Below are 72089 nucleotides of genomic sequence, written 5' to 3'. Positions count from 1 at the left end.
GAACCTTGTAATAAACAATGAAAAGAGTTTATTAAAAATTATTATTTTAAATCTTGAAGTGTCCATCTTGGGATGGAACAGCAAGGCAGTCAGATTAAATATGGTTGAGCAGGCTTTATGTCTCCTGTGATGGATAATCTGTGGATAGAAGTTCAGCCAGGACAGTGTGACCCAGCTGGGGAAGTGTGACCTTTGGGTCATAAATGAGGCCATTCATGTCGCTACAGACCAATTATTTTTACTATATATATGCTCCTAATTGGTAAAATCGTTAGACAGTATGGGATAAACTTCCACTGTTATGCTAACGATACTCAGTTATATTTATCCATTAACCCTGATGAACCTAATCGGTTAGGTAGATTACAGGCTTGTCTTGAGGACATAAAAAAATTGGATGACTCAAAACTTTTCGTTTTTAAATCAAGACAAGACTGAAATTCTCATCTTTGGACCTGAAATCCAGAAAAGGAAATTGCTTGGTCCATTTCCTGGCCTGAATGTCATTACATTAGTCTCTGAGAACAAAGTAGGGAACCTTGGTGTTATCTTTGACCAGGACATGCCATTCAAATCCCACGTTAAACAGGTTTGTAGGATTTCCTTTTTCCACCTTCGGAATATTGCTAAGATTAGAAGCATCCTTTCCAGGAGTGATGCTGAAAAACTAGTTCATGCATTTATTACATCAAGACTGGATTACTGTAATTCATTACTCGCAGGAAGTCCACAGAATGTAGTTAAAAGTCTTCAGCTTGTCCAAAATGCTGCAGCTAGAGTTCTGATGAGAATTAAAAAGAGAGATCATATCTCTCCTGTCTTAGCTTCCCTACATTGGCTACCTGTTAAATTCAGAATAGATTTTAAGATCCTCCTTCTCACATATAAAGCTCTTAATAATCAAGCTCCATCATACATCAGTGATCTGATTGTTCCATATGTTCCTAACCGAGCACTTCACTCTCAGACTGCAGGTTTACTGGTGGTTCCCAGAATATCTAAAAATAGGATGGGAGGCAGATCTTTTAGTTATCAGGCTGTAGAACTAACTCCCAGCTTTAGTCCATGAGGCAGACACATTGTCTACTTTTAAGACTAGGCTTAAAACATTTTTATTTGATAGGGCCTATGGTTAAAATCTGATGTTAGCCTAGATCTGGACAAGTGGGGGAGTAGAGGAGGTGGAGTGTACAGTCGGTAAAGACGGCTCTCCCTTGCCCTGCCTCCAACATGCCTCCAACTAAAAGGATAGGTTATCCAGAGATATCTCTGTAGTTATGCTGCTATAGGCTTAGACTGCTGGAGGACACATTGACCACTTTCCACACTCGACTACCTTCTTCTACAATCTACTCTTTAACTGTATTATTTCCTGCTATTTCAGCTGTTAACTTTATTTTTTCTCTAAGTGTTTTTCTCCCCAGAAGAAGCTACAATGGTGTTCTGCTCAGCTGTGGTGGCCTCATGGAGGGGGCCATCGTCTAGCACACTGCTGCTAATGACTTAAACAATCTCCCTCTCCTGATAATAACACTTTACTTTCTTTGACACTGAATGTGCTACTACTAGTTTACCCATTTAATTATATTCACTAGGTTGTCACTAGGATAAATAAAATAAAGTTTATCACTCACCAAATAGAATATTTACTAAGAAATCACAATTTAACCATAGAAACATTACTTGGTGTGTGTGTGTGTGTGTGTGTGTGTGTGTGTGTGTGTGTGTGTGTGTGTGTGTGTGTGTGTGTGTGCGTGCGTGTGTTCTAATTCCAATAAAGTGAGACTATGAGTCCCTATACACAGTATCGGCATCTGGAAGCGGCCAAGGCCTTTTACCTCAGTCAGCCACTTTACGTTCCACCATGGGCGTCATTTTAACCGGGGACGCCGGGGACATGTCCCCGGCAAAATTTGTGATTGGCAGCTGTGTCCCCCCCACTTTCAAAAAAGCCTGCTGATGAGGTTTTTTTTTTTTTTTTTACCAGCTCAGATCGTATACCTTCGTCTGCTCCCAGCAGATTTTTTTAATGTCGCAACTGGCATCTAATTATTTATGCTCGAGCTTTAAATAAAAATAAAACCATACTTAATTAATTAATTAATTTGTAACATTTCTGAAAAAGCGCCCTGCATTATGCTGAGTTCTCTACCCTGCTGCCCTGCATGCAGCTGTCAGCAGTTGTGATAAGCAGGAGAGCACGTCACCCACACTGCTCAAGAATCCCTTATTCTTGTTTAGCTCCAAGAGGTAAGCAATGTTATATTTTATTTAACACCAAAAGAAGGTGATATTTTAATGCGATTAATGCAGGGGTCCTTCAGGTGTGCTTACAGCCACCCCAGCTGTTAGCATGTAGCTGGTGGAGGTGAGTACACGTGAGCAGAATAATATGTTAAGTCGATTTTAAGTTGAGTTAAGTAGCTTTTGTGACTTGTTTTTGACATGCGAGGGCTCTTGGGAGTGTTCTGTGAGAAGTTTAGCTGTAGCTTTAAAAAGAAAAGCAAGTTATATGGGTGATAATGCTTCGATTAGCGTGTCGCTAATCAAAGCTAACTTCTCGTGAGTGAGTGTTAAGTTACTTCGCTGTCTTTTTAACCTGAACAGAGTGTGATGCTGGATAACACGCATTAGCCACGTTTACATGCGCAAAATCTCCTCTATCCGATGAAAATCTTGGCTGTTCGGAAATCCCAAATGTCTGTTTACACGGACACTATTTTATGCACCAAGCATTCAATCCAAATAAATAGGTTGAGCATGTGCAGAGAGTTGTCTTTCCAGGAAAAGATGGTAAACAAATGCCATGAAACGAAATAAAAAGTGTATTAAAATCAATGAATTGGTAGTTCACGGACAGCTAGCTTGTCGGAGCGTGGAGTTGACCAGAGAGTGGAGCCTGATATAAAGATGAGTATTTTTCTCTGAAAATCTAATTTGACAGTCACAAATAATATAACAAGGATATATATAATATAATACAATAATAATAATAATAACACAAGATCTTTTTTGCTAGGCTAGCTATATGGATGTAAAGATTCCACCTTGCTTACAGGTGTCACGATGGTCGACTGGGTACGGGAGTTGAACTCGGTAAGGATGTTTGACGTCTGGATTATTCGGTAGAGAACTCTGATCAGGGGTTTCAATGAAACGATGACTGAGTGAAGAGCCGGTGCGGCGTCTTCCATATATAGGCTTGGGTGTGACTGGGAGAATGCCGGGAGTTCCCGCGAGGAGCTTGCTGGGAAATGTGGTCCAAGATGGAGGCCGGTTAGCTGGGAGAGGCCGGTTTGGGGGCTTGGGTTCTGACAGGACCCCCCGGTCCAGGGACGGCTCCAGAAGTCCCAGGGCGACCTCGGCGGTCCCAGAAGTCAGAGACAAGGGTAGGGTCCAAGATGGAGCGGGCCGGCTCCCAGGAGCGTTCCTCAGGGCCGTAGTCCGCCCAATCGACCAGATACTGCCAGCCCCGTCCCCTGCGGCGAGCGTCCAGGATGCGCCGGACGGTGTAGATGGGCTCACTGTCGAGGAAGCGGGCAGGCGGAGGCGCCGGAGCCGGAGGCGGAAGGAGGGAGGATTCCACGTAGGGCTTGAGCCGGGAGATATGGAAGGTGGGATGGATGCGGAGACTCGCAGGCAGCCGCAGACGGTACGTGACCGGGTTGATGACCCTTTGCACGGGGTAAGGCCCAAGGAACCGGGGAGCGAGCTTCCTGGACCCGGCACGGACACGGAGGTCTGCCGTGGACACCCAGACCTTATCCCCTGGAGCATATGAGGGACCAGGACGGTGTCGGCGGAGGTGTTGGTGAGAGTAACGGGCGTTAGCTCGGGTTATGGAGGCCCGCGCCTTTATCCAGGCGTTCCTGCAGCGCCTCACCAGGGATTGAGCGGCCGGCACCGCAACTTTGGGTTCCTGGTGGGCAAAGACCGGGGGCTGGTAGCCATAGCAGACTTCGAACGGGGACATCAGAGTGGCTGAGGAGGTGTGGAGATTGTGGGATAACTCAGCCCAGAGGAGGTACTTAGGCCACTGCGAGGGTTGGGCCGAGACAAAGCAGCGGAGGTACCGACCCAGTTGTTGGTTTGCCCGCTCCGTTTGGCCGTTGGTCTGCGGGTGATAGCCCGAAGATAGGCTGACTGATGCTCCCAACAGATGACAAAAAGCCCTCCAGAACCGGGCCGTGAACTGGGGACCACGATCCGAGACCACGTCGACAGGAAATCCATGGAGACGCACCACATTCTCCAGGAACAACTCAGCTGTGCGTCGGGCCAAGGGGAGGCCTGGAAGGGCGATGAAGTGAACAGCCTTAGAAAACCGGTCAGTGACCGTCATGATGGTATTAAGGTCGTTGACTGGTGGGAGCCCTGTGACAAAGTCCAACTCCACATGGGACCAGGGGCGGCTGGGTACCGGAAGAGGTCTGAGGGTACCAACCGAGGCCTGGTTGGATGTCTTGGAGCGGGCGCAGACGTCACAGGCACTCGTATAGTCCTTTACATCTCTCTCCATACGTGGCCACCAGAGAGCTCGTTTGAGGAACCTAAGAGTCCGTGAGAAGCCCGCGTGGCCAGACAGGCGTGATGAGTGGGCCCAGGACAATGCCTCGCTGCGACAGGCCGTGGGGACGTAGAGCTGACCCGCGGGGGTCTCTGGAGGTGCTGGATCGTCTCGGAGGGCGTTTTGGATAGCCTCCTCCAGTGGCCACCTCAGGTGGGCCAAGAAACGGTGCTCGGGGAGGATAGGTGCCGGCTCGGACGTGGGCGTTGGATGTGTGAACTGGCGGGAAAGGGCGTCCGCCTTCTGGTTCTTTGTCCCTGGGCGGTAGGCGAGATGGAATTCATAGGGCTCAAAGAAGAGGGCCCAGCGGGCCCGGCGAGGATTGAGCTGCTTGGCTGATCTGATGTGGGTCAGGTTCTGGTGGTCCGTCCAGATGGTGAACGGCTGAGTGGTGCCCAGTAGCCACTGCCTCCATTCCTCCAATGCCCACTTTATGGCCAGCAGCTCGCGATCCCCTACGCCGTACTTCTGCTGGGTGGTGGAAAACTTCCTGGAGAAGTACGCGCAGGGATGAAGCCTGTCATCGGGCCCGGCTTGGGACAAGATGGCACCGGCGCCAACATCCGAGGCGTCGACCTCGACCACAAAGGGGACTGCATGATCCGGATGGCGGAGGATAGGAGCCGACGTGAAACGGGCGACTAGGTGTTGGAAGGCCCGAACGGCGTCAGGAGTCAGCCGGAACGGTTGGCTCGGAGGGCTTGTTCGGGTGAGAGAAGTGAGAGGTGCCAAAATGGTGCTAAAGTCCTTAATAAAACGGCGGTAAAAGTTGCAGAAACCCAGAAAACTCTGCAGTTGTTTCAGGCTCGTCGGGAGGGGCTAGTCTCTCACCGCCTGGATTTTCTGAGGGTCCATGGTTAGTCCTTTATCTGAAATCATGTAGCCCAGGAATGATACGGACCGCTGGTGGAAGGAGCACTTCTCGGGCTTACAGAACAGGTTATTGTCCAGGAGCCGGGTTAGAACAGCGCGAACATGGTGGAGGTGTTCGGCCTCGGACTTGGAGTAGATCAGGATGTCATCCAGGTAGGCAAACACCCACCGTCCCAACATGTCGCGGAGGACATCGTTTATGAGGCGTTGAAAAACGGCGGGGCTATTTCACAGCCCGAAGGGCATTACCTGGTACTCCCAGTGACCGGTGGGTGTGATGAAAGCGGTCTTCCACTCATCTCCAGCTTTAATACGGACCAGATTGTAGGCACTCCGGAGGTCCAGCTTGGTGAAGATCCGGGCCTGGGAGATGGCGTCCAGGGCAGATGTGAGGAGCGGCAGAGGATGACGGTCTTTGACTGTGATTGTGTTCAGACCTCGGTAATCGATACAGGGGTGGAGATCACCCTCCTTTTTCCTGACAAAGAAGAAGCCTACGGCACCCGGGGAGGAGGAAGGTCGAATGAAACCCTGCTGGAGGGCCTGGTCAATATATTCCTCCATGGCTCTGGACTCGGCGGGAGAGAGAGAAAAAAGGCGCCCCCGGGGTGGACTGGTTCCTGGTTGCAGCTTGATTTCCATGTCGTACGGGCGGTGAGGCGGCAGTGTGGTGGCGCGCCGCTTGTCGAACACCGCAGCCAGGTCCCGGTAGGGCAGTGGCAGATTGGGCGGTGTTTGGCCAGTGTTACCGTCCGGGCGGTCTGGCACTGGGTCCCCCATTCCAAAATGCGGCCCTGGGACCAGGAAATCCGGGGGTCGTGGAGACGGAGCCAGGGAAATCCCAGGATTAGAGGAGAGGAGGGAGCACATATGATCAGGAACTGGAGGGTCTCTCGGTGGCCTTGGACAATCATCTGGAGTGGCTGGGTTCGGTTTTGGATCGGATAGGGTTGGAGGGGCCTACCGTCCACCGAGGTCACAGGCACAACTCTCTCCAAGGGGGTCATGGGGATCCGTAGGCGCTTAGCCAGATCCATGTCCATAAAATTGTCAGCGGCCCCCGAGTCCAACAGCGCGTGCATCTGAAGTGAGGTCTCACCATGAAGGAGGGTAACATGAAGAAGGAGTCGATTTGAAGAGGCGGGGGCTGAAGGTGACCCAGGCTGAGCGACCCCGATACTCAGTGGGTTCCTTCGTTTCCCAAACGTAATGGACAGTTCAGGCGTCTGTGGTGGGAGGAGCCACAATAGGCACAGAGACCCTCGCGCCACCGTCGCTGTCTCTCCTCTGGAGGAAGGTGGCCTGATTGCATGGGCTCATCAGTAGAAGCGGGTCCGGGAGCAGGCGTGGGGGAACGAGGAAGAGGGCCAGGTGCCCTGGATGGGCGAGTGAAGGGCTTGGGCCGAACCAGAACCCGCTGATCCATGCGCAGCGCCAAATCGACCACTTCATCCAGGGTCTGGGGCAGTTCCTTTCCCGCCATCTCATCACGGATGTAGGTCGCCAGTCCCTCCAAGAAGACGGCTCGGAGGGTGGAGTCATCCCACCGCAGCTTGGCGGAGATGGTGCGGAACTCCGACGCATAAGCGCACACCGTGCGCTCCCGCTGGCGGAGCTTTAGGAGTTGTGTTTCTGCTCCCACTTCGCTGCTGGGTGGAACAAAAGTCTTTCTGAGGGCGGACACAAAAGCAGCATAGTCATTGCAAGCCGGTGATTTGGAATTATAAAGCGCAGCGGCCCACTCAGCCGCGCGTCCGGAGAGCAGGGAGGTGAGATGCGCCACCCGAGAGCGCGCAGTGGGGAAGCGCCCTGGCTGGCACTCAAACTGCATGTCGAGGGTGGCGAGTAGACCGTCTGGGCTCCCCGTCTCTCCGTTCCACCTCTCTGGGAGACTAAAGTGCAGCCCCTCTGTTGGTGGAGCGAGGGCTTGCTGCTGGAGAGCATGGAGGGCTGTGGATAATTGTAGGATGAGATCGGTCTGGGAGTTTTGTTTGGTGTGGAGCCGATCGATCAGGGCGTGGAGCTGAATGAGTTCATTTTCCATTTGCTCCGTCTTTCTTTTCATGCGCTCGAACTCCGCTGGATCTACGGACTCAGTCATCCTGTCACGATGGTCGACTGGGTACGGGAGTTGAACTCGGTAAGGATGTTTGACGTCTGGATTATTCGGTAGAGAACTCTGATCAGGGGTTTCAATGAAACGATGACTGAGTGAAGAGCCGGTGCGGCGTCTTCCATATATAGGCTTGGGTGTGACTGGGAGAATGCCGGGAGTTCCCGCGAGGAGCTTGCTGGGAAATGTGGTCCAAGATGGAGGCCGGTTAGCTGGGAGAGGCCGGTTTGGGGGCTTGGGTTCTGACAACAGGCTAATGGGGGGTTTCAGTGCCGTTGGAAATACAAAATGGATTTTTAATAACTCAATACACTACTGTGCATATCGGAGTGAAACATTAAAAACTGATGAATACTTAAATATGCTAGCCTATTTAATGATTGTCCCCAGCAATTTTTAAACCCCACTCAAGTGTATGGTTATTGTCCCCAGCAATTCTAAAAACAAACTGACGCCCTTGCGTTCCACAGTGACTCTTGGGCCCTCATCAGGGGCACCTCCAGAAAATTTTGATAAGGGCTTCTTGATAGGCAATTTGCCAAAGCAAGTTCAGTTAATTCTGTTCTCCAAACACAAGTTTTTTGGGGTGGCTCACCGAATTGGTCCTTGTGGTAACTGGGAGAGTTTAGCCTGTGGTGATGCATTGCATTGCTCCTTTATTCATTTTGATTTTAAAAACAGCGTGTATCTAAAACACTTTTACATTTATTTTACATTTATGCCTTGAATAAATAAGAAGAATTTATGACTTGAGTGAACATTAATATGATTTATTAATGCTGGCTTTTCCTGGAGGGGCCAGCAATTTTCTAGGGGTGGCCATGGCCACCCCGGGCCACTCCTTGTGGGGCGTCATTGGTCCTCACAAATGTGGTTTTACATAAGTCATTTCGACTCTGGTAAACCAGGCATCTTCTTCAAAGACCCACTGTAATAAACCAATTCTGGAAACTAAAAAGAAAGGATTGAGTATTTTGCCTGGAAACAAGGGCTGCTTTACACGTCAACTGGTGAATTTCATCATCATCGTATAGACTGCCTGACACCTTAATTATGTAAGAGGAGCAGACTGTATGAATTTAAGAGTCTCATGAATTTAAAAATTATTACTGCAAGGAGCAATGCTGCCATTGCAAATACGGTATAAAGATTGCATGCTAGGACATGAAGAAAGGTTATTCGATGTGACGCAATCCATTATCAGTGCTGCCAAGGGGGCCGCTCTTAAGATTTTAAAATAGACGCAATTTAAGATCATGCTAGTTGACACTTTGCTCTGGTGCTGTCAAGTTCTGAAGGAATGAATTAGCCACTTTAGGTTTTGTGAAACATTTCCTCATTTATCAATAACCCATTGTGTCCAAAAAATGGTCAAATTAAACGGCTTTTCTGTTTATTGATCCTGCGAACATGGACCATGGCTACTTAACGGCTCTGACCTCAACCGTATGGTTTGATTTTAATACCTGCATTTGAATCCTTTTGACTCAACAGATTTAGCTGAACTTGCTATGGCAAATTGCCTATCAAGAAGCCAATTTCAATATTCTAAAACAGTTATGAATAAAACGTTTAATTTGCTGAATACTGCCAATAAATAAATAGAATTTTACAGCAGGAAGTAATTTAAATGTACTATCCCACTCTCTGTTTAGGCTTTGGTTGGGTTTTAAAGCCAGATGTTACCATAAATCCAAATTTTCTTCATGGGATAATATTAGAAAAACAGAAAATAAAGAAAGAATGTGACTTTAATAAAGCAGATCCTCTAAAGCAGTGTACCTCAATTGTGGCTCGCAGGCCATATCTGGCCCTCCAGACCTTTCCACCCGGCCCCCCAATGGGCCTTAACTATAGTCCCCCCAACTGGGAGACTTTGAAACTTCAAAATTCATGTCCCACATATCAATAATTGTTTACGTTCTCCAAACACAAATAAAACTTCAATCAAAACGGTTTAGATGGAAAGTAAAGCTGTTAATACATTAAAATACGATAATACTTAAAATTAATTTTAGAAGAGCATCTGGCCCTCATTGTGTTTGCTGGAAAATATGTCTAAGTTCAAGCATCTGCACTCTGCTCAATAAAAACATATATTATAATTTAATATTTTTGTGTCTGCATGGCCCAGGAACAACATATTCAAATGTTGATTATGATCATTGATCTGTTGGTTGGCTCTAAACAATCTGCAAGTTAAAGAGAAAGTTCAGAGTTTTTTTAAAAGGTGATCTAATCAAAAGACTTCATTAACAATGATATTTTACATTTATTTATTTATTTATTTATTTATTTATTTATTTATTAGTACTTTTGAATGTTAGCCTAATATTTCTTCCTTTTAAATATTTGGGCCCAATTCTTCATCACGCATCGTGGCTGTTGCTGGGTAGTACGCTTACTGACTCACTATATAGTGCTTCCTATATCCAGGATTCGTGGAGGATTTGGGCCAGTTGAAGCATTTCAGACACCACTTGAAGCCAGCCCTGCTTTATAATTAAATCCAGACATTCACAGTTTTCTGTCACATAAACAAGGACGACAGGCTAAGTATACGCCAAATGTGAAGAGATGGATGGCAAAAGTTTGCTGTTTTTGGTTGAAAACACATTGTAATTGACATGTCTCTCCTCAACAACTGACTTAAAACTTTATGAGACAAATCTGTGTGCACTTACAGTATTCTTTTTTATGTATACAAGCTTGGACTGCAAATCTATTAATTTATTAATGAATAATTATTTTTGCATTAATGGGCAAATGATTGAGTCAGAATGATTATAAATGAAAATTAAGGTGCAAAATGTGGATCAGACAAATTGTGAAGTGATTTCAATAAACATGTTTGCCAAATATAATTTTCAGGAAACATAATGTGCTGATTTCAATCATGCATTTACTTTTGTGGAGCTTTTGACCATGTTTTTTTTAATTTATTTACTTTTTTGTCATTTCCTCCTGGAAAACACTCCTAAAGCAGATTTTGGCTTCACATATGCATTTTCTTGTATCAGCTCCTTCTTTACTTCAATGCTGCAAATTTTGATTAAGCTATGGCAGACAGCAGGATTGGGTTGTTGCTAAGTTTCAACAGCACACTCCTAATGGGATGCCAAGTGTAAATTGCTGGCGCAATTTATTTAGCAGACGTTCTTTTGACATTAAGGTTTAGCCCTTTGATGCATAATGGTCACTACAGTGGACAGGTACTCAAAATTGTTATTTGTTTTTGCTATTAAGCACAGCTGTTGAAGACTTTATTGCATTTGAGCCCCTCCATTTGGACTTTGGTAAGCCAAGCCAACATATTTCATGTTCTGAATGCATGCTGTTCACTGAGGTGGACATGTAAAAAATTATTTAGTAAATTATAAAATTTTACAAAAAATATTTGTTGAAATTTGTTTCACCCACACCCTAAAGATGAATGAAAAATATTGTTAAAAAAATCATGGTTGAAGATTTCATAATTCATGTATCAAAGGGTTAAATGTAACATTTAGGTATACATTTAACTTTTACATTTAGATTTCACAATGGCATTTCAGATCTGGGTTTACATTTAGCATTTAGATTTAGATTCAACATTTAGATTTAACATTCCGATTTAGATTTACCATTTAGGGTTAAATTTAAAATTTTGATTAGCTGAAATTATGTGACATTTAAACATTATTTTATTGTGAAAATAATTGCTAACTGTAGGAAAAATGAGATAAATGTCAAAAAAATGTCTGCTAAATAATTAGTACCAGTAATTTAAACTTGGAACCCCATAGTTCCTCCCTATCCAGATAGTCTCAAGTCCGGATCCCTTTTTCCCATGACTGTAAACACTAATGACCATCTCTCTGTGTAGCTACAGTTTTTTGTTATACAGTCTGCTCTCGCTCCCAGTGCAGTCATTTTGACTGTTTTCATGTTTTAATATGTAATAACTTTAGTTACCTGGGCCTCACGTTGTCCTGGCTTCCTGTCTCTTCCTATTTATGCGTCAAGTCAAATTTTATTTCTATAGCACATTTAAATGGCAACAGCGTTGCCCCAAAGTACTGCACGCAAAGTGGAGATACATTAAAACGAGTCACAAAAAATAAAAACAACAATAAATAAATTGCAAAAGACTAAAAGCAATAAAAGCCATAAATGAAGCCTAAAACCTGAAATCTGTGGTCTGTTGTTTATCAGCAAAATGCCAAGGCATACAACTGTTTTTAGACATGTTATTTCCATGTTATTTCCATGTTATTTCCATAAAATAATGCACCAAAAAAGGAAAAACAGTTGTTTTTCTTTATGTTCCACAAAACTTCAGCCTGATGACTCTTTTATATTTTTACATGATAAATTCTTTCTGCAGATGATGGACAGCATCCCCGTTTCCAAGCAACCAACTGTCCAGGTCGCGCGTTTACTCTAGTCTTAGTCATAGCTGCTAAAGCATCTTTTAGAAAAACACTCTCAAAGAAACAGGCATTAGAAATGATGCTGCATTGGGCCGAGAAGGAAATACTGATGATAGTGGTCGAGTTGAGACCCCCCCCCCCCCCCACACACACACACACACACACACACACCACACACTCACACACACCTCTGCAAAAAGGAGCTTCATCAGTCACTCATCAAACAATAGGAAAACCTATTTTTAAGGTTTGGATTACAATAATATTTTCTTAGCATACCATTAGGTTTACACATCCATAGTGAGTGAACTTATAACCCACTAGAAACGTTTTGCTCCATAACATCATCGCCTAGACTAGCCTGCCAGACTCGTCCTCTGTTTAATTCTGCACAGAGGGAGAGTCTGGTAAGTCACAGGCACATGAGGGGCGGGACTAGCCAGCTCAAAAATAATGAATCAGAAGAAAGATGGAAATGCCGACTGTACCGCGCGACGCTGTAGATTTTTAGTAGGGATGGACTATATATCGGCATCAATATTAGTATCGGCCGATGTTAGTCATTTTTTAACATATGGGTATCGGTTCGATAAATAAACCGGGCCGATATTAACAACTGATATTTTTTCCATCTTGTCTCCATTTGTTTGCCTGTTTCACAGGGTGAGGGGGGTGATGTGTAATTGTTTAGTCATGTGAACGAGGAATGAAATCATCTCAGAACCGTAAATGTGTGTGGTGTGTGTACATAATAATGTAATTTCAGCTTGAATAATTTTGATTCTATATAAAATCTGCTGATTTCAGGAGCATTTATGTCAGTACATCGATGTTGGTAAATATTGGTTATCGGCAATAACAGTGATCTTAATATCGGATATCGGTATCGGCCCAAAAAGGTCATATTGGTGCATCACAAATTTTTAGCTGTAGTCAAATATGGCGTCTGGCAATGGCGCAAACATCTATTTTTTAGAAGAAATGCTTATAGCACTTCTACTTGTTGTGGTTTTAAAGACATTCAAGTCATTTAGAACAGAGAAAGAGCCGCAGCAACCTCCGCTTCAGTCACCATGTTTCTAGGGATGGGCACCTTTGACATTTGAATCGATTGGGTACTAATCCCGGTACCTAGAAATCGATACCGGTACTTAACGGTACCAATTTTAGATACTTTTGAGTGTTTAATATTTTAATTCTCTTTTATAATTAAATACATATTTTTATAACTATATTTGATAAATATCACGATAAATAACACACAATTGTTTGTATTTTAACATCGTCCTTGTAGTTTTATAAGCTGATAATTAAACTGAAGCAAACATCTTTACTGTGAACTAAATTTACTGTGTATCTTCATTCCTTTTACCGTCCTTTTTCAATTGATTTTTCCTACTAGGAAGTTAGAATTTCCGAGGAGAAAGCAAACGCACCATTAGCTGATAACAATGGTGGCAATGGAAGCTAATTTATCAAGCTAACGTTATCTTAAACAGTTTATTTAGCTGTCTGGAGCAGATTAAAACGATGATGCCTCACACTTAGATCGTTGTCGCTGGTTTCATCTTCACCCAATCACCCGTCGCATTTGGTAAAGTGAAGCCAAACTTTAGAGCTCGTTCATGTTCTTCTAGTCGGAAATTCGGAGTTCCGAGGAGAAAGCGAATGCACCATTAGTGGAACGGAAGCTAACCTATCAAGCTAACGTTATCTTAAACATTTTGTTTACCTACCGGAGCAGATTAAGATGAGGATGTCTCACTTAGATCGTTGTCGCTTGTTTCATCATCACCCAGTTACCCATCACATTTAGTGAAGTGGACCCAAGCTTTAGCATGCGTTCTTTCTAGCATGCTGCTCTGTTTACAACTGGCTCGCAGCGACCGACGACATAACACTCTTGCGCATGCGCAGCTGTCTAGGCAAGTTCTCTTTATGAAGGACGGGTACCGAAACAAGGCACCGTTTGAAATGATGTGAATCGGTGCTCGGTCGGTACTATGGAATTCGGTCGGTACCTTAAAAAGTACTGAATTCAGTACCCATCACTATTTATGACAAACTCGGCGTTATGGTGTGTGACGTACGCTGCTCAGCGCTGATTGGCTCGGTTAGAATTCTCATGGGGTGGGGTTATTTGACTAGGAGAGTTCCCAGACCCTTTCTCTGTGCAGAATTAAACAGAGGAAGAGTCTGGCAGGCCAGGCTAATTATCGCCAGCCTCAATGGCCAGAATGACAGCCGTCAAACTGACAGCTAGTGGGAGATCTAGTTGTCTTCCTGAAAGAGACTTTAATCTGCAGATATGGTTGGATTGTATCTTCAGGAGCTCCCAAAAACTGAGCCAGAATGGTACTGTGATTTCACAGACTGCTTGTTGAACCATTTCCAGTACCAGAGTGGGTTTTAGATGAATTACTTCTTCAAACTGGCACCGTTCCAACATGCAAACCACGCGATGGATAGACCAGAGCTGTGAGTAAAACCAAAATACTAACTGCTAGCTACTAGCCGAATGGATATAAAGTTCTGTGGGTGAGTGTCAGGGATGAAATGTGTGCATGTATGTGTGTGACAGAATTCTTTGGGTGAGTGCACCTGGCAATTGCTGACATGACGGTGCAAATCTGTGGTCTCCGGGTCTGCAGCTGTGTACTATTGTGGGATTTACATGGAATGAGCTTCTTATTTCTGGGTAGGTGTGGGTCACATAAAGAATATGTATTTCATACAAAACAACATCTCATTAGTGTCAAGGGTAATATTTTCTCATATATTGTGCCTGTCTTTGCTCTGGGAGGTGTAAAATAGTATGATACAGGTCCAGATGAACTACTTGACGTTGCATGGATGTTAAGAGACTTTATACGGACTGTACAAATATCCACAACGACTCATATCAGCAGAGTTTCATGTGACAGACGTTGTGTCTGTTTCTTTCAAAGCAGAGCTGGAAAAGTAACCTATAGCATTGTTAGTTCTATTTCGTCTAGTCTTAGCCCTTAAGCTAGCTGCTATTGGAAGGATGATCTCCGCATCAGCCAATCATGAAGAGCTTAAATGTACGCCCACCAATAGTGGGCCCCCTCGTGGTATATAACCGCAGTGACCCCACTGCTCACCTCCTTTTTCTCTTCATGCCAAGCTTGAGAGCTTTATTAAAGAGCAAATACTATCCCAAAAGAGCAAAATTATCCGAAGACGACTTACCAGCCATGTCCAGCGACGCCAGACCCTGCCCGACCTGCCAGACGGGCTCCATTTCCAGCGGCGACCTGCACGCTAAGTGTGAGGTCTGTCTCGGGGCTCACCACGCTGGCCTGGCCTTGACCCCGCTGGCCTCGTGCCCATTCTGTGCCGCTCTGCCCGTGGCGGAGAAGATTCGCCGGGTCGAGTACTTCACTCCCGCCGCCGACGAAGAATTTCCGGTGGCTGACTCCTACCCGCTGGACAAGGCTTTGGTTTTCTTCGACGCCGGTCAGGAGCCGGCTGGCTTCAACCGGCTGGATGACGTCACCGACAGCAAAAACTACGATGAGGCGGCATCCCTCCTAGACATAACGGAGGTCGACGAGCTTCGCTCTGCGGGTCCTTCTGCCCCAGTGGCTTCTCGCTCCTCCCTGCCAGCAGTAAGAGCACTGCTCCAGGAGCTGCCCGCCATCATTTCTGCGGCAGCAGCCCGCAAGGGGCTAGCTGTGCCAGAACCGGCCCTGCCTGAAGCGGATGATTTGGCGGGAATTTTCGGGGCAACTCAGACACGCTGTCCAGACCCTATCTGGCCGCGCTTCTCCGCTGCTATGAGCTGCTGGTCTGCCGCCTTCTCCGAGCCTGCCAAGCTCAAGGCGCCAGTCTCCATGTATGCGCCCATCACCAAGGTCGAGGGGTTTTCCGACCAAGGCTGGCCGTCCGTTCCTCCGCTAGAGCCGGATTTGGCCTCGCTGTTCGGCGCCAAGAACCACCCCGCTGGCCCGCGAGCTGTTCCTGCTTCAAAACATGACCAGCTGCTGACGCGGCTCACCGACCGCGCACATCAGTGTGCCTTTCAGACCGGCGCTGCAGGGAATAACATCGGCATCTCCAAGATGATGGAGGAGCTGGAAGCTCCCGAGGAGTCGAAAGCCGTCATAACTAAGACTGCTGATGCTATCCTCAATCTGTGTGCTGCTGTGCTCACCGGTTCTGCTCGCATCGCTGCCTGGCAGACCCTCATCCAGCGAGCGATCTGGCTGAAGGCCCTGCCCTCCATTCCGGAACATCTGCAAAGGGAGATGCTGGATGGCCCCATCACCACCGATGTTCTGTTTGGTCCCCATCTTAGGGGCGTCATTGAGAGGGTTCAGAAGACGGCCGAACTATCGGCTACGGTGCGAGACCTGGTCCACCCTCGGTCAGCCTCGCACTCCGGCCGTTCAGCCAGAGGATGGGACGAACGGCGCGGAAGCTTCAGACGTCCAGCTGCACCGCCCGCTCCACGGAGCCGGCCTCCCGCTTCGGCTCCACATCAGCGGGACCAGCGAGATGGCGGACAACGGTTCCGGCGGGGCCAGCAGACGCCGTCTTGGCAGTCCCAGGTGCAGGAGCCTCGCCGAAAGCAGCCACGGAAGTGACTCTTTGGGGGGAATGTGTGTGTTACTGATTGTTCTGATGTTGTTGGTTTTGAAATAAAACCCAAAAAACGTCACTCAAAGAGCACAATCCTACAGTCCTCCGCAGAATCCTCTGCCGGGTTTTCACACATGTTCCCCACACCAAGCACTGCTGCACGCACACATGTTCCTGCAGATAGTCATAATACATGGCCAGCCGTAAGGGTGCGCTCCATTTGCGCTCCGGCCCCAGCATCCGGCCAGGCCCAACTCTTCCCGCTCTCCCCACGCCGTTGGGTGGGGCGGGATGTCATGTCGCTGTCTCGACCATGCGCGGCGGCACAGTGCGCGGCTCCATCCGCTAGCACTCTGTCGCCCCCGTGCACAGGCCCGGCTCCCACTCGTCCTTCACTCTCGGACTCCACGCTCCGCGGTGTGGACCAGCCTGTTCCAGCTGTTTTGCACTCGCCCTTTCGAGCGCAGCCCTCCATGGGTCGCCCCCAGTTCTCTGGTACGGGCGACGGCGGTAAGGGCGCATGCACAACCCTCAGACGTTGTTCACGTGACAGCGCACACGCGTCCACTGTCGGAACGCGCGCACGAGTGGCGCCGCCTTTGCATCATGAGCAAATGGATTTCGGACACCATTCATTGCGGTCACACACTTCATTTTCAGGCCACTCCACCTCCCTTCAACGGGATCGTGGAGACGACGTTCACATCGCAAGTACAGTCTCAGGCGCTAGAGCTGGAGCTGCGGGAACTTCTGTCCAAAGACGCTATTTCCCAAGTCCCTCGCGGACAAGAACTCTCGGGTTTCTACTCCCGCTACTTCGTAGTACCGAAGAAGTCGGGAGGAATGAGGCCGATTCTTGACATGTCCCTGTTCAACTGCTCCATAGCAGTAATGCATTTCCGCATGTTAACGATGAGACAAGTCCTGGAATATGTGCGCCCCGGGGATTGGTTCACGTCAATCGACCTGAAAGACGCATACTTCCACATACCAGTAGTTCAAAACCACCGGAAGTTTCTGCGTTTTTCGTTCAAGGGAGTTCAATATCAGTTCAATCGCCTCCCTTTCGGCTACTCGCTAGCCCCGCACACCTTCTCCAAATGTCTGGAGACCGCGCTGCAGCCACTGCGCACGGAGGGAATGAGGGTCTTATTTTACCTGGACGATCTTCTCCTGTGCACTCGGTCCAAGGACGAGGCGTCACAGCAAACCAGGAGGTTGACAGAGCATCTGTCAACCCTAGGGTTTTCTATAAACTGGGAAAAGAGCTCCATCCTTCCATCCCAGTCGACTGTGCATCTCGGGGTGGAGTTGGACGCCTCCCTAATGAGAGCACGTTTGTCGCCTGCAAGAGCGGCAGATCTCTCCACGGTGATCTCCCGTGTTCAACCCCGCAAGATCGTGAGAGCCCGGTTAGTCATGAAACTCCTGGGCATTATGTCCGCAGCCCATTCGGTGGTGCCGCTAGGTTTGCTGCGCACGAGGCGCTTGCAACGCTGGTTCGTCCGCCTCCGGGTACACCCGATACGTCAGAAGAGACGTATGTTGAGGATTCTCCCTTCAGTGGGCGGGGACCTCGCTCACTGGGGGAACCCCTTCATCCTTTCACGCGGGGTTCCCATCGGACGTCCTGCGTCACACGTATCTGTGTTTACGGATGCGTCACTGTCGGGGTGGGGGGGGCACGTGCTTGTCCCATACGGTGGCAGATCGCTGGCCCTCCCACACGCACGAGCACATAAATGTGTTGGAGCTTATGACAGTGAGGAATGTGATCAGACACTTCGCTGCCCTTCTCGAGGGCCGTCATGTCGAAGTTCACACAGACAACCGGGTAGCGGCAGCCTACATAAATCGCCAAGGGGGAGTTCGATCCCTCCCACTGTTGCGTGTCGCCACAGATTTACTGTGTTGGACACATGTCCACCTGCTGTCCATCAGAGCCATCTACATTCCGGGGGTACTGAATGTAGCGGCAGACATCCTGTCGAGAGGGGGACCCCGCGACTCCGACTGGCGTCTACATCCTGCACTGATATCACAGATCTGGATCAGGTTCGGGGAACCGTCTGTGGATCTGTTCGCGGCTCGCGAAAACGCTCAGTGTCGCCTGTGGTTTTCCCTGAGTCCCCGGGACGGACCCCCGCTCGGGCCGGACGCCTTCTCACACCAGCCCTGGCCTCGAACGCTCCTTTATGCATTTCCACCAGTCCCTCTGATTCCCCGTCTCCTGGACCGAATTCGGTCGGAACAGCTCTCGGTGATTCTGGTGGCTCCCAGACGCGTGTCCGCGTCATGGTTTCCGGACCTGCAAGCGCTAGTGTCCGGCTCCCCGTGGAGGCTCCCGTGGAGGGCGGACGCCCTTCTCCAGGCGGATGGGATAATCAAACATCCTCCGGAAATAGGCCAACGGCTGTGGGTCTGGCCGCTGAGCGGTCACGCTTAGAGGCTTCTGGGCTGCCGCATGATGTCGTCGCCACGATTCAGAGTGCGCGGGCGCCCTCTACCATTGCGTCTAACGCTGCTAAATGGGCAGCTTTCCAGAACTGGTGCGCAGAACGGAATGTTCAAGCGCTCTCCTGCCAGCTGGCGGATGTCCTATCATTTCTGCAGATACTGATGGACAGGGGCCTCGCATTCAGCACTGTTAAGACATATGCTGCAGCTATCTCATCATGTCATCAGGGTTTTGGAGATAGATCTGTTTTCAATCATCCCCTCACAAAACGTTTTCTAAAAGGTGTCAGGACCTGTGTCCCGCCCGCTTTTTCCCCAATGAGATCTAACGGTGGTTCTGCGTGGCTTATCTGAAGCTCCATTTGAACCCTTGGACCAGGTCTCACTCAAGTTCCTGTCGCTTAAAACTGCGTTGCTGCTGGCGCTAGCATCAGTTAAGAGAGTGAGTGACCTAACTGCTCTCTCAGTGGCTCCCGCATGCCTCAGGATCCGGGAGGATGGCGGGTCTGCTGTTTTATGCCCCAACCCAGCCTTTGTGCCCAAAAGCATTAATGTTTCCTTCAAATCCAGGTCAATTTCATTGGCTGGACTTTTTCCTCCTCCCCATAATTCTGAGGAGGAGGCGGCTTCTCACCTTCTCTGCCCGGTGCGCGCGCTTGCACGATATGTGTTACGCACTTCAGGGATTCGTCGCTCACAAAACCTGTTTGTGCACTACAGGGAGTCTTCCCTTGGTCAGGCGCTGTCGGCCAAGCGCCTTTCACGCTGGCTGTGTGACGCCATTTCCCTCGCTTACACATCATCAGGGCAGGATCCCCCTGAGGCACTCAGGGCTCACTCAGCCAGAGGGATTTCCTCTTCGATGGCGCTCTTCAGTGGTGTGTCAATGGAAGACATTTGTCAGGCTGCTTCATGGGCTTCACCCTGTTCCTTTACTCGTTATTATTTACGAGATGTGTCTTCAGGATCCATCACTCGTTCCGTGCTTGGACCCCAGCAGGCTAAATGAATGCTTATGGCACCTCATTGGCCTTGCTGAGATGGATTTCATCCTCTTGTGGATGATGTTTTTTAGTGGGGGCCCCTCTCTTATCGTGCCTTCCTCAGTCTTTAAGCCTGGTCTGAGGCTGAACGTCCCCCACTAGAGGAGATTTGATTGGGTGTGTCCATTAGTTGTGTTAACCAGTGGGGCGTAAACCCATCCAGCTGCGCTTTATTCCAATAGCAGCTAGCTTAAGGGCTAAGACTAGACGAAATAGAACGTTGGTTACGTATTGTAACCCCAGATTCTATCAGTCTAGTCGCAGCCCTTAAGCCACTGGCCCCACTGGTTATGATGGGAATAAGAGCCATTGGAGGTGAGCAGTGGGGTCACTGCGGTTATATACCTCGAGGGAGCCCACTATTGGTGGGCGTACATTTAAGCTCTTCATGATTGGCTGATGCGGAGATCATCCTTCCAATAGCAGCTAGCTTAAGGGCTGCGACTAGACTCATAGAATCTGGGGTTACAATACGTAACCAACGTTCTTATATTTTTCCCTAATCTCTGCTCATTACGCACACTGATGAGATGCTAACAATGCAATATTTTTATTCTGTCATTTAGTACCTAATTTTTTAACAAATGTTGGATGGCTTTGTCATGATGGTTGTTATTAATGTGGCTTTTCAGCAGGATTTTATCCTGAAAGCCGTTGTCGATACTGGATGTTGAAAGCTTCAAGTGTGAGGCTGAGTGTGATCCACAAATAAGCATCCTGGTATCGTGTGTAGAGTTGGAATAGTTTATCCATAGCAAACAGTTTGCAACTGTGGTTTGACGTGATGATGTAACCCTAGCCCTGTGCAAACAATCAGTCATTAAAATCTTCTAAGAAGCACACAGACACCTGGAAAATGTTTGGGCGTAAACAGCTCCAAATCACATTTGGTTGTGCTCAGGAAGAAGTACGACTCCTCTGAAAGGCTAGAGTGAACACACAGAGGATGCATTTTATGCTTTTTTTCGCATCATTTCTTGCCTTGGTGAACCAGTTGCTCAAGTGTTATATTGAGAGCCTGTAAATGTTTGATGTGTAAAATTGTTCCTTTAATGTAAAAAGATAATGTTTCCTTTTTCTGCCTGTCGTAAAGTAGTTGAAACTTTTACTTTTATTAATAAAAATATATATACTTTATAACAAGAAAGCTCCCTAAAGGCCACCGTTTACTCTTTTGCAATATTCTTTACCCAAAGTGGCTAAAAGGAGATAATATTTGATGAGAACCAATGTTTCACCACCATTACTTAAAAATGAAGAGGAGCTACTTCGACATTTTTTGGTGTATTTTTGCATATAAATTACAACTTGTCATAATCCTATATATTGTATGGCTTCCTGAACAGCCTCTGTTTAGATAAATGACATTCATATCGTAGAAGACTGATGAGCTAACAGCTAGACTAAATGTATTGTTGCCATCTTAAAATGACTGTCATTTCCAAATGTTCTCTGTGATTCATGAAACAATCATTTTTATAGACATTTCATGTTGTGGGATTCTGTGTAAGTCTGAATGCTATTCATTTTTTTTCTTAGTTATAGGTGAAAACTGACTGGTGATAATGATGGGCCAAGATGTAGCATAATCGTTTCAATTGCTGTTTTGAGGTCTCTGAAGGCACAGTTTTACTATAGGGAGCCTAAGTCATGCCCATCTACTTCCGGACCACAGGTCCCTGTAGGAACGAAAAAATGAGTGCAAGTCAGTGGGCTAAAATACTATTTTCTAATCCCGTTTGTTATGTGCCATGGATTTATTCCATCTCTTCCCCTTTCAGCTGCAGAGAAGCTCGTCCACGCCTTTGTCTCCTACAAGCTGGAGTCTTGTAACGCGCTTTTGTTGGGGATCCCTGGCAGGAGACCCCAAAAGCTCCAGTATGTCCAGAATAGTGCTGCCAGGGTCCTCATGGGGGTGTGGAAACATGAGCACATCACCCCATCCTCTAATCCCTTCACCGGCTCCCTGTCCACCTCCGTATAGAATACAAGATCCTCCTGCACACCTATCACTGTCGGCATGGTGTGACCTTCACATACCTACCCTCATCTCCTTTCCCCACACAACTCTACCCGGACCAGAGCAGGCCAACGGCACCTCCTGATTGCGCCCTGGACACGGCTTAAGACCATGGGTGACGGGTCTATTAAAGCATCCTCTCTGTGTCTGTGGAACGCTCTCCCTGAACACCTCAGAGCCCCCCCAGACCGTTGATGTTTTTAAAATAGATCTGAAAACCATACATATACATACAAATACATAGTGCATTATAAAATAAATTCATCATTATTATTTCGCAAATGATTTCCATGAATTTTAAAAACACATTCTCGGCGATGGTGGCACAGGATTTAAGTATGCACCCCGTAATCAGAAGGTTGCAGGTTCAAGCCCCGCTCAGTCTGTCGCTGTCGTTGTGTCCTTGGGCAAGACACTTAACTAACCTTGCCTGCTGATGATGTTCGGAGGGATCGGTGGCGCCTGGGTACAGCAGACTCGCCTCTCTCAGTGCGCCCCAGGGCAGCTGCGGCTACGATGTAGCTCATCACCACCAGGTATGTGAAAGGGTAAATGACTGATTGTGTTGGAGGGTTCCAGGACTCTAGTAGGCGCTATATGAAATACAGGCCATTTACCATTCTGATGCCACGAATGCACTTATTTTCGAATAGGGGGAAATATTTTTTAGGTTTTACGTGAAAACACGTCCAGGACTACAAATGCGCTCCTGAACAGACATTCCCCATCACATGCTCCTCTGACCAAGGCCTGCTCGTTGTCCCTCGTTCTAGGTGTCATACTCGCGGGGACCGGACTTTCTCAGTCCTAGCTGGAACCAGTTGCCACCCTCAGTTAGGCTGTCCCCATCTCTGCCAGTCTTCAAGAGCCGCCTAAAAACACACCTCCTCCGCTTGGCGTTTCCTGAACATGCTTGAATTTGGCCCTCTTTTATGTTGATTTTATCTCACAGTTTTCATTGGTTCACTTTTTCCCTTGTTTGACAAATTTGTCTTCTACTAGAATGTTTCACCTTTTTTGTAATTTGTAATCTGTAATTTGAATTGCTTTTATTTTCTGATTTATTCACTTTATTTAACTTTGTACTGTACCATGTTCAGCACCTTGGGCTTCCTGACAGGGTTGCGGAAGGCGCTTTATAAATAAAGCTTTGATTGATTGATTGATTGATTGATCACCAATTTGAAGTAAATTGACGAACCCGACACAGACAAAAGCAGAGGGAAAATAGCTGTAAGAGCAGCAAACTTCAAATTCTTGGTCCAGGAGGAAATAACCACCATAAATCTCGCCATGTGGTAAGTAGCAGCTACGCTAGGGCAGAGGACATTCTGTGGTGACGTCATTTATGCGACATCTGCTTTGTAGTCATAGGAATTATGAATTTTTACATGCTGATGAATCTCTAAATACGTGACAGCCATGGTTGAAACACACGAAAATAGCTCCTCTAGTCCCATTCACTTGCATTCATTTTTTCCACGGTCCCATGAGCCGACCGGAAAGGGAGGAGACTTAGGCTCCCTATTGTGGCAATAAGAAAATTAAAAGTTTCCCTGTCCTAGAAGTGGCCATCATTAAACACTACTTCATGGAAACAGATCTTCAATGTGGAAGTTTTTTCTTCCATAATCATTATAACAAAGTTTTTCCAACTTTTATCAGAGTTGTATAAGATTCAGAAATCGGTATCGGCCCCTAAAAATCAGAATATGTGCATCTTATTTAGAAAAAAATTATTTAGTTTCAAATTTCATACAGAAACATTTCAAAACGTCTGCTTCAATTTCCCATCAAAAAGTGGATATTTAACATTTATAATTAGTTTGATTGTTTTTTTTAAATAAAGATCCTCCTGCTGTAGAATCACTGTCTCTACTCAGCATCTCCTAACCCCCCACACACCCCTTCTGTGTCTCCCACTTTTTTACTCCTCCACTGTTTTAATTGCTTGAAGGTCATTGACAATAATGTGACAACTTATTAGAAACCCCATCTGATGCCGCTGATTTTATACCTCACTTTGCCACAGCGCTTGGTTTCCAGGCAATTACTGAGCATGCTATTTATTAATTTCACGGTTCACAGAGCATCATGCGCTATAAATAGTGAAGGATGATAGCTCAGTCATTCACAATGTTGGCGGCTGTTATCGATTTTGATTGACATGCTCTGGTGGGATAGAGCCTTCATATTTTCTTATTTTTGTTGTTGCTTTAACCCCCCGTGCAGCGTGTACAGGTCTGTGAGATAGTCCCTGATTTATTTTTTGTGACATTCAGATTTATTATAGATTTGGACATGGAAAGATGTAACCCTCACATGCTTATCATCTCCAAAAAGTCTCGTCTCCCACTGTCACTGCTGACTACACGCTTGGTACGAGTCTTTCTATTTACCCCACTCTGGGTTCTTTCACAAAAGTAGAATGCTGCACAGGATCAAGGGCTGTATCTGGAATCAATACCATGAACAATAAATGATTGTTGACTAAAATGCAACACAAGTAGGCTCACACAATAAAAGCATAATGGTGACTGGTTACTACTAGAGGATAAGAAACTGACACTGGCTGTTCTGTGCAAAATCTCCTCCGTCTTAGAGAAAATCATGTTCTGACTGAATGGCACTGAATCCATATAAGACCAGAGTAGGGCTGTGTAAGGCTCATTTTTTAAGAAGCTGATGAAGGTTTTACTGAAATCTCAAATCCAGTTGAAAGAGCATTTGCCAAGGACTACTATTCTGCTGGCATTGTGGAGACGATTCTGGGGGAAAAAGCATCAGATATCACAGCAACCAACATGCTGCTGCACAAGGCGTGAGTTTATAAGGTTTTCTGTTTTTATCATTTAATACTCCTGATGCTGGCAGCTAGAGGGAACTGTGCAATGAGCAACAAAAAGCAACAACTTCAACAACATGAATTTAACTGATGATTCATCTTTTTATTTTACACATTTATGTCATTTTATATTTTTTATTTACTTTAAATTTATTATTTGAATGGTTGTTCACTGAGAAACCAACAGTAGAATACTATATTTAATATGATCAATGGTCACTCTGAATTGAACATTTTATTTAAAGCGACAGTGTGTAATTTTCCTGGCGATAGGGGGCGGTTCAAACCTAATCATTGCAAGCAAGCATTATTTTTGTGATCAAATAAGAGCTTACCAATGGATGGCCATTAGCGTAAAAAATGCCTGGGCTTGCAACCTCTAGCAAAATAACAAGCACATCGACTCCCTTTCGTCACTGGCTACAAGTAAAGAGGTAAATGTGTAAAACAACATTTATTAATGGTGATTGTTTTGTATTCATTCATTACAAATCAGTAAATGTGTTTTGTCATCACGGGCTCCCGTGGAATGAAACATGGCATCCAATATGGTGCCGCTCAGAGACTTAGACCCACTCCCATGTATTTTGGAAAAGATTTTTATGATTATATTGTGGCATCGCCACATTAGACAAGTGTTAAAATAAAAGTAAAGACTTTATATTTGTTGCACAGAGAATATGAGAAAGTGGTCTAAACAATTACCAGAGTATAACTGTAAAACGGTGCAACTGTGATTTTATTTTCCACTGTATGCAATTGGGTGAGTCGGGGTTGTTCATTTATTTATCAGTGTATTTGTGTTGTTTACCACATTCGAGCTATTAAGAGAGGGCATCGTCAGGTGTGGAGGGAGGAGAAAGACAAAAATATCTGAGCACGTCTGGGTGTGGCGCAGGTGTCAGCGTACTGCTGAAGCCTGTTTAATTATCAAACTAAAAGTCTACCACGTAACTGAGTCAAAAAATCAGTAAGAGTGACTGTTAAAAATAAGTAAGATTAGGTGTTTAAGTCAGAGAGATATACCTGACAATCCCGCACTCGAGGGTGCCTGGATACCGGCGCTCTCCAGCTGGATGGCAGGAAGCACCCCAGATCATCTGCCTCACCGTGGATCAGCAGAGCCTGATTGGTGGATGGACTGGGTTATTGAATGCTGAACCCGTTGAGATCTACCCTTTTTCTTTTCTGGTCTACCACTTATTTTTCTATTTTTGCTATTTTAGCAGTCACATTTTTTCTCTCCCTGTTTTTTTGGACTGCTTCGATTGCATTCAGGTTGGGGCGTTGCGCACCAATCAGAGACTTCCTAAGCGCATTATGGTGGTGCTGTAGATGGACATTTAGGGGATTAATTTTCAGGGGATTATACACAAAAGCCATGTATGAACGTCACGTGATTCAAGTTCAAATAGCAATATAACCATACGTGGGAGAACTGAAGTGGTTTGTGTTCCGTGTCTTATTTGGCAGGGAATGTTGTATGGAAGCCCTTTAGTGCCAAGAGAGTGTGATCATTTATTTAAAGATTTTGTGTTCTTTCAGAGCACCCCTTGTGTATAAATTTGCAATCCCTCTCCTGGACTAAATGGTGGTGGTGGTGGTGGGGGGTAGTGATTGTTATAGATGGTGGCCCGTTTTGTGTGAACGTGTTGTGAAACTGCCAATATTTTTCAACAACTGGGCATCTTTTAATTCATTTACAACAACATTCCGATGGATATTTCCAGAGATTAATGGTAACAACTACACATTGTCACTTTAACCCCTATTTCCTGTTTTAGATGAGAAAGCGATCAGGTCAGAAAAAGCCAGTCTCTTCTATGTCAGACAAAGAATTTGCATTCATGGTCCGCCTTGGTTACGGGACTGTGGAGGCTGTGTTGATTTAGCGTCCAGGAGAGAGCAAAACACGTTATGGGTAGTAGAAGCTAACATTAGCATTAGCAACTCTCAACATGATGGAACACATTTAGGCATGTGCTATTTGTGGAGAAAAAACATCAACATTGCATTTCTTTACCCAAGGAAAAAGAGAAAACAAAGGCAATGGAACTGTTGTGTAGCTGTTAGCCAATCAGAGGCAAGGTCTTTGCATATCATGAGTATTAAATAGTAAAACTAACAAATTAAAACTGCATAAAACAGGAGTGCCAGAGCTTTTTCCCACAGAGAAAGACTCAGAAGGTATTCATTTATCTAGAAACCACAGCATCATAGAAAAAACAAATCTCCATTTAGCATGGGTTTAGAAATAACAGATCAACAGTTTTGGCATTGATGGATTTAATGGAAGAAATAACTGAATGTATGGATAACAAGAAGTATGCACTTGGAGTTTTTCTAGATCTAAAATAAGCATTTGATACTGTTGACCACAAAATTTTAATAATCAAACTGGAGAAATATGGGTTTAGGGGTGTGGTATTGGATTGGATAAAAAGCTATGTGATGAATCGACAGCAATATGTACAAATAAATGAGTTTAAATCTAAATTAATGGATATAGAATGTGGAGTACCTCAAGGATCAGTATTGGGACTAAAATTGTTTATAATGTATATAAATGATATTTGTAAAGTATCGAAGATCCTAAAGTTTGTAATTTTTGCAGATGATCCCAGTATACTTTGTTCAAGTGGGGAATTTCAACAGGTTGTGGAGGTGATCACACAGGAGTTAAAGATATTAAAGACGTGGTTTGATAGAAACAAATTGTCCTTAAATTTAAATAAAACAAAATTTATGTTATTCGGAAACCATAAGAAAAATATTAACATTGAAATTTGTGCTGATAATGTATATCTAGAAAGGGTTAATACCATAAAATTTCTTGGTGTGATCATTGATCATAAGGCCTGTTGGAAATCACACATCACTTATGTGAGGGGAAAGTTAGCACGGGGCATTGCTGTCTTGGGGAAAGTAAAACATTTTCTGGATAGGAAAACATTATATATGTTATATTGTGCTTTCATATTACCATACATGAGTTATTGTGTAGAAGTTTGGGGAAACACATATAAAAGTAATATTCAGACCATAATCATAATGCAGAAAAGGGCTATTAGACTAATAAATCAGGAGGGGTATAGGGCTCACACAAACGCACTCTTTATTAAGACGCAAGCTTTAAAATTCCAGGACCTGGTCAAGTTTAAAACTGTGCAAATATATAAGGCAAGGAAAGGGATGCTCCCAATTGAAATAAGTAAATGGTTCTTAGAAAGAGAAGGGATGTATAATTTTAGAGGGAAGTGGAATTTAAAAGTACAAAGAGTACGAACAACATTAAAAAGGATGTCTATTTCAATAGCGGGCGTTAAATTCTGGAATGAGTTAACAGAAGAAATAAAGGACAGTTGTGATATAAACCAGTTTAAAATAAAACTCAAAAAAGAAATGTTAAATAAGTATAAGAATGAAGAAAATGCAGTTAACCCAGGACGGCATGCAAACTGATGTCTCTTCTACAAATTAGAAAATCTAAATATAGTTCTAGTTGAACATGAGAATTTTATTTATTTATTATTATTGTTTTATTTTGTGTGTGTTTTTTTGAAGGCATTGTAAATGTTTTGTTGTTTAAATTTTGATGATGAGAATGTAAACCTGAGGGGGTAGGGCTAAATAAGTATACACTTCTCCCTACTCCTTTTCAAACAACTGCATGGAATTATTTTATGAAATGTTGGTGAATGTATATGTTTGAAATAAAGTGAACTGAACTGAACTGAACTGAGCATCTAAAAAGCAGATGGAAGACAGCATAAGCTTAATTTACCTCGAATGCAGAATGGAAGGGGTTTGGTTTTCATACGGCTTCTGCATAGATAAAGAAAAAAAAAGCACTGAGTCCATTCAGAGCATTCGCACCCGATGCAGCTCTCTTGGTCCGCCGGGGGATACCTCCAGGAAACAGGTCTCCACCCGTGGTGTCGCTCACCCTTTAAATAAAATAGATGCGCCAGACAGGAAGTGAGAGGTGAAACAGTGAGGTACATTCACTATGTTTCAAAATAAAACTCAACATGTTAGACTGTTTTTGCCAGCTTTTCTTTATAGCAATATCAGTTCACAGTGTTATTTTTACAGGTATTTTTTTAAATACATAATGTGAAATTTCTAACCATTTGGTGCTCATGTGGGAGCAGATTTATGGTGACGCTCAGCACACATACGCATTCAGTGTGAACGGCAGACTGTCCTGAAGGAGTACAGAAACCGCATCTGCATACTTAATGTGAATGAGGACTTAGACCTTTGTTATGGTACGTCTGACACCCCCAGCTGCTAATATTCAACAACAAAAAGGTAAATGGTGCTTTCGATTCTAGGGCACGTTGAAATCAGCAGACATAAAATATGAGTTAACAACATGTTCATAGACCCCATTACATGGCTTTATCAGCATGACAAAAGGGAGATGTGTGAGAGCGTGTGAAGACAGTCAGATGGGTGTCTCACCCTGAGTTCATTAGAGCTGGTAGCTCGGGTGGTGTTCTGTTGCAAAATGCGTGAGCCTTTAATGAGTGGAGGACCCAGATAAAAGTGCAGTGATCTGGTGAGACCGAAAACCGGATGGTCCAGTCGTTGGTTTCGGACCTAGCCGAGTTATTGGCTGAGGTTTTAAGATAAATGCGAGCGAACCACTTCAATCCTTTTTTTAAACCTTTGTTCTTTTATCTCTACCAAATGTATATACTAGAACGTTAAGAGGCATGAAAAGTGTTTTAAGCCAACTTGTTTAGCAGATTTTCCATCGTAGTTTTAAGCTAACCTGTTGGGTTGAGCCGGGTACTTGTTTCATACAGCACAGATAAAGCATTTTTGACGAGTACGAGCATAAAACAAGTAAAACCCGTGAATATCCATGTCCATGGTAAAAGAAAATCCTCATTGGGTAACTGACTGTCTTCATGCTCTGTGATTGGCCAGTCACACAGAGCGCCCACCCCTGTCTACACACAAAACTGTCAGACAACCCGTAGCTGCCTCACCCTATCTCTAAGGGAGAACCCAGCCACCTTGTGGAGAAAACTAATTTTGGTTGCTTGTATCTGCGATCTCATTCTTTTGGTCACTTCCCAAAGCTTGTGACCATAGGCAGAACGCCCATATGGGTCCTTATAGGCTGCATGGTGGCGCAGTTGTTAGCACTGTTGCCTCGCAGCACGAAGGTCGCAGGTTCGAAACTCAGCTGCAGCCTTTCTGTGTGGAGTTGCGTGTTCTCCCCATGCATGCGTGGGTGTCCTCCGGGTACTCCGGTTTCCCCCTCAGATCACAACATGCCCTATAGGTTATAAATTGTAAGTCGCTTTGGATAAAAGTGTCTGCTAAATGAACAAACATAAACATATCATCGCAGACGCAGCACCAATCCGCCTATCGATCTCACGCTTCATCTTTCCCTTACTCGTGAACAAGACCCCAAAGCCCCCTTCAAACAGGCCATGAAAAATGGAAATGTTCCGGACTCTGTCCGTAAGACCTTTGTGTCTGAATACAAACATCCGGATAACGTGTTCCGGAATTTAACCGGACGAAGCCCCTAGTAACAGGTCCGGACTTGTTACGGACAGGGTGGCTGCTTCAGACTGGTGAGGTCGAGTTCCGGACAAGGGGGAGGGGGAGGAGGAAGAGGAGGAGGAGGGGACCGGGGGACGCTGTGCGCACCTAGCCCGCTCCTGTAGGATGCAGCAAACAATGGCAGCTCGGCTCCTACGGTACTGTCTAGACGCGCGACGGAGCGCTTCACACCGCTTCAGTGATTCCTTTAACCATTGAGCTTCATCATCCAGGTCTCTTATGCGTCTTCGTGTGCGCAGAATTATGCTTAAGCGCCTCGTGATTTTTATCTTGAGAGGTGCTATAGAAATGATATTTTCTTCTTCTTCTTCTTCTTAACATGAGTCCGATTCTCTCGACCCCCATCACCCACCCCCCACACCCCCACCCCCGCCGCCGTCAGACATCTGGAACTTTTTCCTGCTGTGTGAACGCAGCCGAAAGGACAAGTTCCGGTACAAAAGTGGTGTGTCTGAAAACACAGTTCCGGTTAAAAACTGGATTGAATTGTCCGCAAATGTTCCAGAATGTCTATCTGAAAAGGGCTCAAGATACTTAACTCCTCCACTTAATCACAATTGGTGCCCCATTCCTGACCCGGAGAGGGCATCCTACCCTTTTGCGATTCAAGACCATGGTCTCGGATATCGAGAAGCTAATTCTCATCCCAGCAACTTCACACTCAGCTGCAAACCGCTCCAGTGAAAGCTGGAGATCATGTTCTGATGAAACCAACAGGACCACATAATCTGCATTAAAAGATTTGCACCATTTTTATATTTTTTAACCCATAACTATTAAGGTAAGAGGCATTAAAAAGGTTTTCAGCTAGCTTTCATAACTTTAAATGTTGTCATGTTCTACAGAAATATGTTTTTTGGATTGCACACTAGAGAAAGTCCTACCTAAAGTGAATATGTTAAACACCATAAAAATTAACATAACATCTAATTTGTGTTCAGATGATCAAATATGTAATAAAAAAAGAAGTTTGCTTTCCTCCAAAGAGTCCTCAAATGTTTATTACACACAACCTCTTCCCAGATCATCTATTCAAGTCTCACTTCACACGAGTGGCTCTCTCACATCAAGCAGTTCATTCTTCTGCCGGGAGGTGTGAAAAAAAAACGAAACATGTGCGAGACTTTGACCTTTAAAGTCAACAGCATAAATGTTGACTCTGGCTGTCACAATTGTCTTGTTATCATCAGCAAACCACCACACACCGCTGACTGTTTCCAGTAATGTATGGGTTTAATCACCAGGCGTGGAGTCTGTGTGCTGCATTCATCACTGGATGCTTGTGAGAAATAAAAGCCAAAGAAAATCAGAAATGAAGCCAGTAAAGGCTTTACAGTTCAAGGTTTTTATCTTTTTTGCATGTTTTCCAATCAGAGTGCAGCCCCGTGCTTTATTATTGCAGCATCATTGTAGATGAGTCTTGTAAATCAACACTACAAGCACTTAGTGTGTTGACATGTTGGAAGACACTTGTGCTTCAAAAATCTTCCTTTAATGGCTTCCTGCATGAGGCTGTATATCTGCTGTGTGTTAAAAGTCCCTGTTGAGGGCATGTGTGTGTGTGAGCCATGCGGTTTTCATCACACAGTTTTTGGCTGTAAAGATTGCCCGCGCCAAAGGCCTCTGATTGAGAAGGCGGCTCTGTTTTACGGTCCGAAGCCCGCTGAACTTTACGAGATCGACAGCAGCCCTTCAGTTCCGTGACTCCCAGCTGAAATATCATGTTTGTTTATCACTGGAGAAAATTTATTCTGCTGATTCATTGGCTGGCACAGCAGCAACGGCTGAAGGAATTCGATTTTCACTTTATTTATTCCCTTCATTCTTCCTCCAGTGGTAGAAAAGTCTTTGGTGTGCCACCACAAGACAGAACTTCCCTCCTCGCCACTGTCGTCCCCCGTGAAATGAGATTACAAAGAAAAAGGAAAACACGAGATAAAGAACATGGGACATAACAGAGCTGTTAGTCACAGCACTAGAGCTTCACTCTGTGTTGCTTCTTGCATTCACTTACAAAATGTACTAATCAGCCACGTTATTAAGTACACCATTTCAACTGCTTGTTAACACAACCTGCTAATCAGACTATCACACCACAGCAAATGAATGAATTTAAAGGTGCAATTTGTAAGCATGACATCCTGTGGTCAGATGTGTCGTGAAAATGTTACTCTCTCACCCCTGTTCTGTGAGTTTCGTGGCTGTTGGCAGTTACGGATCAGCACCAGAAGATTCTAGAAGACGAGAACGACGAGTCATTCACAGTAAGTTGAAAAGTAGATACCCGGTGATAGTACTCTTAGGTTTTTAATGGTAGCACTTACTTCACTTTTTATGGTAGTTTGTCTCCAGCACTACAGGATGTGTGATTGTTTGCCCTCTGTCTGCTAGCTTGATGGTGTTCTGAACGACTCATTAGGCAAAGTAAAATACCACGATTGTCTCATTACTCACTTCACACACAAATTTCATATCAAGCGGTTGGCAAGGAAAAAGTTGCTTGAGATTAATAAGAGCCGACTATTTGCGTCTAAATCACTGTTAGCATTATTAGCTTGGCGTTAGCTTCTAGCTATCTTTAGCTGATAATAGAGTAAAACAAAAAGATGCCGTGGCTTCTTATGGTAAAAAAAAAAAAAAAACTCCTAGGTCACTCCTGTTTACTTGCTCCAGTTCGTTAACCACCTCTGGAGCTTTTTACCTGCCGGTGTTGAATTACAAATACTATTGCAACTGCGTTAGCTTGCTGCAGATTCAGAAACCTCAGATAGTTAACAGTAACTATGTCCCGCTTTTGTTTGTTTCACAAAAGAGATAAACTCACAACAAAATCTGTTTCATAGCAACCTTCTTTCCATCCATCCATCCATTTTCTGAACCCGCTTGTCCACGTAGGGTCGCGCGGGGGTAGGGGGGCTGGTGCCTATCTCCAGCGGTCAATGGGCAATCAGGCGGGGCACACCCTGGACAGAGAGCCAGTCCATCGCAGGGCCCTTCTTTCCAACATGACTGAAAAATTAGACATTAGTTTTGTGATTATTTTACAGTATAATTCTTACAAATTGCACCTTTATCTAGATGTGGTGAAAAAACCTGCTGAAGATAACATTGGAGAATAAATGAAATTTAAGTGAATGTGTGGCTGGTCTACTGGTCAACTTCTGGGATTTTCACCCACAACCATCTCAAGGGTTTACAGAGAAGGGTCGGATCAGTGAGCTGCAGTTTTGTGCTTTAACACTCCTTACTGGCTGTGGACAGAGATGAGAGAAAGGCAACTTGGACCCAACCAAGGTCTGCAGAACAGCATCTCTGAACCACATGTTCTCTTTAACCCTCTGGAGGCAGGCGTTGCAGATTTGCAACAGTTAAAACCTACCTACCTGGTTACTCCACATACGTATTTCATGAGCATTTTTTAACTCAGAAGTACCCCTGAAGGACTTAGTTGTTTGTCCTTTTATCAAGTCTGAGAGGGTTAAGCAGATGGACTCCAGCAGGTGACCACACCAGGTGTCACTCCTGTGAGCTACGAACAGGAAACAGAGGCTACAATTTACACTGGATCACCAGAACATGACCAGAGAGATTAAGGTTGAAGAGTCAGGATTGCAGCTGCAACATTCAGGTCAGGGCAGAATTTGATGTCTCCAACATGACAGCGTAGATCCACCCTGCCTTGTATCAATAATTAAACACCGTGGTGGTGTGTTGGGGGAGATGTTCTTGTCCCACGCTGAAGTCCCACCTGAGCCTGGTTTAAACCCCACAGCCCAGCTGTGTATTGTTGTTGACCATGTCTATCTCTTCATGACCACACGGACCCACATCTTCTGGTGGCTACTTCCAGCAGAAAGATGCACCATCCCACAATGACCATCTCTAACAGTTTTTTAAAGCATGACCATGAGTTCACTGGACTCCAACGACCTCCACAGTCACCAGCTTTCAGTCCAGTCCAGAAAGTTTGGGGTGTGGTTGAACAGAAGATTCACATCTTTGATTAAAGCTTCTTTCTGGAGTATTTCTCTTATCCAATGGCACCATCTGGTGGCTGAAAAGGGTTTCACACAAAAAGTCAGTTGCTCTGTTTTTTTTAAGATGGCGACTTCACGTTTCTGATTATAAATGCGCTTCTGTAGCCAACAAACAGCTAAAACACGTTGTTTTATGAGTATTATTCTCATGTCATGTTGTGTTCTCATTAATTTATATTTTAGAGACTTTCTTGTTCATGAAAAGTTCATCAACTCTGCATCAGTCGAGGTATTCCTTAAATTTGAAGCACGTAAGTGGTAGTCTAACGCTATTGGTTAGTTCTGGTCGGCGCCCACATTGTATCACAGTACATGATAAGACGATCGCTTTTACGGATTTCTGAAAAATCATTTCTGGAAGGGGAAGGGAAAACTCCGGAGAGCAGCTTTAAGCTGTGAGATGATGTATTGTTAATATGAAGCAGAACCTCTGGGGATTGTTTCCTACACTTGTTAAATCCATGACATGAAGAATTAAAGCAGTTTAAAGGTAAAAGAGGCACCAACCCTTCACTAGAATGGTGTACCAATTCACTTTGCCCAGTAAAGTGTGTAATCCTTACCAGCAGTGTTGTATAGTCTAGTTTTTTGTAGTGGGTATACTCCGAGTATATAACTAGCCTCTTTTATAAGACAGACCATCGCGTCATTACAGAGTGATAAATCCGAATTTGTGAGTCTCATAAATGCGGCAAGGAGTAAAGGGGAAAGGTGATAAAACTTGTTTCTGATGCGCTTAGCCTCGTAGTAATTTTGCCTCATGAGCCCCTCGCCTCTGACGGCTAAACGCATGTCAGCCCCGCTAATCCCTTTGGAGCGACTGTGGGAGCCCCCCCCGCAAAAGAGGGTGGTCGCATTAGTGACATATACTGTGTGCCGAGTGCCGGCCGGAAGGGATATACGTAAACACAGACAAACATGGCCTCTCACTAGTATCTTTCAACCACCTACAACATGGCAAACTGGACGGACGCGGAGAGCATGGAGCTTTTGGCCGTGCGAGCGGACGAACAGATTAGTGGCCTTTTTACGGGGATGGTGAGAGACAGCCAGCTGTTCGACAGAGTGGTGAAAACACTGGCTGAGCGGGGCATCAAGCGGGACAAAAAGCAGGTCACATCAAAGCTAAAGGTCCTGAAAAAGAAATTTCATCAGTCTGACGTGTCTTCCGTCTGACGCTGAATGCGCGACCCTGTCCGTCACATGCGGGGGGGGGCGCCCAGCGACCTCCCTTTATCCCGTCTTGGTTGGAGAGGTGCCTGATGGCATTTATTCTAGCTTCAGCTTTGCTACTATAAATGCCAAAATCCTCCCCAGGGAGCCGCAGCAAATTCCATTTTGCAAACGCTATTGTTGGGTAATTTTATCAATCCAAGATTACATTAGGGAAAGTTTAAAACACAGGGAGTTATAGTAATCAATCAGTCAACACCAATACCAATCATAAACAATCAATTTAGACTTTGCAAAGTGGAGAGGATAAGAATACACACCAAACAAGGGTCTCAGTTCACTCTCATCGGACCGGGAGTCCTCCGACAGCATTTAGTTAGATTAACACACACACATTTAACATTCCTTAGACTCTCAGGCGGGAAAGCCGTGAAGGGAGTCTAAACTTCTAAAACTCCAGGTGCACCCTAAATCAACAAAGCAATTGCTAGACTTTCTCAAGGGAGTTTTACTGATAAAGGTCGGTTCTGAGGCAAGGTGACTCCTCCCTGCAGGAACTAGTGGAGACGGGCATCTGTCAACAGGATGAAGCTGCGTTTTAAAAGACACCAGATATTTAACAGTCAAGACATTAATATTATTTCAGTAATAATAATATCAGTTTTTCCTTAACAGCTATGGTCCTGTAAACACAGCTATTGAGAATGACTTTACTGATAGGGTGGGTAATTGTAGGGGGAATATTTTTATGTAAAATAAAAACCCACTGTACAAAGATTGAGATGCATTTGTGTCTAAATAAACAATTAAATAAACAGGTGTGTGTTGCCATAAAGTTTTCAATAGCACCATTGCATCCGGCCCTCCCTGTGACATTTTTCTGGAGGCACCACTGCCTTTAAGATGAAAATGAATTAAGAATATAACATTGAAGTTGTTTCCGTCAGCTTTTGTAACTGTCAAGTACTTACCTAGCTTTCCATTTCTCCAGTCTAACCATGGAGGCCTTTCTCCTTCCCGATTCTCACTCCACCAGGCAGGCCAGAAGGGCATCTACAATGAATAAACAGAGCAGAGCCCAAACAAGATGCTCATTAGCTCATTTTAAAACTGATTTGATGTCACTATCACATGCTGTTGTTTATAACATGCACGATTTCCACTTACCATTGATCAGTATGGTCCTCTTCCTTACCTTCAGGGAAAGCTGGTCTGGCTTCTTCAGTCTTCAGGATCCCTTTCCAAAACTCCAGAAACAGCTGCGGCTGTAGCGTAGCTGCAGCGGTACTGACGATGCAAGCAGCAGGCTTGCTGCTATGCTGAAATAGTGTCATTTGGTTATGTTTTTTTCATGTTTTCTTCTCCACGTTCCCTCTCCACGTCTTGTGTTGGACCTGTTCAATTAGTAGTGTGCAGAAGCACAAACACTGTTGTTAACTCAAGTCAACGTAACTGCGTCATAGCAAACGTCACACTTGACTGATGCTCCTTTGTTAAAGTTAAAAGTTCCATCAGTTGTCACACACTGATGTGACCCATCCCCTGGGGGAGTGGTGAGCTGCACACGGCCGTGCTCAGGAACCATTTGGTGGTTTAACCCCCCAATCCAACCCCAGTGTCAAGCAGAAGGCGTTGGGTTCCATTTTTTTCAGGGTTTTTATTTCCCGACCAGGATTTTAACCCCGATCTCCCGATCCCAGGGCAGACACTCTTACCGCTTGGTAAAACAGAGAAGGCCGACTGAGAATGGGAGATGAAATTGCGAATTTTCCAGTGGTTTTACAGTAATTCTGGAAAGTTTCTAGTGGTTATATGGCGTATACCTGCATATCACGTAGACTTCACCAGTGCTCACTAGGTATTCTGGGATCACATTTGAATATACGCTAAATGCCCTGTCTTCTGTACTGACAGAAGCGAGGCTGCAACACGATCAGCACCACCAGCTCCTCTGACCACCACCAGAAGGCAAAGGGGGTCAAGTGTCTTGCCCAGTGGCACAATGACTGTCATAGATAGAGCCTGTGTTTGAACTGGCAACTTAGTAATTTCAGGGTGAACTCCTGACTCCTGAGCCACCATCGATATGAGGGTGAATAACAGGACATTTATTGATTTCTAGCAAACCACATCACATTTTAAAGATTGGAAGCAAAATAGAATCAAGAAAGTAAAAAGAAAAATGTGCATCTTTCATGGGGGGGGGGGGGGGGGGTGTCAATGCTTAACCCCGTAAGCCACATGTAATGCTTTGTCCGATATACTGTGATTACAGAAGTGGGAGCAGGCACAACCCGGCTAGCATGAACGATCTATTCCAAGTCATTATTGAGGTTTATGATTTGAGACGGATACGACTTGATGTGGTCTGAAGTTCATTAAAAATGACATTGAGAAATGATAAACCACCAAGAAGAATGTGTGTGTGCATGCTGGAGAGCATGTCCCTCAGCTAGTGCAGGTCACCTGAGCTGATTGGCTTCAGAGGGAGTTTATTCTGACTGTGAAACAGCTCACAGACCTGTGAAATAAAATATGTAAAGGATCCGTGACTGGTTGCGATTTTTCCCCCTCATATGTTCCAAAGGCAGACTTTTCTAAATCTTTCTCTCAGCAGCAGGACCCCCCCCCCCCCCCCCCCCCCCCCACCACCACCACCACCACCACCACCCCGCAACCCTAGGTGGACAAAGTGGGTTCAGACAATGGATAGATGGGTTTGGTTCAGCAGCAGGACAAGGCCCTGGTGCTCATGTCAGGGCTGCGAGGGAAAGCATGACACACCTTTTGCCATTTTCTCACCTTTCCTGCAGTTCTTCACGCACTCAATGTGCAGTCAGCCTGACGTGTGACCACTTGGCATGTGTGTCACATGGACAGCCTTTGAAACCGTAGGGAGGAGACCGCTCACATGGCACACCCCTCTGGAAGCAAGTGAGCGTTTACTTAACATGTAGGTCACATGGTGGCTCCATGTACTTCTCTCTGGTTCAAATCCACCAGGAGCAAAAAAAGGATTCAGACGACACCTCGATCTTCTACCTACCTTATGAAATGGTCGGTTTCAGAATGATTCCATTAACTTGCCTGTCCTTAACAAGTGATGTGAGAATGTTTGGTTAGAGAAACCTTGCAATGAAACCCACTGCTTGTAGCTGTTGTAAAACTTACCTATGGTGTCTAATTGAGTTGATATTTTACACACATTTAGTACCTCCACAAGCATGAAAAACATACAATCTGTAGTTTATACTGATTGATTTTGTTTTATTTCAGCATCCAAATTATTCCATATCATTTCTCTAAATAAATTGTTTCCAGATTTTTTACGATTAATTAAGCAATGATTAATTAATTAAAAAAACAAAACTGAAGATCGACAGGCAGATTGGGGCAGTATCTTCAGTGATGCGGACGCTGAACTGGTCTGTTGTGGTGAAGAAGGAGCAGAGATGGAAAGCAAGGCTCTCAATTTACCAGTACACCTGCCGCCCAGTCCTCACCTGTGGTCATGAGCTTTGGGTAATGACCGAAAGAACAAGATTGCGGATACAAGCGACCGAAATGAGTTTTATTCACGGGGTGACTGGGCTCAGCCTTAGGGATAGGGTGAGGAGCTCGGACATTCAGGAGAGACTCGGAGTAGAGCTGCTGCACCTCCACATCGAGAGGAGTCAGTTGAGGTGGTTTGGGCATATTGTTAGGATGCCTCCTGGACACCTCCCTAGGGAGGTGTTTCAGACATGTCCAGCTGGCATGAGGCCCCCTGGTTGACTCAGGACACGTTGGAGAAAGTACATCTCCGAACTGGCCCAGGAACCTACCGGAGGAGCTGGTGGAGCTGGCCAGGAAGAGGACGGTCTGGAACTCCCTAGTTGGGATACTGCCCCCTCAATCTGGACCCAGATAGCCGGGAGAAGACGAGACGAAAAACTTTTTTTTTGCTTTTTTAAAAAAAATCTCTTTGGCATGTTTACATTTATTATACAATGTAAGTCTGACTACAATAACAATTTAAAATAAATTGTGATGAAAAAGTGACAATGTGTATTTTTATCAATAATCTCTAGAAATATCCATTGAAATGTTGGAAATGAATAAAATGACGTCCAGTCGTAAAATAATGGCAGCTTCGTAACATGTAACCATGAAAATTGGGTCCAAAGTTGATGTGTGCGGGTCTAGCGTCTTTGGGGGACGCCATGTTTCCTTCTGGCCAGCTCGGGGTCCTGCGCCTGTTGATGACATCACACTAGATGATTGGCTGGACGTATGACTTACGGAATTATGTTATCACGTTCAAAAATATTTAGGCAGTAAGAAAAATGAATTTAATAACAAAACTGCTCAAATCTTTCCAAAATCTGTGAGAAAGCACAGAATCAAAAAAGAGATGCAATATATTCTGGCTGAGTGGTGTCGTAGTATGATGACATCATTGGCAGGCGCAGGACCCCGAGCAGATTCCGAAACTACGGCGCCAGAAAACTACAATCAGCATTGCATTCTCTCCATGGAACTAACTGAAGGACCATCGACGTCTGAGGAGTCACGGCGGGGTCGCATGATTTCTGCTCCACAGGTAACAACATTTACCGTAATGTTTTTTAAACTAGCAGCAGTCACGGCGATGTGGCATAAAACTACCCTGAAATGTATGTATTGCCCCCCCCAAGCAGGAAATTACACACTACCGCTTTAGGTAATAACAGTGAAGTGTACTGTTTAACTTTTTATTCAAATATTTTTGGTTTTGCATTTCCATTTCACTTCAGTCCATGTTTCAAAATGATATAGGAACTGACAAATGCACTACAGCCAGTGGATAACCTGACAATCTCTTACATTCTCTAATGTTTTCTCTTTGTACAGACGAGTTTAGTATTAAACACCTTTGTGTTGGCCCAAATGTCCGTACAACTATTCAAATAAAAACAGGGTATCTGCAGGTCCTTAAAAAGTATTAAAAAGTCTTAAATTTGCTTTTCCAAATTTAAGGCCTTAAAAATCCTTAAAAATTACAAATAATCCTATGGGTCTTAAATTCCCGAAGACCCAATAATCAAGATTATTTTATTTCTATAAAATTTTCGTGAATTTCTAGTTAGTTCAGCATTTTTTGTGTACATGCATAAGCGGAACCGCACACATTCTGTTGGTTGTGAAAGGGGCTATTTTTAGATGAGCATGCTAGTGGGAATTTGCGCCATGGGGAAGTGCAACATTAATGGTAACTGGATGGCTAATCCCATGTTCACGACGTGGTTAGCAGCAGTTCCAGGCAATAGCTGGAAATTATAGCTTAAGTTTAATTTTAAAAATAGCTTAAATGTGGTCAAAGTGGCCTTAAAAAGTCTTAAATTTGGCTCCCTTAAACCTGCAGATACCCTGAAAAAAAAAATGCAAAAATTTGAAAAGCTGAACTGCTGATAGTTTTAAAACACACTTCACTTTATTTTTATGACAAATATTTTATGATTTAATATATTTTATGTACAAATTCCAACTTTACGACTCCATGATTCAAAATAATCCATGAAACATTTTGCTTTATAAACGATTTCAGCTATACTGTCTGACTGTAGTGAAGACAGTTGTGTCACAGTAAGAACAGAATTAAGACCAATGAGAATCAAGTCGACAGTGAAAAGTGGTGTTCCTGCCAATGCCTCCTACTGGTAAACCCAGAGAGAATCCAGAGCTGATATGTTAAACAGTAGCGGACAGGAACATGATTACTCAGTAAAGCAGGACAGTTTGCCTCCGATTGCAGCTCCTTAGTGAATCATCATTGAAGGCATGGTCAAGCTGTGGCTCCTGGGCCAAATGGCTAATGCCAGCTCCTCTCACAAGTACAGAATTCTTAATAAATCCCACACAATCTGATGTAGGAGTCTGTTGTAGGTAGCCCGGCATACTAGGTTACTAGATGAGAACACATTCAGGGACTTAGTCTTTGAACAATGTTAAAACCATTTTATTTTGGTTAAATGTGACTTCTGATCGATTTTCTATTGCTTTAAAGAATTATGTCCCCAAACAATGTGGGCTCTTACTCGAACAATTGTCAGCATTATATTAAAATATATTAATAAATCTTCTGAAAATAGAGAGACAGTGAATGGTCACCACCACATAAATATGCTTAACCTCCTACGACCCTGTGTCCACATACAGGTCCTTCTAAAAATATAGCATATTGTGATGAAGTTCATTATTGTCTGTAATGTACTGATAAACATTAGACTTCCATATATATTAGATTCATTACACACAACTGAAGTAGTTCAAGCCTTTTATTGTTTCTAATATTGATGATTTTGGCATACAGCTCATGAAAACCCAAAATTCCTACCTCAAAAAATCAGCATATTTCATCCGACCAATAAAAGAAAAGTGTTTTTAACACAAAAAAAGTCAACCTTCAAATAATTATGTTCAGTTATACACTCAATACTTGGTCAGGAATCCTTTTGCAGAAATGACTGCTTCAATGCGGCGTGGCATGGAGGCAATCAGCCTGTGGCACTGCTGAGGTGTTATGGAGGCCCAGGATGCTTCGATAACGGCCTTAAGCTTATCCAGAGTGTTGGGTCTTGCGTCTCTCAACTTTCTCTCCACAATATCCCACAGGTTCTCTATGGGGTTCAGGTCAGGAGAGTTGGCAGGCCAACTGAGCCCAGTAATACCGTGGTCAGTAAACCATTTACCAGTGGTTTTGGCACTGTGAGCAGGTGCCAGGTCGTGCTGAAAAATGAAATCTTCATCTCCATAAAGCTTTTCAGCAGATGGAAGCATGAAGTGCTCCAAAATCTCCTGATGGCTAGCTGCATTGACCCTGCCCTTGATAAAACACAGTGGACCAACACCAGCAGCTGACATGGCACCCCAGACCATCACTGACTGTGGGTACTTGACACTGGACTTCAGGCATTTTGGCATTTCCCTCTGCCCAGTCTTCCTCCAGACTCTGGCACCTTGATTTCCGAATGACATGCAAAATTTGCTTTCATCCGACAAAAGTCTTTTGGACCACTGAGCAACAGTCCAGTGCTGCTTCTCTGTAGCCCAGGTCAGGCGCTTCTGCCGCTGTTTCTGGTTTAAAAGGGGCTTGACCTGGGGAATGCGGCACCTGTGGCCTATTTCCTGTCACTCTGAGTTTAACATGGGGTAAGGTAGACACCATCAGATGTAATATTTTAATGTCTCAAAGCAACATGATTTTTGACAAATCTGAGCGTGTGTCTTTGCCAGAGAAAACACTGTTGGAAGCTGCGACTCTTGATAAAGTTTTCTCCTCAGTGAGACCCACCACATGTGTTCTGGACCCTATTCCCACTACATTTTTAAAGCATTTTTGCACATTTAGAGACGAGATTTTAATCATGATGAATTGCTCACTTCAGACGGGGGTCTTTCCTTGTGCCTTTAAAGTGGTGAGGCCCCTGTTGAAGAAAAGCAATTGAGATTTCAATGATTTAACCCTCCCACCTCACCCCTGCCACGTGGACCTCCAGGGATAAACCATCAATCCTGCTCAATGGTCAACTTTCCTCACGAGATCACCCATTCGGACAGTGGGAGGGTTAAATAATTATCGACCAGTATCTAATGAAATTTTAGAAATGCTTGATTCACACAATGTCCTAGAGATTTCTCAGTCTGGTGTTAGGGTGATCCATAGCACTAAGACGACAGTGTTGGTTCTAATGGATCTAAGCATTGCATTGGACATGGTAGACCACACTATTCTTTTAACCCATTTAAAACAGATCAGCCTTTCTGGTGCTGTTCACAGATGGTTCACATCATACCTCACAGACAGGACTTCTATGGTGAGTCTAGATATCGGTTCCTCCACATGCTCTCTCTGGGCAGTGTGAACTTCCACAGTTATGCTGATGATACACAGTTGTACATCTCTGTGTCACCTGATGACTCTCGGCCAATGGATGCACTTTTTAACTGCATTTTAGACATTAAATCCTGAGAGGCGGAAAACTTTCTCTAGCTCTATCAGGACAAAACTGAAGTTTTAGTCAATGGTCCTGAGGCTCAGAGAGGATCACTTTCTTTTAATCCAAATCAACAAGTGAAGAACCTAGGTGCGACTTTCGACTGAGCTTGATTTAATTCCTCACATCAAAAATATTTTTAAGAAAGGTTTTTATCATCTGAAGAATATCTCCAGAGTCCGCCCCATTCTCTCTCGGGCCAAGACGGAGACGCTGATGCATGCTTTCATCACCAGTAGAATTGATAATTGCAATGCCCTGCTTTCTGGTCTTCCCAAGAAGAGTACATCAGGCTTACAGCTTTTACATAGTTCAGCAGCACATGTCCTGACAAAGACAAAAAAGCGGGAGCACATCACTCCAGTTTTGGAATCATTGCATTGGCTCCCCGTACGGTTCTGCATCCATTTTAAGATTTTTTAATGGTTTCTAAGTGTCTTAATGGTCCTGGGCCTTCCCATCTCTCAGAATTGCTTTTTTTGTATAAACCTCCATGGCCTCTGCACTCAGCTGGCAGCCATCTTCTGGTTATCTGGTCAACCCATACAGCAAGGCATCTTTCCAATTTCCTTATTATTATTTATTTTACTATTTATTTAACTATTTATATCAGCTCTTGTTATTTTAGATTAAAATTTATTTTAATCTTTCCAGTGTTTTCTCTGTGGGAGCCCTCTGCCTCGGGGGTGGTGGTCAGAGATGACGGTCAGGGTGCTCTTCTGAGTAGTCCCTGGGTGGAGGTGGAGGTCTCAGACCTAACTCATTTGGCAACCCTGTGTCGGCACAAAGGCTGCTGCTGCGTTTCCGCTGCTGTCGGGATAGCTCTCCTCTGGTGGCTTCTCCTTATTGTATCTAGCACATCTGAGCTCAGCTGAGTGTTGTTATGTTCTTAGCTGTGTAAGTGTGTGTGCGCGACTTTGTGGATCTTTGTGTGTTTGGGAGAGTGGTTTGGGGAAGGGGGCTATAATTAGTTTTATTGCTTTTATTTTGAGGGGAAATGGTGGTAATGTGGGGTCTTTTATATTCTGGAAAGCCCTTTGAGTCACATTTTATGTATGAAAAATTCTTTAGAAATAAAGTTTTCATTAATTGATTGATGTAGGCCAAAATGTGAATTAGGTTCTCTACCCCTATTTGCTGCAGTAACCACAGTTAGAAAATAGACGGGGACACTTTCAGATTAGAAAATTAACATCCATGGACTCACCTATCCTGGCTCACAACAGAGAAGGAAACAGCAGAGCGTCTCGGCTATAGAGACTAGCCGTTAGCATTAGCAACTCCACAGCATGGCCAACACGAAAGCGAAACTAATTGCAGTGATGGCGTGGAGGGTTTGTTCATCCTATATTTACAGTCGGTTGAAATACATTAAAAAAAAGCTAAATATAATAGAACTGTGTTAAAACTTGAGTGTATCACATCAATCAATGGTTTTAAAAGCCAATGAGAAAAGGTGAGGGGATCCCGTTTGGCCTTTATTAAATAAATTATTGTGGAGGTATTAATTGCATAATTAGTCTATTCATGTGTTGTCTGCATTCTTACAACACATTCTCACACCTGAAGCCGCTAAAACTGATGAAGGGGGATCAAGCGTTTGTTTCCGACGCGTTGGGAGTCCAAAAGCGTGAGGAGGCGATGCGCTGTGCCGGAGCGTCGCTTTCCGACGCCCGTGGTAAAACAGATTCCACCGACATTTAACCTTTAACCTCTAGCAATTTAACCTTCCCCTCACCCCCATCCTAACCTTAACCCAGTTTCTCGTTCTACCTTTCCCGTTAACCATGTTTGAGAGGAACGATACAACTAGAGCCAAAGTTTTGCATTCACAGGTGGGTTAAGGTTAGGATGCGGGTGAGGGGAAGGTTAAATTACAAGATGGTAAAGGTAACAATTCGGTGAAATCTCTGTTTTGTCGCAGGCATCGGAAAGCGATGCTCTGGAACAAACAAACAAACGCTTGGTCGGTTTTAGCCGCTTTGGGTGTGTGAATGTGTTTATTCTTACTAATAATAGTTTAACCAATCCTTTCATCAATACACCAACTACTAAATCTCATTTTTTATTGTTTCAGTATTATAATTTATTACATTTTTCCTCTTGTTCCCATATTTAACATTCATGTAAGCTGATTTACTGTTAAACAACTGCATTTTATCATAAAACAGCCTAATACGCCCCTGCAGCCAGGACTCTGTTTATGACCAACAGACTTAACTAAACTCCAACTTGTAGGAATAAAAGCTGTCAAGTTTTATGATGAGGGAAAAACACAAGATGAACCCTGCTGTGAACCACATTTTTCTCAGTCATGATCAAGTGGATTTAATATTCATATTCATAACTCACACTAAAGCAAAAGGCAACTTGCCCGCTGTGAAAACTAACTGATGTCAGGTTCAAATAGGATGAGTGATTACTGTAATCACAGACTTACATGAAACGGCCAATTATATTATCTTCATTAACTGTCAAAATGGAAATTTCTCTGAGGCTGTATTGCAGAAAATGTACACTTCTGTAAATTATTATAATTCAAACTTAAGGAGTGTCACTGATTATTCTGTCAGACCCGAAGAAGAAAAATGGCCTTTTCTGCTGCTCTTTCCTGATTTCAAAGCAACCACAGGATACTTAAACAAACATCAGTTTTTCAGGATTACTAGCAAAATGAACTGAAATCAGCTTTATTTTGTAGGAGACACATTGAAGCAAATATTTTCTAGCTAGGAGAAAGCAGTGTCTTTATTATAACCAAAGTAACCAAACAAAAGTAAATGGGTTTGGCAGTTTTGACAATAACTTGATTACACTTCCAATATTCAGCATACATAACTGTAACGTTGATAAACTGCATATTTAGGAATTAAAGGCTGTTGCTATTCAGCATATGTTTTAATTCCTAAGAGAACATATTGGCGTATGAAATTATATGCACATACATACATATATACATATGCATATATATATATATATATATATATATATATATATATATATATATATATATATATATATGATAAAAATTCATACACCAATTTAGTTGGTCTATGTTTGATCAAAAGATTCATATTTAATTTTAAATATTTAATTTAATAGCAAAGTTATTTGTTAATTCAGAAGACCTAAAGATCTTTGTTCGTTCAATGATCAATGTACACCCACTCTTGTTTATTTCAATGAAAGGTCAAGTTTAAAATGTTAAGAAATTTATTACTAAACAATTTAAAACATGACAATTTAAAAGACAATTCATAAAAGCTTTGGTATTAAAAAGCAACCCTGTGAATGGATGAATCTAAGCTGGAAGTGTGTTTGTTTGCGGGTGAATGCAATGTTCTCAGAACATGTGTCTTGAGAGAAGACGCGTTCTGAGTAGAAAAGAATTTGGTTTGCAGATAAATTAAAGTTGTTCTTATTAAAGAGCATTGATTGGTGTCTGCCTGATAGATCCCAGTGGCTGCCTGGTGGGATCTGGGTCCCTGGGCTCTGCTGGGTCCCCGGCGGTGGTGGTCGCCCCTGGGTCCCGGGTCGCTGGGTCCCGGGCTCGGCCGGCTAGGGGGTGGAAGGCTGTGGGCGGACCTGTGGGCTTGCCGCTGATATCTCCTGGGACTCTGCCAGCTGCTGGTTGTGGCCCCTCGGGGCGATCCTCTGTGCCTCTCGAGGCGTGCGGGGGCTTTTCTGGTTGCAGTCTCCTTAGGGTTCCTGTGTTCTGGGACAGCGCCTGGATCTCTGGGACTTGGAGCTCCCCCCGTCTCCTACACATCTTTGGGGGGCAGATCTGTGGTCCCTCACGCTTTCTATTGGACGCTCCTATAGAGAAACCTTACATAAACAAGCGCGTGTACACACACAGGTGTCACTTTGAGAGGATGGTTAGGACACAAAAAGCAGATTACCCAGACGACACAAGGCAGGAGTTGATATAAAATAAAATAAAAATCCTTTATTTTGTAGGATGAACAAAAATAAATCTCCAGGCAGGGGGCCAAAAATCCAAAAATCCTGAAACAGGAGAACAGAAGCTCACTTAGAGCACAAACTGGGGACAAGAAGCCTTCTCAGAGCACCAAAAACAACGCTGACAAAACAACAATGGACCGACACAAAACAGAGACAAGACAGGGAGGAGTAATTAGGGAAACAGGCAGCAGGTGTGTGGAGTGAGGGCTGGAGGGAAGACAGGTGAATATAATTATCTAAATGGGAGAAACAGAACCAGAGGAGGGCAAATAAACCTAAAACTCTAAAACACAAAACTAAACCCAAAGACTAAGGGCAGGACTAACACACACACACACACACATGCACGCACACACACACACACACACACACACACACACACACACACACACACACACACACACACACACACACACACACACACACACACACACACACACACACACGCGCACACACACACACAATAACACACACATACACTCACAAACACATACACTGATCTGGGGATGACTGAATGATCTGAAGAGGGAAACCTAGAGGGCTGGAGATCTAGGGGCAAATGGGGAAAACCAGGAGACATGTGAGGAAGACATGCAGACACACAGACATGACACATGAGGTCGCTAGAAGACACAAAAGGAGCACCTAGGGACGAATGGAGGACACGAGGAGACACACGATGGGAGACGCAAACACAGACCATGACAACAGGTGATCACATGGTGCTCTCAAAAGTATGGGCTTGGGCACGTTCAACACATGTCTTGAGGCTGTCGTTGCCACTAAATGCACTATGATTTATTATTGTGTGAATGTTCAGTTAAACATTGTTGATTTTATATTTCATCATCAGGTTGTCGCAGTGATAGCTTGCTACTGATGTATTGTCGTGTGTCCCATTTTCTTCTGTTCTTTCTCTTTCTGCAGGTCTAGAAGCAGACTCTTGTTCACTATTGTTTATTTTTGTGGACCCCCCCCCCCCCCCCCCCCGTCTTTTCCTTTCTCTTTCACCTCTGACTCCGTGTCTGGTCGGAATTGCAACACATTCAAAAACAACAACAATAAAGTTTTAAGTATCAGGCGTGACATTAAAAGCCGACGCTTTGATGCTCAACCTGAGAGTAAATCTGTAAGGCTTGTTACCAGCATTCAGACATAAATTCTGTTTGCTTCACAGCCAGACAGGACACGGTTATATAAAAAAAAGAGCATTCAGACGCAATCTTGTGTTCTACCTCACCGTTCAGACGACCCTCTGTTCAGTCCGGAGGTCAAGGGAGGATGTTGATTAGCCTCTGGGTACGCGGTCCGGTAGGGAAGACCAGTGGTACCGACTCTCTGGTCCTAGAGATGCCGCAGGCACACAGCTGTGGAATTGGTTAGCATCTGAGCAGATTCTTAAGGAATCTCGTAGCGTCAGCTTTGTGCTGCAGGTGTCGTTTGTTCTGGCGTAGCAATTCTGCCTGCGTGACAGCGATCGCTTGTTGGTTAAAGAGCGTGTGGGCGGCCGTCCCAACTTCTCTAGAACTCACTCGCTAAATGCCGAGAGTTCTGTTTTATAAGATGGGCATTTCCTGGTGTACGAATCAGGTTTTGACAGGAAGATTTAACATATCTCCGAAGCCCGCCTTCCCAAGATAGAAAGCTCTGGTGTTATGAAAAAGACATGTGAGTGCAGTCAGCCTTAAACTGATTTGTCCTGTATGATTGTGTAAAAGTGCACATGATCTTCTTGTCACTGTTAAACATTACTGATTATCATAAATAGTAATTAATTTCAGTAATTAAACACAGTTATAATGAACCATGATGATTATTTATGAACATTGTAATAGACAGTACAAAGAGTTTATTAAAAATGATTCTTTTAAATCTTGAAGTGTCCTTCGTCTTGCGGATGGAACAGCAGTCAGATTAAAGGGGTGGCAGACAGACATTCAGTCTCCTGTGAAAGAAACACTGTAGATTGTCGTAGCAGCCAGGATCAAGGTGACCCAGGCTGTGTCTCTGACCTGAGGGTCAAGAATCAGGCCATTCAGTGACGCTACATAACAAATGATCCAACAGAAGCATCAAACACACACGCTGCTGATTTGGTTTATCATTTCCTGCCACAGACCACCCAGTTTAATGGTGCTTTGTTTGCCATGGCTGCACAAACTCCATGTAAGAAATCAATGACTATCAGCTCAACCTCGCCTATCATTGTACTTCAGTCGGTTTATTCATTTCCACAACTTTGCTGATGGTGCAACACCACCTCTGGTTGAGTGTAACCAGAAATCAATTGCTGTGCCATGACCTTCAGTGTGCACTGGGCCATTTTGCAACTGAGTGTGAAGCAGCGGGATATGAGTCAGCTCTTCCAAGTCTGAGGTCATGGTTCTCAACTGGAAAAGGCCAAATGCTCCTGCTGAGCTGGGGGTGAGCATTAGCAAATATACTAGATCAGAAGACTAGATCCGCACTTATGGGATGGCTAAGATGAGCTTCCTCTCTAGGCTCAACCTTAGAAATGAACAGTTTTGTGATCTGTAGGGACATCTGAATTTCGCTGCTGCCACCAGATGCCTGAGCAGTGTGTAACGTTAAAGAGGTGTTTTACCCTCAAGCTCCTTTCCAACCATGAGCGTTTCAGATGTGAAACAGCAGCAGAAGCACTCCACACTGCTAGTCCCACCAGACCACACTATCACGAAAAAATGACCTGCACACAATTTTGGAAGTTCACATGACGACAAAGTCCAACAAAGGTCTGTGGTTTATTTTCCATTACCTCAGTTTCACAGGAAATGATGTATGTATTTTACAAGTTAGTCTACTGGAAATCGGCGCGTGACTTTTATTTTGGAAGTTTTTGTATATTTTACACTTCTTTTGTTTTTCACTTCCTGTCTGGCTCAATATAAACTGTGAAGCAACGCGTGTCCTTATGCTTCTGGGATTCGTCCAAAACGTGATGCTTCGCCGCCATTAGAAAATAACTTGTCCACTATAACGGAGAGTAATTGCTGCAAAGTACGTTTTGCGGCTGATGATTACGTATTCTGTGGATTGGAGGGGTTAAAATGCGTTAGTTGAGGTGATTTAGATTGTCGCATGGATGTTTCCTGGACTTGTCCTCTGGGGGAGAACCTGGAGGAGATAAATGGAAAATGATGGATGGATGCCGCTTCAGAATCAGAATCAGTGTCCTTTAATTTCCTTTTTCTGGGATGGGACCAGAGGAGTCAATCGCACTTTTGTTAAAGCTTCCTTGAAATAATTAGTTTTGTTTGACACTTAATTGGATGGCAGTGAAAAATAATGAATTTACTGATGTATGCTGGTAAAACAGTTGTGCTTTAAACTCATTTTTAAATGTAAATAACGAAAATGAAACTTAGTTTTTCACTTCACTGTTTAGCTTATTTTGAAGTTCTTGGATCTTCTCTGTGACAGATGCTGGTGGTTTATTGCTCTGTGAGCCGCGTACCTGTAGCTGGACAGAAATTGCACCCCAGGGACTTAGCTTGCTAGACGTTTTGTTGTTGTAAGCTCGTTGTGAATTATATTAAAGAGGATTAGATTAAAGCAATTGGATTTTCACGGTAAATTACTCTTTAACCCTCAAATTACCGACAGAAAGAGAAGAAAGCAGAGCCAAGGCGTCATCTAAGTAATTGTAAACTGCTGTGTGTGTAATACATTCTTATCAATAGAATAAGAATCAAAATAGATTTTTTTACATTTTATTTTATGGGAATACTTCACTTGAACATCTTAATCTCCCCTCAGATGAAAGCAAATCATTTAATTCTCTAGGGAAATGTCCTTTAGGGAATCTGTGGCCATTTTATGCTAGTTGCAAATAAAAAGTTAATATTTGAAGAAACTCTGCACTTGTTTGTTTCTTTTACAGTGAAGTGGGGGTAAATGGATGCACCACTTGATCAGTAAACAGCGTGAGAAAATAATATGGCGTGAAAGTGACTTTTCATTTGCTGGCAGCACACATAACCACATTACACGCTAAACACAAGAAAAGCAGAAGGACAAAATTAAGGGTTGTTTTCTCTGATAGCTGTGCGTCTAATTTGCATGACTTTGCATAATACAGCACATAAAAGCAACAATATTCATAATGTGACAGTTGAATCCTATTTTGGCTGATAGGTCATTACGATTAAGTTTTTACTTTTGATGCAAAAGAGAAAAATGCACAGCTGTTAGAAGAAAGAGGAATAAAAGAAAGAAGGCAGCTATTTAGTTTTTTCTATCAATATTTTGCAGGTGTACTGATCCCACCTTCAGTGTTTGGATCATTTAAAGAGGTCCTTCATTTTGCAGTGGTTTATAGTAGAAATAAATGTGTCCTTAGTTGTACTCTGGGGAAAAAAGCTCTGATGTGTCTGTGTCAGCACGGAGGATTCAACTGGAGGAGAACGCAGATTCAGACAACAGGATTTGAAGTCTTGTTTGGACATCTTGCCTCTGATCAGCAAGCAACACTACTCTGCCACTGACTCAGTTTGTTCTGCAACTTTGATGGTTTTTTTCTCCACAAATAACTCAAGCCTGAAGGAGTTCTGCTGTGTGGTGGAGTGGCGATGCTAACGGTTAGCTTCTACTAGTCGAGACGTTCTCTGATGTTTCCTGGATGCTAAACCAACAACAGCCTTTCCTGTTGCGAGTCGAGGTGGGTGAGTCCATGAATGTTAAGTGACAGTGTGATGTAGATCTGTCAGGCTTTTCAAATCATAGAGCACAGGTGTCAAACTCAGGCTCTCAGTCAAAATTTGGCCCACGGTCTATTTATATTTGGCTTGCAAAATCAAATTTCAAATACATATCAAAACTGGCCCGCTGGCCCATTTTGCAGCAATACTACAAACCCCATAGTGCTTTTTGGCATTAGCGTGTCAGCTGAAGCACACCCTCCGTTCTGTTTACTGTCAGGCTACTAGTATCACCGTCTGCAGCATTTGCCTCCTCAGCCTCGGGCAAACTGAAAACCCTCCTCCTTTGAAGCCCAGAAATGGAGATTTCCACCACTCAGTAATCTGTCTGCGGCTGACATCGTATGTGCACTAACTAACCAACCTCCAGGTGGAGCTGTTTGACTCCCGTTTATTGACACGCTCAAGTATGTGCCTCAGGGGGGCTGCCAGAGATTTTGGGCCCCATGAAAAAATAAAGTTGGGCCCCCTGGGGGCTCGTCCATAGCTGGAGCTGGGGTTCCACCCTCCCAGATTCGAAGGGAGAAAGAAAAAATATATACTTAAAGTTAAAGTCCCATTAGTTGTCACACACACAGGTGTGTGTGCGAAATTTATTCTCCGCATTTGACCCATCCCCTGGGGGAGCGGTGAGCTGCAGACACAGCCACGCTCGGGAACTATTTGGTGGTTTAATCCCGCAATCCATCCCCTTAATGCTGAGTGTCAAGCAGGGAGGCATTGGGTCCCATTATTTCAAAGTCTTTGGTATGACCCGACCAGGAATCGAACCCTGACCTCCCAGTCTCAGGGCGGACACTCTACCACTAGGCCACTGAGAAAGGTACTTTATATCAGTGTTTCAGTTTTGCTTAAATGTGTAGGTCTACATGCATTCTCACTTATTTACATATCATTCTCACCATGTTTCAAATTAATTAGTCAAAATAAAGTAGGGACCTCTGAATAAATATGCATTTCATAAAGACTAAAAGACTGTTTGTTTAATGTCTTAAATGAGAAAAAATACTGCAAAGTAAAGTACTTGTGATTTTTAAACTTTATCTATTTCAGGGGTAGGCAATCCTGGTCCCTGAGTGTCAATATCCAGCACATTTTTGTATTGTCCCTGTTCCAACACATCTGATTTTATTCAGTAGGTAATTAACAAGCTTCTGCAGCACTTGATAACTTGGTTAACAGGTGAATCAACATTCATTCGGGTATGTTGGAGTTAAGACATGCTGTATAGTGGCACTCCAGGACCAGGATTGCCTACCCCTGATCTATTTGTTATTCAACTTTGAAACTTTTTTGGGCCCCTGACAGCTGTGGGCCCTTAGAATATTCCTAATCTGTCACCGCTTCATGGCGCCCCTGATGTGCCTGCTGCAGTTTTTAACCCTCTCCTCCCCGACAGCGACTCACTGACCCAACTCTGTGCCCTAGCTGCTTAGATTCACTCCATGTTCAGCAGCACAGACCTGTGTGAGGAACTGTTGCCTGTGGTGAAGATGAAGAAACTAACACAGGAGTCTCACTGATGAACACCTTCTTCAGCTCAGAGCCGAACTCCAGAGATGCAGGTGTCTGGCTTGAAAAGGTGAGCATCAGAGTAAATCTGACCGGAGCATGTTATAGTTGTTTTTCCAAACAATGCAATACAAAAACTGTCATAAAATGAATAAAGATGAATACATTTTGAATAAAATACAAGTTTAACAACAAAATATTCGAAATTGTTTTTAATTTATTTACATAAGTTTAAACTAACACTTCTTTCTGCTTTCCAGATTCCTGATTGATTTTATAATTTTTCATCTTTTCTTCTGCTCGTAAATGATAAACAACCCACACTTATATAGTGGCTTTCAGAGTCAGAGGACTTCAAAGAGCTTTACACTACAGTGTACCATTCATCCATTCACACACACATTCACACCCTGGTGGATGTGACCTACAATGTAGCTAGAGCTGCTCTGGGGCACGTGGGTGAGGCCTTCCAAGCACAGGTGCCACCAGTCCCTCCGCCACCAGCAGGCAAGATGGGTTAAGTGCCAGAATTCCCTGGCAGAGCTGGGATCGAACCTGCAACCTTCCGATTGCTAGACATCCCACTCTACCTCCTGAGATTCTGCTGTCCTGCAGAATAACTGCAGGAGAAAGGATGCGTTGCTTTACTTTTTTTGGACAGTAGTAAAATAAGCATGGATGTTCATCCTTCTTCCCTCCCTTTTCTTGAGCGGAGCTCAGATCAGCTGATCAGTGGCTCTAACCACTGTCCTCACGGAAGGCACCGAGAGCCTGAGAGACGAGCTGCTTTAAGACTTTATTATTAAAGGGGAGACGCAGCTGAAACTGTGAAGGGAAATTATTTGAACTAAATCACAGGAGATATCCAGAATATTTGGAAGCCTGTGTTGTAATCGTGCGTTAAAAACACGATTACCAAGGACAGTTTGCCACCCAACGTCAGATAACCAGCTTCATATAACAAACGTCGCCACGTCTTCTTTGCAAGTACTCGTTAAGCTGCTGCTTTCGTCCAAAGTGGACGCAGCATGAAAACATTAATGCGCAGTCGCAGTTGGCTGGTAGAGTCAAAATCTACAGGTGGCTACATTTATATCATATCAACTGTATGGTGTTTATACGGTACACTGCCACTACAGAACGGTTGAACCAACCTTCATCCGACAACTATGAGATATACGTTATCCTTTAAAACCAAGAACCTTTCTCTTGCCAGGTAGCAGTAGAACTCTGGGTTGTGGCAGAAAACATAAACTTCTATACTTCAGCAAAAAAAAAAAAAAAAAAAAAAAATTGAGGGCTTATGTGGATGAAAATGAGCTACATTAAACAATAAACTGCTTGTTATCCACAGACCGTTAACAAGTCAGTCTTACGGACTACGTCCATATAGTTGTTGCTTTCACTTGATCTGTCTCCTAAAGCATACGGCAGTAATTTCATGTTGCCTCAAGATTCCATTTGGCATTCATGTCATACAGTGTTGCCATAAACTGACAGTGTGTATTTTTCCTGGGGGGGGGGGCAGTAGTTACCTAAATCATTGCAAGCAAGCAGTATTTTTATGTTGGAGTAAGTTCATGCTAATGGATGCCCTTTAGGGTCAAAAAGCCCTGGGGAGTGCAAACTTTAGCAAAATAACAAGCGCATCAGACTCCCTTTCATCACTGGCAACAAGTGAAGAGGTAAATGTGTAAAACAACAACATTTAAGAATGAGGAAAGTTTTGTAACCGTTTGTTACAAATCAGTAAATGCATTTTGTCCTCAAGGGCTCCTGTAGAAGGGAACATGGCGTCTAATATGGCGTCGCTTAGAGACTTATGGTGTTTCTCAATGTCAAGGCGCCTGGCCTTGCGAGGCGATGTCTTGCGAGGCCAGGCGCCTTGCTTACGAGGACACTGACCTTCCTTAGTCAAAGAAAAGGATTAAATGGAACAGACTTGCATCACATGACCGCGGCTTCCACGGCGGACACGTACTACCCGCTAGCCACCGAAGCTGCAACTACTAAGCTCCTAACCAACCATAGATAACTTCTAAAAAACATTTAAAATTAGTTGACTTACTTTTAAACTTGAAATTTGCCCCTGGAGTAAAACGGAGAACACACGCCTTGGTAGAACATGAACTTTGGAACACATCTTGGCGGTTCCTGATGATGTATCTACTAGGCAACCAGGTTGGGGCCAAGAGATCAAGGCGAGGTTCCTTGGCTTTGAAAAACACCCTTAGACCTGCTACCGTGTATTTTAGACCTGATTTTTAGGATTATATGTTTCAAATTCACCAATATGTTTCAACAACTGGGCATCATTTCATTAATTTTCATCAACATGGATGGATAGTTCCAGAAATTGATGGTAAAAACTACACATTGTCTCTTTAAAATTACCCAGAGAAACACAAATGACAGGAGTTAATTCTTAATAACTTCTGACTCAGAACACAGCCCCTACCCTTTGTGTTTACGTCGAGTAGTCCCAATCTGGACATATCTAATCAGTAAGCAGACTGAACGGTCGCAACAATAAGTGCATTTTTCTGACAAAATAGAAGTTAAAACCACCAGAAGTCAAAACATCACCTCTGGCTTCCTCCAGTATAAATGGCCTGTATTTGAAATAGTGCCTTCTAGAGTTCTACAACCCCCCAAGGTGCTTTACAACACATCAGTTATTCACCCATTCACACACAAAGTGGCACACGACAATGTAGCAACAGCTGCGCCGAGCTTCACTGACCAAAGCGAGGCTACAACACAATTGGCGCCACCCGCCCCTCCAAACACCAACAGCAGGCAAAGAGGTTAAGTGTCTTGCCCAAGAACACTGCAACTGTGACAGTCTGAGTGGGGTGCAAACCTGCAACCCTCCATTTACAGAGCAGGTAGTTAACTCCTCTTTCACCATTGTTCAATATAAGGTTCAATCCAGCTCCCCCCATGTAGATCAGTAGGACATTGTCCTTGACAAAAAATAACAAAAAAGGCTCAAGATGTGTTGACTTTGTTGATTAGTTCTCACCCTGCTGTTTTAAGTTCAAATAATCACTTTTCTTATACATTTAAAAGCAGTTTAAAAGCATCACATGAGGATTTAGATACTCGTAGGAGCAGAGTAACATGTTTTAGCTCATGTTGGTGACAAGTTCCCTCACTGCTCGCAAACAGAAAAGAGGGCTGTGGTTGGTAGGGACACATTTTGGTTTGCTTGCTGTTTCCTCTGTGTCGTAAGACCAAACAACAGAAAAAAAACCCTGCAAGTTAGCAAACTCAATAACTGATCAAAACCAGAGGAACCTAACGAAAAGTGTGAAAATGCCTTAAAATGCAAGGAAACGTTCAAGGATTCATTTTCTAAATGGACCTGTTTGCATTTCACGTGAAGTTAAACTGTCCTTTCCATTAAATTGACAAAACGTGATTCAGACTCCAAGTCAGAAAGTTCCGTTTTTATGTAAACTATTTTTATTGTTTCTACTCCTCTTCATTATCAGCGATACATGTCTGTATAGACAAAACAGAGCTGCGCATCAGAGCGTAAGATCGAGGACGTTTGGCATTGTGGCTAAAAACTGAATCCTAATTATCTCATGAAATCATTTAATGTCAACCCCAGTGTGGGCTCCAGTCGGGGGGACAGCTGAACAGACCCAGCCCTCTGCTGAGAGATTCATTTCTGTCAGCTTAAATAAACCTGCTGGCCATCACAGCACTGGCACACACACACACACACACACACACACACACACACACACACACACACACACACACACACACACACACACACACACAGGTCCTGATGAAGCTATCCTGTCTAACCTCCATTGGAAAAAGACAGGAGACCTAAATGAACACCAGATTTCATTACTGCTTCCTTTTTTAGCTCTCACATGGTGCATCTGTTTTTTCTCCAGAAAATCAGTTTTATCCTTTTCAGGCATTCCCAGTTGCCATCACTCTTTCCAGTGGTTAGTGATCCATCAGCTTGGCCTCAATTGGATTTTATATGTGTGTGGTGTAACCCGTTTTCCTTCTTAGGTCAAACTCCAGACTGTCTTTAAATCAGTTGTATTATAACAGACATAGTGTACATAGTGGGTTTCACGCAGACATGAGTGCAGCAGTGTCCTAGATTCTTAAAGCATCATATCTAGTACAATTTGGTGCCATCCGATCTAAACAATTCGGGGGGGGGGGGGGGGGGGGGGTCGTCTCGCATGTTCTCGAGTCTGAATGTTTTTTTTCAAGCACACTGAATTCCTCCCACAGTCCAAAAACATTTGGCATGCTAAATTGAAATGTAATTATAAATGCTTTGAACTTTGTAAAAGCTGTTTTTAAGAATCAGACACGTAATTAGATGCAAACCACCTCCATTGCAGGAGTAGGCTAAAATGTTTTTGGAACTCAGACATGTGTTTTAGCTCAAAAAACGCATGTTGGTGATGTAAATATGTAGTCTGCTTATGACCTAGAGACAGAGCTGGGTCGTAGGTCAGAATCTATGGTTTTCTTTTTAATTGTCCCAGAACAACATGACGTACTCAGAGCTATGGATGTCAGTCAACGGGGCAGTCCAACGTTGTTGCGGTCACTGCCTGTGCTTTTAAGTTACTGCTGCATTCTCCTGTTTGCAGTCCAGCCTAGCGCTGAGCATTCAGCAACGTGAACAGCTCCTCTCAGGATGTGCCCTGTGCAAATCAGCACCTTGGATAGCGCCGCTTTAGTGGAGCCATCCGCCTTGCACTGGATACGCCTCGTCGTGGATAAACAAGCAGCACCTTTAAAAGGGACTTGCACTCAGGTGGAGAGTGAGGATGCAGATCTGTGTTACACCGGTATCACACTGGAAGCATCAGCGACGTGAAACGGTGTACTCACGAACTTCAAACCGGTCCTTTTCACACCAGGAAAGTCTTGGCAGCAGCACGGCTTCCTCGCTGTGCTCTTCGCTGGACTCGCAAGATTACAAGATCCCTCGAGACTTCAGGTCACATTTTGTTTATGCAATCCGCCATTTAGCCAAAAAGAAGGAAATCACGTGATATATGATGTTGTTCCTCCAGAAATAAAGCCATGAAATACACCGCTGCACTTCTGGAGCAATGTTGTGAGTAAATAAGCCGTTGGATTAATCGTAAGCTTCATATATATAAAATTGCATCACTGCAGTACTTTTATTTTGAAATTTATGATTGATGAGAGCTAGTTAACAATAGAGCTAGTTAAACGTGCAACAATGTGATAATTCAATTAATGTAATCTATAAATGTCCATTAAAATATAAAAACTGGAATCAAAATGAGATATTTGGCAGAACAAAAAACTTGTCAAACACAATATTTCTTATAATAATTGTAGGCAGACAGCAGACAGAGCTGATGGAGGTTCTCAGTCATCAAAGGATGGCTGAAGGCTTTCCAGGAACAGGAGATGTGGTGTTGTCTCTTCTCTCTCTATTCTGCCAGATGAGCTGATAGGTTACAGGTGTGTGAGGACATCCTCATGCTGTCACACACAGATGACATGAGTTATCAGGTGATCAGCCAGGCTAATGATGAGGTGCAGAAAGAAAACAAATCCAGGAAAAATAATAACACTAATATGTGGTGTGGCTCACCTTATGTGCTCTTATAGAGTATTAACGTGTGCCTGCCTCATGGTGTAGAGTCCATATTTTGCTGAGTGTCCTGCAGTAATGCAGGTTATTATTTTACTTTTGATATCAAAAACAAAATATTTAATGTAAAAGTTATTTACCAGGTGAATCAGCTCACACGTCACCACCAAGTGTCACAGGACCAGAATCAGTAGCCTCCTTCAGGATGTCATGATGTAATCTAGCTCCAAGCTTGCAGCAGCAACACACGTGTAGCAATAAGCTATGAAACAAAAACATAGTTAATGTTAAAACTCAAAGGTTGTAATGATGATTAAAAAAAACTCACCTTTACTACACAGTCTGACAACAGAGTACTTTGGTTCATTTAGCCTGAAAAAAATATATATATATATAGCATCACAGTGTTGTGGGAGGTCACTTCCAGAGATGATGACAAACATGTGGAGAGCAGAGCAAGGATGGAGCTACAGGTTTTTCTGCTAGATCAGGAAGCCCTCAGGTAAAACGGGAGGTTGGTGTGAGTCTGGGAAGATACTCCTCTTCGGTGGTGACCTGCCAGTCTGAGACATGAGAAAAAAACAGAATACAGAGTACAATATTATAATTTAGAATGTTTTTACCTAGAACAGTTCATAGAGCTTGTGCTGTCATTCAGATGGAGGCTGCTCAGAAGCTCTCCACCACACCTATATACAGCCAACTTTGCGTCAGTTTATGTACTTCCATGAACACACACACCTGCTCTATATTTGACTTTGATTGGCTGTTGTTACTCATTTCAAGTCACATTTGGCTATACAGGGCCCGGGGCCAGGGATAGCAAAAAGATAAAAAAAAAAAAAGACATGTTGGCTATTTATATCATAGAAAGAGTAAGACTAGCACTTTTACAGATTCATGAAAATGTCATAAATAATTCTTAAAACGGGAAAAACTCTGCTACAATATCAAATTTAGAAAAATGAATTAAATTAGGTTATCATGCCTCTTAGCAATGTTATAACATAGTATGACTATAAATAGATTGTATGAAATAAGTAGAAAATGGAGAAAAAATGAATAAAGTGGTTCGCTCTCATTTGTCTAAAACTTTCCGCCAATAACACGGCTTGGACTGAAAGCAACTATTGTTCCATCTGCTAGTCGGTCTCGCCAAACCGCCATCTGCTCTTATCTGGGTCCATCACTGAGGTTCACAGTTCATTACTATCAGAGAAGGAGACACAGCTGGCTGCTACCACTTCAACTTTGGGACAAATTACCAGAGGAACATAAAGAGAGACACCATTTGAAGTCACGGACAACAAAAGATGTTTGGACTTAGAAAACAGCGACTGGTATTTAGCGCGTCCTCGTTTGCTCTGACAACACAGCTTTTGGGTTCTGGTAGAAGTGTGTGTTTACGTTCAAAAGTAAGCTTGTTCTGTAGATTTGTTATAGCAGCTTTATTGACCGGAGATCTCAAATGCTTTGTATCTTCTCACAGAATTAATGAACAAACACACTTTGGCTATTTTGGACACTTTGTTCGATTCACATTGGCAGGGCCCTCAGTAGCGTGTGTGAGATCCTCACTCAGCCACAACATTTTGCCTTCTCTTCATTTTGGTCACCAGTCTGTTGACATTTTACCATTTCTCAACCAGGACTTGTTGAAGGTCAACCCGCGTGTCGGCGTTTGTCACTCTAGTTTATGCAGCGTGACTAAGATATAGTCAATCAGGGATAGCTCAAAACGTTTAAATACTAAAAAAATATTGTGGAAATGTTGGCATATTTACTGAGCAATATTTAGGAAGCTGAGCAGTTGTCACCATCTGTTAGCTTTAAATGATCTATCAGAGCTTAATAAACAATATTAGTTCCTGTATGAATCCATGTGCACTCTTGTGAGTGTAATGTCACGTTATACATCTCTACACCAGTGATGCACAGGAGCTCTTTTCTTACTTTCTTAAATAATTTTTCTTTTTATTATTATTGTTATTATTTTTTTTTTAATCCCTTGTCCTGTCTGGCTGTGAAGCAAGCAGAATTGATGTCTGAATGCTGGTGACAAGCCTTACAGATTTACTCTCAGGTGGAGCATCAAAGCGTCTGCTTTTAATGTCACGCCTGATACTTAAAACTGTATTATTGCTTTTGAATGCTTTGTAATTCCGACCAGACACGGAGACAGAGGTAAAAGAGAAAGGAAAAGACACGGGGGGGGGGGGGGGGGGATAGACAACAATGAACAAGAGTCTGCTTCTAAACCTGCAGAAAGAGAGAAGATAAAAAGCAAAAAAACAAAACAGAAACAAAAAAAATGGGACACAACAATACAACAAGAGCAAGCTATCACTGCGTCAACTTGATGAAGAAAAATATAATCAACATTGTTTAACTGAACAATCACACGGTGATGGTAAAAAAACACAGTGCATTAAGTGCTCACCATAGTCTTAAGACATGTGTTGAACGTGCCCAAGTCCATACTTATGAGAGCACCATGTGAGCACCTGTGTGTGTACACACGCTTGTTTATGTAAGGTTTCTCTATAGGAGCATCCAATAGAGAGTGTGAGGGACCACAGATCTGCCCCCCGAAGATGCGTAGGAGACGGGGGGAGCTCCAAGTCCCAGAGATCCAGGCGCTGTCCCAGAACACAGGAACCCCAAGGAGACTGCAACCAGAAAGGGCCCCGCCCCCCTCGAGGGGCACAAAGGATCGTCCCGGGGGGCCACAACCAGCAGCCGGCAGAGCCCCTGGAGATCTCGGCGGCAAGCCCACACGCCGGCCCGCAGCCTCCCACCCCCTAGCCGGTCGAGCCCGGGACCCAGCGGCCCGGCACCCAGGGGTGACCACCCCCGCCGGGGACCCAGCAGAGCCCAGGGACCCAGACCCCACCAGGCCGCCACCGGGATTGATCAGGCAGACGCCAAAAATCTTAAACTCCCTGACCCAGGAGCCACGAACACTTAGGCAGACCAAGGCACCACACCCCACATCAGGTGTGGCAGGGGAAGGGGAGACGAAGATCTATATCATCAAAAGAAGTCCCAGGACAGGGGAGGAGTCAAAGGCCCCACCTGACATATACAGTCATACACAAACACAGTCACACACTCCCTCCCTCATGCTCACACATGCACATACAAGCAAAGACTTACAAAAATGCACGCCGGACACCAGGCCCGGAGTGGCTAATCGGGAGGGTCTGGAGAATTCCCGGTGGGCCGCGCGATGTTTGGGCCGCATGGGCCGGTGCTCTCGTTTTTGTTTTTTATCATTTTATTTTTATTTTTTGGTGCCGGTGTTCAGTCATGGCACTGAGGCCGCCGGGCTGATCTCATACGCTCCTCCCGGCTGTCTCTACCTGCAGGCTGCAGCTCTTTTTTTTTCTTTTTCCCCTATATGCGCCTGTGCGCACCACGTGACCACGCAGTTGACGGAAAGATGGAAAGTAGAAAGAGCAAGGGTGGCGCAGAGAAGGCAAGAATTAAAAAGAGGAAAGCGCTGGAAACAGATGCAGCTAAATGTGCAAAAATGAGCACCTTTTTTTCTCAAACAAGCTTATATATATATATATATATATATATATATATATATATATATATATATATATATATATATATATATATATAAACACTGAGGAAGTAGATGACTAACAAAGGCTAGGTATTTTAATGAATACCTCATGTTCGATATGTGGGAACAGAAAGTATTCACATAATAAAGGGAGGAAATAAAACAAAACCAAAACAACTAAAAATTAAACGATTTCATCAAAGCAACACAAAATTGCAACATATAAAATCACAGAAAGCAGAATAAGAAAAGAATCACAAAATCCATGGACATTTCTGCTTTTCCACTGCTGCCAACCCAATCCCAGGAGAACTATGGGCTGATGCAACGAGCGCCAGCACACATTCAGAGTAAAGTTCTTTCCTGTCTTAGTTAACAACTACAACTTTGTTCACGGGTTGCATAAAAAGTCACAACAATCATTTGTTTTCCGTTGATCTGACTGGTTAATGCTGACCATGTGAGCGAATATGCTTTAACCAACCATCTGTGATGAACCATCTGGCTCATCAGCTTCTGGTTAGCTCTGTCAGCTTCTGAGAGTGGTGTCTCTGGATACTACAAAATGTGTTTTCACCTGTTAATATGTTGTAATAAAAATCATGGCGTGTTTTTAGATGGGACACGTTGGACTGGATCTTATAAAACAGCATTTTAGTAAAACTTATGACTCAAGCTGCTTAAATAATGTTTGTTTTTGTTTACAACGCATGAATTTATGTTTTAAATGTATTTGTTAAAAGTTCCTCAAGGTACCGTTAGCCCGCTACATATGTATTGGCTAAATGTTTGTAGCGGAATATAGTTGGTTTATTCTTACACTTTTATTAAGGTCCAGAGATATAACTGATCCAAACCTGAGCTTGATCATTAATCTTTGGACCGGGCCCTTAGAATCAAAAGAGGTTGTTTTTACCACAGGGAATTTTATTCAAACACCTTGTATTGAATTAGAGACAAGAAGACATGAGACGTTTAAGAATACTTAATTTATAATTATTCGAACAATTACAGGACTAACTCTCTAATGATGGATGCAGATGAATGTAAGCTGAAGTGTTGGTGTGTGTGTGTGTGTCAGTTCAGAATCTCTTATTTGACAGAGGCGAGTCTGAGTGCAAGATGTTGTTTGCCCTAACTGACCGACGATGGACTTCAGGAGTTAGACATGAGACGCAATCTATGCCGATCCACGTACCGTGCGGAGACTTCCGTGTTAGATCCGGATGCCAGGTCCTCGGACCCTCCTTGTGCTGGAACTGGTGAAACAGCGTCAGCAGCACGACAAACCAGTCTGAGGATCGTCTCCCGGTACAACGGCAGGTTTCCAGCGTCACGTAGAGACCCCCCTTTTTGGGTCAGAGAGTTCAGCTTTTATTCTGAAGGAACCGTCGTCTTGTTGATAAAACGACAGAATTTCCAGCTTGACAGTTCTCAGCTTAAAAGTAGAAAATACAGCTGGCCAGTCTGTACTTCACTTAGCGATGATGGACATCGGATGGATTTGAGAGCTGGTTGAGTACTTGGTTAGAACTCCGTTGAGCGTGCGTTGAACTACGTTGGAACTAACTTAAAATGGCGTTGTTCTGTTTTATTAGGCTTAGTTGTTTTTGATTCTTAACGAATCAGAGTGGACAGATTAACTAAACACCACAGGGCTCTGCCACGCATCAGAGAGGAAGTTCTGACTGGATGAGTGAACAATGTGTCATGTGTTTACCTTATGTGGATCAGAATGTCTAGCTCAGTTAGCCCAAGTCCTGTTATTCATTAAACACATAAATCATACATTGTGATTTCACAGATCAGTCACCTGATTATTATTGACCAACAGTTGTTTTGATTAGCTTATTAGAAATAAAGTTCTTTCATTAACTAATGAAAAGCGTTCTTCGTCCTTCTTCTGTCTTCTTTGCTGGAATGTAAACATCAGAAGCAAGCGCACGACCATGGCAATTTATGCACACTGTCACTGTGTCAAAGGGCAGCTGTTAAGGGCAGAAATGGCATATTCATAACGCTACATGTTCATGCGTGCTAAAAGCTAACTGAATATGAAGCCCATTATTACCTAATTCCCACGTTCTGAATATATGGGAAAAGGAACCCATCACAAAATGTGTATTTATTAGGGAAGTTTCATATTATGAGTCGATATTAATTATTGGCTGATATCATCATTTAAATTTAATATTGGAAAATATCAGTATCGGTTTTCAGTCTTTAAATGACAGCTTTTACATACCATACACATACTATACATCAAGGTCTTCAGCTACATCTACTCTCTCTTAACATATCATAGTACAGAGGTAAAGTTTTTCAGATACTTTAGTTTATTTGGCACAATTGTTGAGGTAGAATTTTGCCCAGTGCAGTCAACACACACTGTCCTCACATCATGTAGCTGTGTGTAGCTAGCTAGCGGCTAACAAACAAGCAAAACAAAAACAAGAATCTTCATCCATTCATATCTGAAGATATTTATAAATGTTTTGTCACTGTAACTGCAATGTACAGAACAAAATACATTATTAACTAATAAACACATCTTAGCTTAGGGAAAATGAGATCCAGCTGCTCTGAACGCTAACACGTTTCTTATGACTAACTTAAATTGAAGGAGTTGTCATTTTGCACAGAAAACGTTTGAAATTTAAGTATGCATGTTAAGAGATATGTGATGTTAGTTATCTAAAATGCTGAACTTTTTCTCTTAATGAGAGTGGTACACTGCATACATCCATATCGGTTTATATCTGTATCATAACTTAGGGTCAGACAACATGGGTACATCGAATATTGGTGGAAAAGCCAATACCAATCATCCCTAGTGACTATAGGATCTTTTGTGGCATTACTTATATTGGTTGTCTGTAATCACAAAAAATAAACAGTTGGCTATAGCCAGAATTGTATTGGGCTTTAGAGTGCAGTATGGCTGTTTAAAGCTCAGTAACACACACTTGCACACAATATTTAAATACACACGCCAGGACAAATACCATTAAAGATAAAATCTTCAGAATGTGAATGAGACTGTTTGCTAGTAGAGTCAGAATACTGATGATTTAACTGTCTATCTGGTGAAAAATAAAGGAGCGTGGGTCTGAAACATGCATCTAAAACAAACTGCTGTCATGTTCTGTGTCTCTTTGTTCCCCAGCCCCTCCAGTTCCCACTCCAGGTTCTCCTTTTGTGTTTCATAGCGCCCTCATGTGTCCTTTGTCTGCATCTCATTTATGTGTCTCCTGTGTTCCTTTAGTCTTCTCCAGTAACCCCTCTGCAGCCAGTCATCCCTCTGCAGTGTTTATAGTTTCAGCTTTTCATTTTTATTAGTTTCTTTAATATGTTTTGTCCCACCGGTTTTTGTAGTTCTCCTTCCCTTTAGAATTTTAGTTATATGGTTGCTTTTCTGTTTTTAGGTTCACTCTTAGGTCATGTTAGTTTTTTTCTCTGATTAGTCATTGCTTTCACCTGGTACTCCCCCCACACTCCACACACCTGCAGCTCATCTGCCTCCCATTATGCCCCAGTGTATTTAAGCCCTGTCTTGTCTCTGTGTCTTGTCGGTCCATTGTCATTGTCAGTGTTTTGTCCATTTCGTGTGTTCTCCTGATCTTGCTCATGAAAGAGCTTCTGTTTTGCCTTTTTTGCCAGCATTCGCCTTTGGATTTATGCCCAGCCTCCTAAAATAAAAGGATTTTTAGTTCATATCCACTTCTGCCTCGTGTCATCCTGGGTTACTGCATTTTGGGTCCAAACCATCCTCTCAATGCGACAACTGCATGTTTTAAAAACCAGCAAATTTTCTCTAGATGCTTTTCAGCATTCAAGTGCAAGTTGGTAGCTTACCTGCTAATGCCTCTTTCACTCAGGACGCAGATAGGGTCTTTACAAACCACGTGACCTATTGGAACATACTGGACGGGGTAAATTAGGAAAACTTCATATAAGTCGAAGGCAATCATGATGCTGCTGATCAAATAGGTCATTCTCTTCTGGATACGGTCTCCTGCACCCTCACCACTCAACATACAACATCACCACACAGTCTTCCTGATCAGACCACATCCTAGGCTCTTCCATTAAATGCTTAAACAGCGAGGTTGGAATGCTGGTGTCGTAATCTAGGCATGAGACCAGTGTCATAGTCTGAGACTTTCATGTCCAAGCATACTTTCCATGCCATCATTAACTGTGCTCTGGGTAAATACACAACTGTTCCATGTCAGTCATCCAGCATTATCTGGTCATGTGTCAGTGTAGGGATCATGTGCCCATTGCCTGGCTTTTTCCCATCCCTCACTGATGCTGAGTGAGAGTTTCTTGTTCTGAAGACAGAATCTTGTATTCCTTAGCTGGTTTTCCATTAGAATGCCCCATTGCAATGTGCAATGGTGTACCCATTCCATAAAATGTTGAAAACTATCGTTTTAATTCCACTTCACAGTAAAGATGAAAAGGAAGGAAAGAGAGAAAATGATCTTTTATAGCTCTCAAGATCACAAGGTGCTTCACAAAAACGTATAAATATAAAAATGATTTTAAAAATGATTAAAAATATGTATAAAATGAGATAAAAAAATATAATAAAAAAATGCAAGGAAAGGGAAAATAAATAGGAAAGAGGGACATCAGTGGATCCCGGGAAGGGTAGAATAGGAGCTGAATAAGGAGAGGGTGATGAAGGTCATGCAAAAGCCAGCTTGAACAAGTGAGTCTTCAGCTGATTTTGAAGGACACCACTGAGTCCACTGATCTCCGGCTCAGGGGGAGAGAGGTCCAGAGTCCGGGCGCCACAGCAGCAAATGATCTGTCACCTTTGGTCTTTAGCCTGGTGGTGCACAACCAGTAGGCTTTGGTCACACCAGTTATGCGCTGGTGTTGGTCCATCACCAAAAGCCTTCATAAGAACATTTCATTTTTCAGTTGCAAGGTGTCAAAATGTGTACAAGTTCAAGGGGTATACATATTTTGCAAGGTACTGTATGTGCTGCTGTCATGTCAGTATGGACCAGAACCTTGTGGGATACTTCCAAAACCTTAATGAATCGTTGACATGAAGACTTACAGCAGTTTGGAATGAAAAAATGTGATCCAGCCTTGTAGCACTACACATGAGTGTATATTTGCTTTTCGATGTTTCATCTTAGCTGAAAATATTGACATGACAAATTATGTAATGTTGTGTAAGAAGAAACAGCCTTTCCTGATGCAGAACTCCAGTGTTTTAACCACTTAAGTAACTGCTTTGATCAAATCCCGTTAATCTCACCAAAAAGAAACCACCTAGTTAGAACTGAACAATAACCTTTACGTCACCTTCACAGCAGCTCCTTCACATATTGGTACATTTTCCTTTGTCCTTGGAGTCCAATCAAGCTGCACCTTAAGTGTCAGTCACAGTTCAGAGACAAGTAGCTCATTGAGATCAGCCACCCTTTAAAATCTGAATGCATCTGATGTTGGTGTGATTTTAAGATTGGTGGTGAAGTGGACCTATGTGCTCTTTGTAAAAACAACAAACATGCACAAGGCCTTTAGTTGCTCGTGCCTGTCATCGTGAGCTGCGTAGTGTTTTCCTTTGATCGCAGCCTTTCAGTCTGAGCAGCAGATGAAGTGGCTGCATTGTTTAGGGCTGATAACTGAAAGGCTGCAGAATCAACCCTCTCACCTCAAGGATGTGCTATTGCCTCACTCTGATTGCAGAAAAACAGACATGTATACACAGCATTTATAGTGTTTGTTACTAGAACACTGAAAGCACAATGATGCTTTTGATGATGCAAATTCAGTTTGTTCATGAGAAATTAATATCAGGGGAAATGATGAGACATCTTCTCTATTTTATGTTGGTAATTTCCTCATTTTCTTCCCAATTTGGTCAATTCTTATTTTAGTTTGGATGTACGCGTTTGTGGTTTTTAGTTATGCTGTTGTGTGCCAATGATGAATAAAAATCTAAATGGAAAAAAGAAATTTGTTTTGAGGAATTTGTTTTACTAGTTCTCATTGTTTTTGTTATTTCTTACCTTTATTTTAGCCTTTATTGTCATGACTGTGGGGAGTTTCCTGACCCAAGACATGCAGAATCACACTGAGAGACGTAGGTAAGAAAAAATAAAATGTTTTATTTGGAAAGTGAACTAAAGGTGCACCGCCAGGTGATGCTGAGCACAGCTCCGGGGCTGGGTCTGCTGAGACAAACACTGGTCGGTGTTTGGATAGAGTGGAATAAAACTAGGAGGACTGAGTTTCTGAGGTTCTTACTGTAGAACTGAAATCCAAGATCTTGGGAGGGTAGACAGGACTGGGTGGCGCTGCGTCTGTGGTAATCCAAAATCCAAGGGAGGTGAGCGGTGGGAGAGCAGGTCGGTCCAGTTGGAGAGCGAGATCAGGCTCTGAAGTGAAATCCAGTTTATTGCTGAGTTATCTTGTCGTGAAAGTTCCTGGTGATGACAAGGCGAAGTACATACTAAAACACTTACTACTGCGAGTGAGCACAATGCAAAATACTACAGCTATAGTACACTAAGATGGCAAGAGCAACCCAAAAGTGAGTAATCATCCGGCACTCCTTATAAACACTGGACCGGTTGATTTGAGATAGCCTGCAGCTGGCTGCTCTCAGGAACCGCCCACCTGCAGAGACTGAAGCACAATGAACAGAATGGTGCTGACTCACCCCAGATCCCGACATTTATATTCATGGCTGGTGTTAGAAGTATTTATAATAAGCAGGAATGTCGGACTCAATTTCACTGGAGGACACTATAAATAAATTGCAGTTTTCACATTTATGCTGCTTTATTCAGAAAGAAATATGAGCTTTTCTTTAAAAAAACATCAAAACTGTACTCTCCTTGCTGCGCGCTCGTTTTTAACACTTTAAAGGTGAAGTTTGTTGGAATATAGCGAGAATTTTACGGTGAGAAAATCCCAAAAGAGTAATGTTTCAGTCATTTTGGAAGGAAGGTTATACTGAAACATATTTCAGATAAATTTTTCTCCTTTCAAAACAAAGGAAGGGGGGATGTAACTAGTGACTACTGTTTACCATCAGTGAGTGTGAGGTTGTCATATCTTCTGTGAGCTAATACTGCAGTGCTGACAACTGTAATTTGACGATGGCCAGCAAAAAGCTCCAGAGTAGTTTTAAGTCGTTGCAGTAACCAAATTTTACCACAAGACGTCATTTTTACTTCATTTCTACATAATGCACCTTTAATCTAACAGCTGAAATGTCTCCTCAGCCTTCATTAGCTTCTATAGAAGTAATTTATCACTAAATCAAACAAATCAGCTGTGCTCGTGATCTAAAACATGCAGGAAACGTGTTGGAAGCACACACCAGTGCTAGCATATCAGCTACCCACTTTACAGTTGGCTAACAGAGTTCCTGGTAAATATCATGACTCCTAAGAGGAGGAATCGTGACCACAGGATAAGGTTGTAGCATGTGAGCAAACCCAAACACTGATTCAGTTCGCGCTGGGTTGATCACAGATAGGCATGTTGCTTCACAAGCTACGAGCGGGTATCTGACACGACCGGGCGCCAGCTGGCTGGCAGCGCAGCACAGTGGCAGCCAGGGTCTGCATTGCACGCTGACGATTTGGTGGTGTGTGAGAATACAAGGACCTTGGATGGAGAAGAGAAAGCATCAAGGGCTGAGCGTTTGCCTGGTAAGATGGGAGCTTATGTTGGGTGAGTGTATGGTCAGTGACTGAATGGGACGTGATCTCTACCACCTGACAAACATATTTAGAAATAATTACAAACCCACAGAAAGTTAAAACACACACAAAAAAAAAACATATTAAAGTTGTACTTAAAAGTGCAATAGAATGATAATTAGGTCTGCTTCCAATCTGAATCCTTTTTTGTCTTTGAGCTCTCGTGATTCAGAAAACTCCCAATGCTGACTCGTTTGACCCCATTGTGGTTTTAGCTCCATAAGACAAATGTTTTCTTTGACAAATGTTGTCGTGTCCAGACCAGACTTAGAGAAACTCATTCATGCTTTTACATCTAGGTGGCTCGAATACTGCAATGGTCTCCTAACTGGTCTTCCCAAAAAAGCTGTGAAGCAACTGCAGCTGGATTCAATGAAAAAAAAAAAAACCCAACAAAAGCTTCTACTAAAAATGATCCACAAGAAAGCCTGAAAACAGTCTACTGAAAACAAGCAGATGAGGACCTGTATAAGTGGACCTATACAACTGGAACTGAGACAGCAGTAGCTAGGAGGTAGAGCGGGTTGCTGAGTAATCAGAAGGTTGCAGGTTCAATCCCAGTTCCCACCAGAGAATGCTGCTGTTGTATCCTTGGGCACTTAACCCGCCTTGCCTGCTGGTAGTTGGATGGGCCTGGTAGCACGTGTTCTGCAGGCCTTACCTCTGTCTGTGCACCCCAGGATGGCTGTGGCTACGTCGTAGCTGATCGCCACCAGCATGTGAATGGGTGAATGACTGACTGTGTTGTGAAGCACCTTGGGGGGTTGTAGAACCCTAAGAAGGCGCTGTACAAATGCAGGCCGTTTGTCCTGTGATCGGATGAGAGAAACAAAAACAGACAACGAAGTGGAGTACAAAGACAATACCTTACCCACAGTCAAGCATGGAATTGTAAGTGTCATGGATTGGGGCTGCATGAGCTACAGTTCATTGAGTAAGAAAGTAAATTTTATTTATAAGTGCTTCACATAGATCAAAATAAAATAAAACAAAGTCATAAAATCATAAATAGATTAACATCATAAAAACATAATGATCTCAAAACAGAATTAGATTAACATCAGAAAAAATAAAGTCATAAAATTATAAAATTTTATAAACAGATGAAAGATTAAAATTTTGAGTTAAAAATAAGAAAATAAAAGATTTAGGTAAAAGCAGCTTTAAAGCAGCAGTAGCTCAGGTGGTAGAGCGGGTTGCCTCACGAT

At 43.5% G+C, this 72089-nt stretch overlaps 1 long non-coding RNA gene across 1 annotated transcript; it reads right to left on the bottom strand.

Moving 5' to 3' along the window:
* Window positions 1-59128: 59128 nt before the first annotated feature.
* Window positions 59129-69891, bottom strand: LOC129162034 (uncharacterized). Its single transcript, XR_011519226.1, has 5 exons — window positions 69416-69891; window positions 59897-60131; window positions 59709-59830; window positions 59569-59638; window positions 59129-59456 (listed from the first exon to the last, which is right to left on the bottom strand). It is a non-coding gene; the product is annotated as an uncharacterized lncRNA (long non-coding RNA).
* Between the last annotated feature and the right edge of the window lie 2198 nt (window positions 69892-72089).

This window comes from Nothobranchius furzeri, chromosome 2 (assembly GCF_043380555.1).
Source record: "Nothobranchius furzeri strain GRZ-AD chromosome 2, NfurGRZ-RIMD1, whole genome shotgun sequence".
Taxonomy (NCBI): Eukaryota; Metazoa; Chordata; class Actinopteri; order Cyprinodontiformes; family Nothobranchiidae; genus Nothobranchius; species Nothobranchius furzeri.
Note: the sequence above shows the minus strand (reverse complement) of the source record. Positions and strands in the feature narration are given on the sequence as shown.